Consider the following 72,089-nt stretch of genomic DNA (forward strand, 5'->3'; position numbering starts at 1 on the left):
TATCATCATGTGGCGCAGATACATTGATGACATCTTCATGATATGGAAATTAGACGTCAATGTCCTGCGCCACTTCTTACACTGGATGAATAACAATTGTTTGGGACTCCAATTCACCTCAACATCTGACAAAAATTCCATAAACTTCCTGGACTTGACTATTTTCCACCAGGATGGCGAACTACTGACAAAGCTTTTTAGGAAGCCCACGGAGAGAAATACCCTGTTAGAGTACTCTAGTAATCACCCCAGGGCCCTGAGGGACTCCTTACCATTTTCCCAATTCTTGCGAATCAGGCGAAATTGTTCCCATAAGGAGGATTACTCTCGAGAAAGCTCTACCCTGGCCAACAAACTAAAGAATAGGGGCTACCCAAGGAAAATAGTCAAAAACGCCCTTAAAAGAGCTTGGTACCGTCCACGTGAAACACTCCTTGTCCCAAACCCAAAGAAAAGTATGGACAGGATAGCATGCGTGACAACATTCTCCTCCATTTCTAATAACCTGAGGAAAATGATCCTAAGACACTGGCCAGTAGTCAATGCTGGTATTCTAGAGATCGAACGTCCCTTGTTCGCATTTAAAAAGAGCAAGAACTTAAAGGACCATCTGGTTCGTGCAGCACTACCCAGTCCTACCAATTCTTCCACTCTTGAGTCAGCATGGGGTCTGTCCCCCATTGTCGGACACGTTAAATGCGGAAGTTGTACAGTGTGTGACCTAACAATTGAAGGGAAAAGCTTTGTATTTGATAATGTCACCTTTAAATGCAACACACTTACAAATTGTAACACTAGCAATGTTATTTATTTATTTTAAAAATTTATAAAGCGCGGCGTATACCCGTGGGTGTCTTGGCGCTATAATTTTGCTGAAAATCCCAGGATAAGGTGGTATCTTCCTTCAAACGTATTGTTTCTGAGCGGATTATTGATCGAATAACCAAGTTTTTACCAGTTTTCTAAACTGAAATAACGATGGTGCCAGTTTTATTTCCTTTGGGAGCATGTTCCAGATTTTGGCTGCAGCATTGGTAAAGCTTCTGTCGCCCCATGTCACCGTCCTGGTGCGTGGCACTACCAGTAGGTGGCTATGTTCGGAGCGTAAGGATCTTTTTGGTGAGTAGTATTGAAGTTTTCGTTTGAGAAAGGCTGGTCCAAGACCCTTGAGAGCTTTGTAGGTGAGACACAGGGTCTTGAATCTGATGCGATTTCTCACTGTTAGCCAGTGGAGATTTCTAATCGCGTGCCTGGTGGACTGAAACTTAGGAATGCCAGCTAGTAGCCTTGCGGCCGCATTTTGTATAAGCTGGAGTTTGGCCACCACCCTTGCCTGGGCGTTTACAAACAGTCCGTTACAGTAGTCGAGTGAAGAGAGTACTAAGGAGCTCACCACTGTTTTCTTAGCACTCTCCGGGAGATAGGGCAGGATTTTTTTAATTATCTTAAGCTTGTAGAAAGCAGACGACGCAACCTGGTTGGCATGGTTGGAAAAATTAAGATTGTCGTCAAATATAATGCCTAAGTTCCTGACCTTTTTTACTGGTTCTGGAGGGGCTCCGAGGGGTGTCGGCCACCAAAGAGTGGACCACTGTGGTGATAAATTTCCAAAGATCACTACCTCGGTTTTCTCCGAGTTGAGACGCAGGCAGTTTTCCGACATCCATTCCTTGATGGCAAGCATGCCTTCTTGGAATCTGGCGGCAACCTCCTCACCGTTGTTCTTAATAGCGATCACCAGTTGGGTGTCGTCGGCGTAGGAGGTAAGGCTCATCCGGTGGTTCTTAATCACCCTTGTTTTTTGATCCAATGTCCGTGCAACAAGAATTATGTTGGGCAAACATCTCAAAAAATCAAGACCCGGATTTGCCAACATAGGAGCCGCATCAGGTGCCGCACGCCAAATGCCCCTCTGGTGGAACACTTCCTGGAGACCAACCATGATGAGGATGACATCCGTTGGACGGTACTAAAGGCACTGAAACTTCCCCAGAGAGGTGGTAGCATGACCAGTCTCCTGAACAAAGAAGAGCTGAAATGTATCATATTGCTAGACTCTATTCGCAAAGGACTGAATAGAACAGAGGACTGGACATCCTTACTATGAATGCTCAAATGGATGTACATAATTGACTTTCCTTTATCACTGCAAATTGAAAAGAATTTGAGAGTTTGAAATGTGAAGACGCAAACAAGGTGTTCTTGAACTGCTGCAAATTCTAATGTGTATGAATGAGGAGCACAGACGGCCTTCACTACTTGCGGTAAAGAGCACAAAATTGCACAAGTCACTCACTCTAATTGTTCGTTATCACTACCGCACCCTCCAAAATGGCCACTGTAAACACAACCAAGTTGCACTCTGGTCATCCCGACCTTGCCACTCCAAGATGGCCGCCAATACAGGAAGTGGTGCCTAGTCCTTCCTTTACCAATTTCCGGCCTTAAATAGAACAGCCCATAGACAACTCTGCACAGCGGATTCGCGCTGCCATTGAAGGGGGAGAAGACCATCGAGTTTCTTCCACCACCCCACCGCCACTTCCACCGCGAAGTCAGGTAAGCCCACTGCAAAAGGCAGCTCAACCATCACCCTATTGCCATTAAAAGGGCCTGTCGTAATTGTAATCCTTGTCATTTAGTATTGAGTCTGCGGATCCAAACAAAGGAGTCAACCCTACTCTCAAAACGGGAAGAAACCATTGTGTTCTACTTCCACACCACGGCTGCCCAAAGTGCGGCCAGGTAAGCCTCAATCCTTACCACCTCACCCACGGCACTATTGCCCTCATCAACCCTCTCATGGTAATGTTCTTTTACCATACAGCAATCACCTCCCAGAGCCGGAAAGAGAAATCCTCTCCAACTAAGCAACATTCATGCCATCACAACCTTGATCTTGGACTTGTGAAGGTAATTTTTCTTGACCATGCCTAGATGACTGCCTACAGACAGTCGGTTTGCCCACTTGTATCCCTCACCCACTTTCACTGCCACTGCATGTCAACTGAACCCAACCATGCTCAAAAACCGACACTTGGAACCACTGCTTCACGAATTGAGCACATTGAAGACTCTACCACCTTCGCTGTCATAGTTCTATCACCATGCCACTGCGCCGTTTCTCACCCGGTTTTTAAGCGTCCTGAATATCACTACTCACCTTCACATTATTCAAGTGTCCGCGAGTAGCAACACGGCAATGGCCTTACAAATAGCACTTGTGCCCTGTCGAATTGTTTTTAATTCTTATTGATTCAGGCGGATGCCTTACTTTATGTTTCTATTTTTTCCCCCACTTTGTTTCCTTACAGGCGTTCGCATAGTAATTCAGGCTATGATTATAAATTGTCCTGATGATGATCCCATTTTATTGAGAGCCCTTAGGGATCGAAACGTCGATGCTCTTAACAGTGTCACATATGATCTAATGTGTATAATTTACTGTTGACACTGTTGGATGTATTTTGCGAGACTATCTATTGAATTCGCAAGCCATCCTTTGGCTCCAAAAATCTTTTCTTGCCTGAAAAACCTCTTTCCTTTCTTCTACCTTGCTTGACTCTATTGGTTTTCCAACTTTACGGGATAGGTACAGGACTGTACCCTATCTTGTTGTTCATATTCTGACCTTCTCCTGGTCAATGTAAATTTATGTTATTCTCAATAAATTATTCTACGCCCGGCTGGGCGATAAAGAAATATAGTACTGATTGTGGTCTATATTAGCATTTCTTGTTACATCCTAAATCCCTAGGACCCCTGTTGTCTATAATAACCCTCTGGTTCATCATCACTGTAGATGATGGGGGGGGGAAAGCAAGCACACCTGCCCTGCTTCAACTGACATGAATTATTTTGGGGTTAGTTTATTAATGTGTCACTGTTTTAGAATTCCAGGTCTGGCACCTGCTTCCTTATCAGTAATTTGCTTTCTGTTGCAGTGCAATTTTTTTCCCAGGACCTTTGTGGCCTACTTTTAGCTATTCTATGAGCCTGCTGTGAGGGTCAGAGCAGGGTCATACAATTGTTGCAACTAGCAACTGAACTCTGGAGGGGCCCCAGTCAGGAAGCACTACAGTGATTTGTTACTAATGATGAGTTTGAACTCTTGCACCTGCCGATTGCTTTCAGTTTTGCAAAACTTGTTTTTCTGCAATTTCGCGGGATTCGCGGGGCGCGAACACGCGCGAGATCGGATTCGGAAGCCGCGAATTCGTGCGAATATGCAATTTCTTTTTTTGCGGCTTGTTAGTTCGCAAGGTTTTGTGCGTTTTCGCGAGCCGCTTGTAGCGCAAGGCGCAAAGTTACCCTCGCGGTCGTTCAAGGGCGCGGCCATCTTGTTTGCATGACGTATTTCCATTTCCGGGCGCGAAGTGTAATCTCACAAAGTGTGCGGCTCGCAAGTACAAATTTGCGAGTGTTCGCGAGGAACATCTCGCGTGAACTTACCCGCGCAGTCGTGAACCGGCGCGGCCATCTTGTTTCTCATTCATTGCTATGGTTCTGGGCATGCTTCTTGTATCCTCTCTAAATCTGTGCCATCCTTTGCTTGTTTGAAGTTTTTTTTAAATCTATTTTACTTATTATCTACCCCTCTATTTTTCTAGCCCTATATTTTTGTGTTTACTGCTACTTTTTGTTAATTTTAAACTACTTTTTTAAACTCTTTTCTTTTCTTCTCTTCCCTATTCTATTTTCTTTATTCCTTTCCGCCCAGACCATGGTGAAGGGAGCCGGGAAGCATCCCGAGAAGGGGAAGGGTCCCGCACCCCATGCCCGGCTCCCGTGCAGGCGTTTGAGGGGGGAGACTGTCGCACCCCGGGAGATTTTCAGCCCGGAGGAGGTGGGCGCACTACTGTTCTATGTGCAGCCCCATCTCCCCAGGAACATAATGGCAGGCGGCAAGATCGGAGGCGGGTACGGGATGCGGGATCGCCGGAAGCGGTGGGATAAGGTGTGCCGGACCATGTACCACCACTCTCGGGTCCGGCGCACCTACAACCAGGCCACCCACCGCTGGACGAATGTCCTGACCCGTGAACGAGATCTGCTCGACCTGCTTGGCCTCGAGATCCCCGGGCTTGGTGAGTAGTAGTAGTAGTTATTTCTTTACTACTCTGTTTTCTCCTTCTGTGTTATTATATTGCAATTTTTTTTTTTACCAAGAGCAATAAAGCTGCTCATTACATTGTAGGTATATTATATTTCAAAATCTTCTGTGCATTTCAGGTGCACTGCTCTCCTTCTCAGTAGTGTTGCTACTATGCTTATTTGTTTCCGATTTTGTGTTCATTTCATTGGCCAGTGAAATTATGTATGAGTGTAGTTTAAAGAACTGCGTAATGCTACACACTAAGGTTCAGATGTTTAATTACCGGCACATCCCTGCAAAGCAGCAGGGATGCGCCAGTAATTGTGAGCCACGCCACTATCACCCATGGTGCGCCGTATTTACAATGCGGCACACCATGGGCCCAAAACTTCACCAAAGCGTTACGCATCTGTGCCTTAAGGGCAGCGCATTGCTGGAGTTGCGTCGCAACGATGGCGCAGCTCCATCAATGCTCTGGGGTGCCCTATCTCCCCAAAGCTGCGTCAAGCCGTACGTCTGCTTCAAGCAGGCGCAGGGTTTGAGTCACGCATCATTGTCGTTAAAGTGAGTGATTGAAATCTTGTAGATTTCCCTCAGCCACTTTTAGGATGCGTTCCTGCGCAGGAACGCCCTCCCTTGCGCCGGAACGCAGGACTTTACAACGTGATGCATCTCCCATATGCGTCACGTTGTTAATATACACCGCACCATTGCGCCTCTTTTGTGCTGCCGCTGCGTCACAAAAGTCACGCAACAATGGAGCAAAAGAGTCGCAAGGGTCTTCTAAATCAGTCCCTACAGACTCAAGTCCAGTCCTTTCTTTGTACACATGGCGATAAGAAGAAATAGTGGTGGTGGATTGATAGTTTGAGTATTTTAACGACTGGTTAATGTAGTAGGAAACTTTAGTGTTGTCGCTGATCTGCAATCACGGTGGACTTTGGCTGTCACTTCGCGTGCTGCGGACTGCTGCCTGCCAATCCTAGGCAAACCTTTTAGTACTTTGTGTAGTGAGTTACAAAAGAAGTTTACAATACGACGGTCCGCAAATCAAGCAATACTAATAACGTAGTAGACCACATGAGATTGGTCAATAATATATCCCATTGAATAGTTGTCTATTTGCTATTTCGCCAAAATATTTTGTTAGTTCTTTTGAAATGTTTGATTTGGTTGACAAATATCATCCATGTTTTCTGTTTTTCTTTCTTTCATGTTGTACATCAGCTTCTTATATAACAAAAAGGAGGAGTACCACCAAAGATAAGGCTAAAAAGCGATATCGGTGGGATGGAATTCTAATGAAGAAAAAGAAGAAGTCCTTCTTTGTTTTTAATAAACCCCTCACTCACCGACCTGGTCGGTGACATGCTTCATCATCGGGGCCACCTTGACAGCCGAATGCCGTCAAGGTGTGCTGAAACACCTGGGATACAGTGGAGCGGGTATGTGAGTGATGAATGTAGAAAAAGGAATCAGTGAGCTAAAAATTGTCCTGGTATGGCTTATACAAAATTTTTATTCTAAGACTACTGGACAATAATAAATACAGTGTGTGTCGATACAGTAAAGGTTTAATTATGACCAAATGTATCTGTGATATATGTGTGAGGTCTACATGTTTCAAACCGTTAGGAAATTGCCGTTTTTTCTTCAGGACCAACTAAAGGAGTTGGGTGGTCAGGGTACACTCACACCCTGCCATACCTGCAACCCTTTGTTCCCAAATAACAAGTTGTTATAGGGCGAAGAAAAAGTAACCCAAAAGTGGTTACATTAAAAGGCAAAAAAACTCCTCTTTAGGGGTTATAATACTGCACGGGTTTTGAGGGAAGGGAGGCCACAGTACAGGAAACGTATTAGTTTCAGTGGTTAGTCTACAGCCGTATACCTATTGCGCCCCGGAGGGTGTAGACTAACCACTGACTACTGCTTTTGAGTCTGGTGGGTGGGGGTTTAACAGCAAGTTTGTTTTCCTGAATAGTCCTAGGACTTTAGTAGTACTACCGCCAATCTCTCGTCTCTCCTAATACTCCATTATACTACCTCCAACCAAACGCTTATCTTACCTGTAATTTCTGTTTGAAAGTAGGGCTAGGCCCAGGGCTGGCTCCACGGGAAATGGCGATTAAGGTTGCAATCCAGGGCGGCTGAAATTTCCTCCTCCTTGTGGTGGTACTAGTGGTGTGACACAGTGGCAGTTGCATGGCTATGGAAAAAAAGAAAATGAAACCTGGTTTGTCCTTACTGTAGCATTACAATGGTACGATAGAGAATATAGCAGGTGACAGTACACTAGACTACAACAGTGCCACAATGTAGCCTAACAAATGGTAAAGTATTTATAGTATAACTTGTACTTGCGTAGGATTTCTTTGACATTGGCTAATACTACAAGAAATAGTACTGAAGCTGAGTAAGTCTAGAATATATCCTCGGATTCCTTCGCCAGCCTGTTGCTATGACCTTATCCTCCTCAGCAAGTGTGTGGAATTATTGATGTCAGTTAGTCACACATCAAGCAAAACCACACAACCCGGGGGAAGAGGGTTAGGGTTTGTAAATTGGATAGGAATGGGGGTTTCTTTTTGGGTAGGTTTTGTTGAGATAGAAAAAAAAGCACAGCATGGACAAACAATAATTGAACATAAAGACATTTTTAGTTACAAAGCTAACCATAAATCTTTTACGTGACATAAAGGAAGTGCATGCACTACTGAATGCATTATTACAGAAAAGTAAGTAGTACTTTCGACAACCGTGAATGCCAGAATGCGACAGTACAGGGCTACATTGAATTAGGTTAAAAAAATAGCTGAAGTAAAACATATAGAATGGCTGTAGGGATCAATTTAGAAGCAGAGAGAGATTCAAGAAATGCAGTCACACACACTCATTGAATAAAATAATGGATACTGTATCTGTATTGTTGTAGTTGTCCTGTTGAATTTGGTAAGTAAGTTGCATGCAGCAAACAATTCCTCTTATTAGCGGCACTCCTCCATTCCAGCTGACGCTTCGTCCATCTGCCTGCCTGACGGATGCTGAATTGCGGCTCGCTAATGTGAAGCCTGACTCCATCCTTTTTTCCCCATTGCAGACTGAAACCCGGCCTGTAATTATTGAACGAAAAACAGCACTGATAAATAAATATAAGGTATGTACGCTGTGTAGTGCAAAAAGTCACACTTTGATTTTCCTAATAGACAGTACAACATTTTTGAAAGTGCGTACTCTGTCTGAGTCACCTTTTCATGGATAAATAAGTATGGGCGAATTAATTTAGCAGATCTTTCCCCTCAAGCTAGGTGTACTGTAAACTGTGTTTTAGAGCAAAATTAGACCTTCCCAGCAGTGCTTCCACCCAGACCCTTACTAAAGCCAGTTGCAAAAATGTAGAAGACCCCCAATCAGATCTCAAAAAACGAGGCCTAGCAGAAAACTGGTGACAAAACGTACTTCGAAAGTAAAAGTAGGCCCAAATACCCCCTTACCCACCGTGGATTGTATTCAAACCACTTGCAAGCAAGCAAAAGTATCCATAGCCAGCATCGCTCCAAGACTCGAAAACCCCCGCACCCAAACACACGCAATAGAAATACTGCTAACCCTAACGAGCCCTAAGTTAAGAATAGTGGCAGAGGCTTTCTTTAACTATGCCAAATCCCCCCTTTCCTACCATGGATTTTCTTCAAATGACTTGCAACCAAAATTTCACATTCTCACGAGTGATCTAAGACCCCAGAACTCAGTTGCAAAAATCTAGAACACCCCAAAACACATGCAATCCTGCTGCTAGGGCTAACCCTAACGAACCCTAAGTTACAAAAAGTGCCAAAAGGCTTTTCCTTATGGATTTTGTCCCAACCACTTCTATCCGGTATTAGACCTTCCCAGGAATGCCTCAAGACCCGCCAACCCACCCGCCAAAAAGCACAACACCCCCAAACAGCCCAAAAGAAAAATCTCATACTTACAATATTTCTCGGCCTTCGGTCCAAACGCGCTGTGTAGCTAGGCCATAACTCCGGTTTACCACCACGGATTTCCTGAAAAGCAAATGCAATCAAGATTAGAGTGTCCCAGCAGTGCTCCCAGACCCCGAAACTCACCCACAAACAGCCGGAACCCCCCCAAAGAGCACCTCAAAGGCACGCAAGTCAGCAAAAACACCCAAAAATTTCCGCCTCGGATTTGGTCCAAACCACTTTTATCCGATATTAGAGCTTCCCAGCAATGGCCCCAGAGCCGTCAACCCAGGAGAAAACGAATAGAAAACCCCCAAACAGCCAAAGAGCAAAAGTACAAAAATGGGGACTTGGTCATTTTTTTGCCAATTTCCCAAATCACTCCGCGCGCGCTCTGCAGCTAGGCCCTAACTCCCCTCTGCCACCATGGATTTGCTTCAAACCTCTTGCAAAGTAAAGTATCCATAGCCAGCAGTGCTCCCAGACCCCGAAACCCACCCACAAACACCAGGAAGCCCCCCAAACAAGCCCCCAAAAACGCTACATTGAGCAAAATGTCAGAAATAGCAACAAAAACAATCAGCGTGGATTTTATCCCAACAACTTCTATCTGGTATTAGACCTTCCCAGGAATGCCTCAAGACCCGCCAACCCACCCGCCAAAAAGCACAACACCCCCAAACAGCCCAAAAGCAAAATCTCATACTTACAATATTTCTCGGCCTTCGGTCCAAACGCGCTGTGTAGCTGGGCCATAACTCCGGTTTACCACCACGGATTTCCTGAAAAGTAAATGCAATCAAGATTAGAGTGTCCCAGCAGTGCTCCCAGACCCCGAAACCCACCCACAAACACCAGGAAGCCCCCCAAACAGGCCCCCGAAAACGCTACATTGAGCAAAATGTCAGAAATAAGCATGGGCGAATTTTGCGAATCTCGCGTTCGCGAATTTTGCGGATTTGCGAACTCGCAATCCGCAAAATCCGCGAATTCTCGCGAATTTGTGGATTTTTTTTTGTGTTTGCGCGGGTTTCTGCCAGTTCGCGAGGGTTTTGTACAATTTCTCAAAACGCGAACTTACCTGTCGGGTCGCAAGTTTCGCGAACTTGTTGTTTCTACGTGTCCAGCCTGTTTGGGACACTCTTCTTCATCACTGCCACTCTCTGTCACCACTGCCACTCTCTGACTACTCATGCCACCCTCTGGCCCACCCATGCCACCCTCTATTTCATCAAAGCACCCTCTGGTTGTCCAGTCAGTGTACATTATTGTGGCAACGCAAGAACACCTTCCCTGCCTCAAGTGACCTGAATTAATTTGGGGCTGATTAATGTGTCACAAAATATTTTTTTAGCTGGCACCTGCTTCCTTAGTGCTTCCTGATTAGTGATCTTTTGCACTTGCTAAGTGCTTTCATTGTTGCAAAATTAGTTACAACACCTGCCCTGCCTCAACTGACAATAATGAATTAGGGGCTGATTAATGGATTTGAACTTCCAGCCTGGCTCCTGCTTGTCTCCCTTAGCTGTAATTCAGGACCTTTGTGGCATATGTGTAACTATTCTGAGGTTCAGAGCAGGGTCACATAATAGTTGCAACTGGCAACTGAACTCTGGAGGGGCCCCTCAGGAAGCACTACAGGAAATGGCTACTAATGATGAGCCTGAACTTTTGAACCTGGTAAGTAGTTTCAGTTTTGCTAAGATCGTATTTCTGCAATTTTGCGCTTATTCGCGGGGCGCAAAGTTGTACTGGGAAGCCGCGAACTCACGCGAACAGTGCGAGCAAAATCCGCTGCTCGCGGATTTGCGGATTTTGCGGGAGATTCGCGAATCTCGCGGATTGCGAATTTACCGAAAATCCGCAAAATCCACGAGCGAAACGGATATTCCACCCATGCTTAGTCACAAATAGCAACAAAAAAAATCAGCGTGGATTTTGTCCCAACCACTTCTATCCAGTATTAGACCTTCCCAGGAATGCCCCAAGACCCGCCAACCCACCCGCCAAAAAGCACAACACCCCCAAATAGCCCAAAAGCAAAATCTCATACTTACAATATTTCTCGGCCTTCGGTCCAAACGCGCTGTGTAGCTAGGCCATAACTCCAGTTTACCACCACGGATTTCCTGAAAAGCAAATGCAATCAAGATTAGAGTGTCCCAGCAGTGCTCCCAGACCCCGAAACTCACCCACAAACAGCCGGACCCCCCCCCAAAGAGCACCTCAAAGGCAAGCAAGTCAGCAAAAACACCCAAAAATTTCCGCCTCGGATTTGGTCCAAACCACTTTTATCCGGTATTAGAGCTTCCCAGCAATGGCCCCAGAGCCGTCAACTCACCCGCAAAGAAGTAGAACACCCCCACAAGTGCTGAGTCTTTCTTCATTGGGCGTAAACCAGCCCTCTGCTTTGATGGAAATAGGAGTCTGGAGGAGGAGGATAGAGGAGCATGTTCTTCTGAACTTGTGAACCTGAGGAATGCAGACTGCGGCACCTTCAAATCAATAAGCAAACAAGTGAAGACAGTTCTGCTGATGGGCTTGTTTTTGTGATTAGGTGATTAAAGTATGAATTATATTAACTGTGCACAACAAAGAAAGACAGACACACAGGAATAAAAGTGAATAAGGACGAAAAAGAAAGTTATTGATTTATTGTCTCATTTTCAGGGCTCGGTGTCACGGTCCACGAATAAGAATAAGGCTTCATCATCATACTCTGCGAATTCAGGCAGGGTGAGCTCAGTGTCACCTGACAGAGAAGAAATTCCCTCATCTATGTTGCTGTCCACCTCATCTTCATCCGGCGTGCTTTCTCGTACTCTGTAATCTGGTGGTATGAGGTGCTGATTCATCTTGATCATTGTTAACCTCTCCACATTTTTGGGCGAGAGGCGGCTCAGTTTGGAAGTTACAATGCCACCAGCAGCACTGAAAACACGTTCAGAAGACACGCTTGCGAGTGGGCAAGACAAGTAGTTTAAAGCCAGGTTGGAGAGCTGTGGCCACAATTCTTTTTTCCCATGCCAATACGCCAATGGGTCAGCATTAACATAGACCTCTGTTGAGTCATTCAGATAGTCATTCACCATCGACTCAAGGTGCTCATCCAAGGTTCCTCCACTTTGCTCAGCTGTTGCTGTGACCTTTTGAGAACCAAACCCAAGCCGAGCTAGCCAATCCTCTTCAGCCTCCAATGTTACTGTTGTGTCTGGTGGTGCAGATGATCCGGTTGCCGATGTCTTTTAACGGCTGAGAGGTCACTTGTGCCGCAGCCACAGGTGCAGAAGTGGATTGTTGTGACTGGGGATGGCCTGCTGATGCTGATGTACTGCCTTTTCCTTCAATTTTCTGCCGTTCTCTTTCAAACCTCTTGGCTGAGGAGGCTAGCCACTGTTTGTACTTTGTAACCTCTTCATCAGCAAAAGGAAAGAATGCTTGGCCTGCCAGCGCCTTTTTGTAGCGTGGATCCAGAATAGTAGCACAAATGTAATGCTGGTTTGAGTGGATCATTTTAAGACGTTCATCACCTTGTAGGCGCTCTAATAATTTCTCCGCCAGAACAAAAGGGTCTTGTTTTTTTCATCTTTTTGAAACACAGAACACACCTCCTTCAGTTGGTGCTCCAGCATGTACAACAATGGGATAGCTTTTCCCAAATTACAGTCCTCCTTGCTGACTGCACGCGTGAAGAACTCAAAAGGACGAAGCATGCGTGTCAGGCTTTTAACTATGTCCCATTGCGCCGCACCCATCCTCAGGTCCTCCTTCTGAGCTGTACCCTGTGTTAAAAAATAGCGATCGAGTACTGTATACTGCTCATACAGACGCTCAAGCATGTAGAAGGTTGAGTTCCAACGTGTTGCCACCTCCTGGATAAGTGCTTTCACTGGCATTCGACGTTCATATAGCAGGCTCCTCAGATGCTTCCGGGCCTTAAAAGAATGGCTGAAATGGTTGCACATTTTTCGGCAGGTGTCCACTACCCTGTACGCTGCACTGTCTTTATCACTCAAGAATCTTTTGACAACCAGGTTTATACAGTGCGCCAAACACGGCACTCTGAAATATTCACCCAGCTCCATGGCCTTAACTACATTGGTGCCATTATCCGTGGAAACATAACCAATCTGGAGTTTTTTTGGGGACAGCCAGTCAAGGACCTTTGTGTTAAACACATCCAAAATGTTTTCTGCTGTGTGACGTTTCTCCAAACCAAACAAGGCTAGTGTTGCATGTTTCCAAGCTGGTTTCCATGTTGGTCCGGGTCAACACCTGCGTTTAGCTTTGCTTTAACCCCTGAAAAAGAGACCCAGTGTGCAGTGACGCACATGTAATCAGCGCCTGCGCCACTGGTCCACATGTCTGTTGTCAGATGTATAGTGTGAACAGCACTCTTCTGCAAAGCTGCCCCAATCACCTCCAGAACATCTTCATGTAGTGCTGGAAACGAAACTCGGGCAAAATAGAACCGGGTAGGAACCTTCCATTTAGGGCAAAGCGCTGCCACTAATTCTAGAAAACAAACCCCTTCTACAAAAGAAAAAGGGAGAAGGTCCAGAGCTAGCATTTTAGCCAGCTTAGTGTTACACAGAGTGTCAGTGGGTGGTTGCGTTCATATTGCGCTTCTGTAAACAACATCTTTTTAATGTTGCCCTGGACCAAGGATTTACGGGATTATGATGATGATATCTTCGACCCAGTTACGCTCGCTGATGAACTTTTTCGCATTGGTGTATCACTCTCTCCCACACTCTTAGTGTGGCTCACATGGGGTGTGCTGCTGACCGGGGTACTGGGTGTAAGTGAAGTGTTTGACACGTCTTCTTCCTCCTCGTCATCATCAGATGAAACATCAACGTTTTCTTGACTTCCAATTCGGGCTTCCTTGATCTCCTTTAGGTGCGCATGCCATTGGACAGTGTGCTGTCTCTCAAGATGACCTCTCTGGCCTCCGGTACCATAGTTGGTACCAAACTTACCACGACTAACTGCATGCTTACAAATGCTACAAATGGCGAAGTTTTCCTTTTTTGGGCAAACACTAAAGAAGTCCCAAACTGCAGACTTGAAATGTCTTTGGGGGCCGGAGGAGGCGGCGATACTGGTGGTGGTGGTCCTGCTGCTAATGCCAGATGAAGTGGAGGATGTGGATTGCCGAACTTCAGTACGTTTTGCACTTTCACCACCACTAATTGAGGTCGAGGTGGATGGAGGTCCCTTCTTGCGAGGAAGAAATATGGAAGCGGTAGGTGTTGGTGTACTAGTTAACTCCAATGATTGTTGTGTTTCCATTGCCTCCTCGTCGACATCATCATCACGCTCAGCAGCTTCTCGGGCTAGGGTCAAAATGTCTGTTTGCTGCATGCCCGCTGGGGCTGCAGTGACCTTTATGATGACTGGCTCGTCATCTTGAGAGGCTTCATCAGCAGCAGTATCCGTCACTTCTTGTTGAGCCTCATCACACTCCATAGCTATGAGTTTTTCGACGACCTTCCTTTTATGCTTAGGTACCTTTGTCAGATCATGGTGTGCCTCACTCTCAGACGGCCGTGATGGTTCCCAATCTTCATCCAGATCATCAGAAGGAGGTGGGCTTGAAGAAGATGTAGACACCCCCCTTGATCTTTTCCTTGCTAGGGATGTGGAAGACAATGAATGATCATCAGGAGGAGTGGCTTCCTCAAATGATACTTCGGTTTGATTGTCGATTTCCTGATGTGCCCCTACTTCGGGAGGAACAACTATATTGGGCACTTGTGACCCTCCATGCACCTCTGCTTGCTCATCTCCTTGCGCTGCCTCTCCTTCCACATGTACTTGGGCTTGTACTTGCACATGTGGTTGTTGTTGCGGCTGTGGTTGTTCAACACTTGTCAGATGAGTTACAACAACCTGTGTTGATTCAGGGACATTGCTGCTACTTTCTTGCAATGAGCCAACATCACTGGTCGATGGTGATTGAAGAAGTACACTGACTGCCTCTGCAGCACTCAAGGGCTTTGACTTAAGTTGGCGTGGTGGTGGTAGTGGAGGCACTGAGCCCAATGGAGCGGGGGTGCTGCTCCCAGCTTGGTCCCCAGCAGATCCCGCTGCTGCTGCAGGCGTACTTTTTCTTTTACTCCCAAAAAACGCGGCGGCCGGCACACCAGCCTCCTTGGTAACTGGCTTCTTCTGCTCCTTACTGGCAACTTTCTTGCTAGAGGAGCTACAGAGAATTTTTTTGGGGGCCATCTTCTTCAGAGCAGGTCAGAACAGCAGGCCGCAGTTGCACGAGTTGCAGAGTTGTATGTGGCCAGACGTGACGTCGCATGACGTTATGCTGCACACACACACCGCTGCAGGACTTCTTCCTGGCACTGGTGGTTCTCTTGAGTCTTGTGCACCTAAAAGCAATGGAAGACAGAGGAACATCATTTCAGTTGTACACCCCCAAAAAATCGAAAAACATAGAAAAATCAGCACAATCCCATGCCCTCCATGATGTTTAAATTCAAGACACCCCACAGAAAGACTAGGCCTATGCACCACTCAGTACCCCTGGGCATAAAGGTTGAAAGCTAGGCAAATGGTTGCAGACCTAAGAACACTGCCTGCATTCAAAATGGCCCCCTCCCTCCCAGCACATGGCCAGGGCCTGTAGCAGCACTCAAAATGGCCCCCACCCACATGGCCTGTCCCCATGAACACCCCAAAAAATCGAAAAACACAGAAAAATCAGCACAATCCCATGCCATCCAGGCCCTCCATGATGTTTAAATTCAAGACATCCCACAGAAAGACTAGGCACATTCACCACTCACTACCCCTGGTGAAAAGGCCACAACAGGCCAAAAAAACGAAAATCACAGAAAAATCAGCACAATCCCAAGCCATCCAGCCCCTCCATGATGTTTAAATTCAAGACAACCCACAGAAAGACTAGGCCCATGCACCATTCACTACCCCTGGTGAAAAGGCCACAACAGGCCAAAAAAACGAAAATCACAGAAAAATCAGCACAATCCCAAGCCATCCAGCCCCTCCATGATGTTTAAATTTAAGAAAACCCACAGAAAGACTAGGCCCATGCACCACTCACTACCCCTGGGCATAATGGATGAAAGCTAGGCAAAATGGGTGCAGGCCTGAGAACACTGCCTGCATTCAAAATGGCCCCCTCCCTCCCAGCACATGGCCAGGGCCTGTAGCAGCACTCAAAATGGCCCCCAACCACATGGCCTGTCGACAACAGGCCTAAAAAACGAAAATCACAGAAAAATCAGCACAATTCCAAGCCATCCAGCCCCTCCCTGATGTTTAAATTCAAGACAACCCACAGAAAGACTAGGCCCATGCACCACTCACTACCCCTGGGCATAATGGATGAAAGCTAGGCAAATTGGTTGCAGGCCTGAGAACACTGCCTGCATTCAAAATGGCCCCCTCCCTCACAGCACATGGCCAGGGCCTGTAGCAGCACTCAAAATGGCCCCCAACCACATGGTCTGTCCACAACAGGGCAAAAAAACCAAAAATCACAGAAAAATCAGCACAATCCCAAGCCATCCAGCCCCTCCATGATGTTTAAATTCAAGACAACCCACAGAAAGACTAGGCCCATGCACCACTCACTACCCCTGGTGAAAAGGCCACAACAGGCCAAAAAAACGAAAATCACAGAAAAATCAGCACAATCCCAAGCCATCCAGCCCCTCCATGATGTTTAAATTCAAGACAACCCACAGAAAGACTAGGCCCATGCACCACTCACTACCTCTGGGCATAATGGATGAAAGCTAGGCAAAATGGGTGCAGGCCTGAGAACACTGCCTGCATTCAAAATGACCCCCTCCCTCCCAGCACATGGCCAGGGCCTGTAGCAGCACTCAAAATGGCCCCCAACCACATGGCCTGTCCACAACAGGCCAAAAAAACGAAAATCACAGAAAAATCAGCACAATCCCAAGCCATCCAGCCCCTCCGTGATGTTTAAATTCAAGAAAACCCACAGAAAGACTAGGCCCACGCAACACTCACTACCCCTGGTGAAAAGGCCACAACAGGCCAAAAAAACAAAAATCACAGAAAAATCAGCACAATCCCAAGCCATCCAGCCCCTCCATGATGTTTTTTCAAAACCATTTTTATTAGAGGGTCAAGCAAATGCAGGCACAGCCCTCCACAATCAGGAGGAGACTGTCAACAGCAAGTATAAAAAGGCACATTTATGGCATAGCATCGAACCCCTCGTATACAGCAATTTTCAAAATATTCAGAACACACAGCCACCCACCAACCCCCCAGAACTCCCCCCAATCCCCAACTACTGCCCACCCCTTATCCCACCCTAACCCTGTGCACGTGATCATTAAGCAACCAGAATAGAAGAGGGACATATGTAGGGCCGGCCAGCGGCCTAAGGTACAGGGTCCACATCTTGAGGCAATGCATCGTCCATGTCTATGGGAGGGTCGAGGGGGAGGCCCCTATAGTCCGCCCACCGCTTCCATATTTTGAAATGCTTGCGGGGGCACCCCCGAGCCTCAAAAACAGGCTGCTCCAGTCCCATGATGAAGTCCAGGCCTGCCTTCCATGCACTAAGGGGAGGGGCTCGTTCGCTTTTCCAGGCCTGCGCCAGGTCCATCTTTGCCACCACCAGTCCCAACAGCAGTAGGTGGCGCTTGTAGACGTTGCCCCCAATGTTTTCCAACACATGCAAAAGGCCCAACCGGGGTGTACGGGGCAAGTCCCATCCCAGCACTTCAGACAGGCAACCCCAAACCCCAGCCCAAAACCGAGTCAATCGCTCACAAGACCATACAGTATGAAGGAGGGTGCCCCTCTCTGAACCACACCGCAGACACTCCGGGTTGGCAATCAGACCCGCCCGCCACAGTTGCTCCCTCGTAAAATAAGCTCGGTGCAGATATTTAAATTGTATAAAGCGGAGGCGGACTGCAATGGCCGTCCCCCGGGGGGATTCCAGGGCTTCGCGCCAATCGTCTTCGTCCAAGGGGCCGACATCGGCTTCCCATAGGGCCTTCAGTGTCAGGAGTGAGGGGGAGCAGTGCGTGACCAGGGATCGGTAGATCTGGGAGACTTTTTTATCACCCAAGTCACCCATAAACAGCTTTGCTTCTATGGGACTGAAGTCTGGGAGCTGCTCCAGCCCTACCAGGCTAGGAGTAAGGGCGTGGCGGAATTGGAGGTAGCGAAAGAATTGGGACCTGGGCATGTCGAACTCAGTGCTGAGCTCCTGAAAGGATTTAAGAGTGGTGCCGGAGAGAACATGCCCCAGGGACGAAATCCCGATTGTGTCCCAGCCGTCAAAGCCCTGCAGCGACGCCAGCGCCGGCAGCAGGCCGTTACGCCACAGCGGAGTCTCCGCCGTAAGTTTGCCCCACCACCCAATGCGGTGTAGAGCCCTCCGCCAAACGGCAAACACTAACTGGGTCACGCGGGGGAGCAGCCGTCTCCTCCTGGCCGAGTACAGCAGAGTGTGGAGAGAGGCGCCGTCCATCAGAATGTGCTCCAGGGCATAGGCCGGGTCACCACGGTCCCCATACCACCACTCATTGAGCACCAGGAGATGGGAGGCCTGATAGTAGGACAGCATATCCGCGGTAGCCAAGCCACCACAGTAGATAGAGAGGAAACACGTACGGAGCGCCACTCTAGAGGCACCTCCAGCCCACAAGAACCTGCCTAACACTGAGTCAACACTGCGAAACCACTGCGGGTCAATCGGGTATGGATGGTTCTGCAGCTGGTAAAGAAGACGAGGCAAGGCCACCATTTTGAAGATGGCCGACCGGCCATATATGTTAAGGGGCATACGTGTCCACGTTTTGATGTCCAGCTGGACCCGGTCCCAGACCGGCTGAATGTTCCGGCCCCATGCCACCGTAGGCGAGGCAGAGAGAAAGACTCCCAAGTACTTCACCCCCTCCACTGCCATCCGAAGGGAGGCTGCCCATGGAAGGTCCATCGCGCCATCACCCAGCACCCAGAGAGTCGATTTGCGCGGGTTAAGATAGAGTCCCGACGCCTGGCCGAAGCCCTGCATCAACTCTAGAACCCGGGGGCCAGTAACTCGGAGGTCGGTCATAAAGAAGAGCACGTCGTCTGCATATAAAGCAATGCGGTCCGTGTGGTCCGAGCCCCAGACGAAGCCCCGATACAGCGCGTCAGCGCGGACCCTAGCAGCCAGCGGCTCCATGGCCAGCGCAAATAGGTAGGGAGAGAGTGGACACCCTTGACGTGTGCCTCGGGTAACCGGGAATCGTGCCGAGGCCGCCCCCGATATCTGCACCGAGGCAGTAACCTCCGTGTAGAGCAAGCGGACGTAGGAGATGAAAGTCGGGCCAAGGTTCAACAGCGGTAGAAGAGTGAATAGGAAGGTCCAACTGACGGAGTCAAAGGCGCTGTCTATGTCGGCCAGCAACAACGCCGCCTGGTCCTCCGAGGCACCGATAGCATCAATCGCCGCCTGCGCCCGCCGAATGTTGTGCCACGTCGCCCGGCGCGGCATAAAGCCAGCTTGATCAGGATGCACGAGGGCAGTGATGTTTGGAAGCAGGCGGTTCGCGAGTGCTTTGGCCAAGAGCTTGGCCTCGAAATTAATAAGGGAGATAGGTCGGTAGGAGTCGTGGCGGTCCGGGGGTCGCCCCGGCTTCTGGAACACAACAATCTCAGCATGCCGCCAGTCCGGCGGGAGGCGGCCCTGCCCACGCGCTGCCTCCAATGCACGCAAGTAATGCGGCCCTAGCTGCAGATGAAATTTTCAATAGAACTCACTGGGGAAGCCGCTTGGTCCAGGCGCTTTGCCCACATTCAATTGACCTAGCGCATCTCCAAGTTCCTCCGCCGTCAGGGGGAGGTCAAGAGCGTCCCGCACCTCATCTGGCACCGCAGCCGGGGGGACCGAGGCAAGATAGTCGGCGATGGCAGCGGGAGCAAGAGCCTCCTGGGAGGCGTACTGACCCCTATAGTAATGCGCAAAGCTTGCGGCCAGAGTAGCCGGGTCCGTGATAGCCACACCCGCAGCGTCCACAAGGCCTGGGAGCGTAAGAGGCTGCAAGGTTTGTTGACATAGTCGATGAAGCATCTTGCACGAATTGTCGCCCCACTGATATACCCGGCTACGGGTGGCCAGCCACGCTTGTCGAGCTTCATTCAATAGGATTGCAGAGTGCGTCTGCTGCGCCTGCAGGAGTTGTCGCAGGGAGATGTCATCCGCCGCAGTTCTGTGGCGCGCCTCCAGTTCCTCCACCCGATCCGCCACCGCGGCTATGCCCTCTAACCGCGCCCGGCGAGCCGACGAGCACCATGCTAGATCGACACCCCGCAGCGTGGGTTTCATGGCCTCCCAAACTGTCACCGCGTCCACCCCCACATCTAGATTATCCTGCCAGTACTGGGCAATAGCGCCACGAATATGCTGGGAGTAGTCGGGTCGCTGCAGATGCCACGTGGACATCCGCCATCGGAAGGGCTGGCGCGGTCTACGTAGGTCTATCTGGACCGCCACCGGGGAATGGTCGGAGAGCCCGCGAGGCCGAATCGCCGCCCCTTTCACTCTGGCAAGGTAGGCCCGTGGGACGAAGACATAGTCTAGGCGCGAAAGGGAGCCATGAACCGCTGAGACGTAAGTGTAGTCGCGGCGCTCCGCGTGTAAATGCCGCCATACATCAGCCCAACCCAATACATCCAACATAGCGCCCAGACGCGTAGGAGTGGGAACAGGCGCCACCCCAAGACTCCGCTGCCGGTCCACAGCCACATTCACCACATCATTCCAATCGCCGCCAATCACCGCCAAAGAATCGGGGAGTTCAGCCCATAAAACGAATAACCGTTCAGCCAGAGCCCATTGCAGAGGGGGGGGGAGCATACACACACCCAAACACCACCGGCTCCACACCAACTCTCCCCTGGATGAACACGAAGCGCCCCTGGGGGTCAAGCCACTGGCGCTCGTGTGTGTACGCCAGGCGCCTATGAACAAGAATAGCCACCCCCCTGGAGCCCCTGGCAAACCCGGCATGGAACACCTGGTGGAAACCAAAGCGCTGGAGACTTAGGGCCTTCGTACCAAGCATGTGCGTTTCTTGGAGCATGAGCACGTCTGCGAGATCCCTTTTGGCCCAGCGTAGTACCGCCTCCCGTATTATCTTATCCAAGAGACCCCGGACATTCCAGCTAAGAATGTGCATAGCGGCGCCAGAAGGCGCCAAGCAAGGGACGTCAGCCATCATCTCGATACAGCAAACCCCACACACCCCAGCCCCCGGCCCAGGCCCCAACCCCCACAGTAGCATAGGTCAGAAAGATCACGTGCACCCCAACGAACAGTACCCCAATTCCCACATCCCCCACACAACCAACCCCCCCGACACACCACCAAACCAACCCCGTCCCCCCACCCCCACCCCAATACCTCAAGAAACAATGAAGTACCTGTCGCGGCATACGGTAGTTAAGGCACAAAACAGAGCACCAAAAGTTAGGCATACCAATGGATCCCACTTACCCCTCAAGTACTAACCAAGCACACACCCCAAAACACGAACCTCCCCAACCCCAACAGCAGGAGGCAGCCCACCAAACATGCCTCTCCCCCCCACCTCCATCAATAAGCATCAGCAATAACATCGCATATATAGTGCATTGGTCCACATGAGTCCCGCTGAGGCCCGTAAAGGCCAAGTAATACTGCACCAGATCCAGCCCGGATCGTTGAACAGCGCTCCGCCGTGTCAGCAGGTGACCCCAAGCGAGAAGTAGACATCAGTAGAAGGGTCAGCCGTTGGAAGTCACGACCCCCCGCCAGAATGATCTGTCTCCGGCTGCGTGTCACCCAAAAGAGGGTCCCGAGACAGGGATCTCCGCCTCGATCGGGACTTGCGGTGCCGCTTCCCTTTGGCCGGCTGTTCGCCCCGCTCCTGAGAAGAACTGCGGGAAGAGCCGGCGTGGAGCCCCGGCTGAACATGTGGGCGAAGCCGGACCGCCTCGTCGGTCCAAGCAAAGACGGCCTCCGGGGTATCAAAGAAGTGGGTCCTTGAGTTGAAAACGACCCGAAGGCGGGCCGGGTATAGCAGGGAGTACTGGAGTTTCAGGCCCCGGAGTCTGGCCTTGGCCGCCAGAAAGGAGTGTCGCTGCTGTTGAACCAACTTTGTATAGTCAGGGAAAATCATGATTTTGCAGTTATCGAACTGCAGGGTGTCCTTGAGCCTCGCCTCCCGGAGGATGACATCTCTGTCGTGGTAGTTCAGGATCCGGGCTATGATCGGGCGAGGCCGCTCTCCAGCCGGAGGCTTCTGTGTCAGGGCCCGATGGGCTCGTTCCACCACAAAACAGTTCGATAGGACGTCCGGGGGCAGCCAGCTCTCCAGCCACCGGGAAAGGAATACGTCCATAGGCCCCTTCTCGCACCCCTCCGGAAAGCCCACAAAGCGGAGGTTGTTTCGCCGTGCCCGCCCTTCGGGGTCCTCCACTCGGAGCGCTAGGCCCGCTGCGTCTGTTCCAGATCGGCGACCCTCTTCTTCAGGGCACCCACATCGCCTTCCACCGTCGTGACCCGGGTTTCTGTCTCTGTGATGCGGGCCACCGCATTGCGGAGGTCCTGGCGCAGCAACATCACGTCGGCGCCCACCGCGCCGATCTTCGCGTCCAGCATGTCCCGGGATTGCGTGATGGCCGTGAGCAACGCTGCATTGTCCGGGCCGGCCGTCTGACTCCCCCCGGCCGCTCCAGCACCATTCCCCGGGCCAGCAAACCTGTCCATGGGCCCCGTCGTGGCCGCGGTGTGGCCGTCTCTGCCCCTCGTCATGGCCGCCGACGGGGTGGGCCGTTGGAAAGAATCCGCTACGGGTCACTGGAGGGACGGCTACAGGTGCAGGCCGTCCCACGTCGTCGGGAGAGAAAGCAGACCCTGGAGCGAGGGAGGGGACCCCTCCGTCCACCGAGGCGCCGGGGCCACCAGGCCAGGGTCCACCGCCGGATCCTCCGTCCCCGGGCCCGCCGCAGCCCCGCTAGAGACAAGACGGGGCAATCAGGATATGTTGGAGGTCCCCTCCATCGACGAGCCGGGACCACCCTCTGCCGGGCACGGTCACGAGCCCCTGACTCCGGCTCCAGTGAATCCGCCCCGACAGCGCGGGCCAAGTTGACTGAGGCCCCGCCGGTCCCGTGGCGCCACCAGCGGGAGGATGAAAAATCGAGGCCCCGGCTCGCCACGCGGCAAGTAGGCCCAGAATGGACGGCCCTCGATGGTCGCGCCAGCGGGCGCCCGGAGCTCAATGAAGCACACCGCCGGGATCCTCTGGACTCCAGGAAACTCCTGCACTAGCTGAGATGGGGGAAGAAGAGGTAGGGCCAGGATAAGTTAGCGGATAAAGAACGGGCTGGCAGGAGCTCTACAGAGCCGCGTCCGCCATCTTCGCCCTCGAAGCCACGCCCCTCCCCTCCATGATGTTTAAATTCAAAACACCCCACAGAAAGACTCAGTGCACCCACCACTGAGTACCCCTGGGCAAAAGACCCCAAAACAGCCCAAAAATCGAAAATTCCAATATTGTAGTTGCAGCAACTGTAATGCCCCAAACAAACTTACTTGTGAAATTTCTAATCCAAAAGTGATCCAAAGAAAGTCAAAAAGGCCTCAAATCCAAATATCCAGCAGCATCCACAAAAAGTAATCCTTCCAGCTCCAGATCCAAATGAAAAGTGACCAGGAGATGAACAAAGCACTGGGAGGAGCCTGCTGGACAGGAACAGGAAGTAGAAGACTGTGGGGCACTTCCTTCCTCCCACTCCCCCCCCTCCCCAAAATGGACTCCTCGCAAAAAAAGTGCAGGCAAATGTCAACCTGAGGAGTTATTCAGATAAAAATCATCATTTCCAGAAGGTTTATGCTGCTTGCTGGTGGATTTCTTGTGCAGAATTGCAAATTTTGTATTTTCGCGAGTGCGAGATTGTTGCTGCTCGCCGCATCTCCAAACTCGCAATTGCGAAGTACCGCGATACGTGATCACGGCGTACTCGCGTTGACAAACTCTCGCTGTGCAAGTTGGCAAGCCGCGATTACGTAATCACGCTCGCCAAATTCCCGCGGGATCCCGCAGCAAGATCCAAAATGGCGCAGCACTCGCAAAATATCAAGAAAAATAACTCGGCAAATGCTGATTGACGGTAAGTAAACGCCGCGCGCCGCAAAATTGTATCACCAAGAAAAAAAAAATCCGCTGCGTGCGAATTTGCGGATTTTCGGTAAATCCGCGAGCGTAACGGATTAACCATCCATGCTTATACATAGGGAAGGCTTGTAAGAAAGTGGTGATCAAGTGATGACAGAAGTAAGTGAAAGAAGGCAAGGGTAGGTGTATTAAAAAAAAATATTAGACTCGTCATCCGATCTCAGTACAAATTCAACTTGGCCACATTTAGATTTTCAAACATTATTTTTCATTTTCTGGGCAATAGAATGGCAACATCAATTTTTGCCACGTATTCACAGTAGGGGAGGTTGTGGTCCAAGTGTAGAATTGGGGGCGTCAACGTTTCGACCCGACTTAATGCTCTAGGGTTAGTGGGAACCTCAGCTGGCGGGTCTTCTTCAGGACAAGAGGGCAACCCAATACCAAGGTTGAGGCGGATTCATGTGCCTAGATATAAACGGTAGTATGTTAGGGTTGTGCACACAGTGAACACACAAACATCAAGAGTTGTTGGTTCACCGCAGTTTGGGACTTACCCATATGTGGTTTAGGATAAGAGTAGTAATCAGTCAAATTGACTTCAGTGGTCGTGGGGTTTTTCAAAAGGTGTATCCTCATCTGTAGATAGAGGAGCTGACATTAATATCTTGGTCGATATGGATGGTTGGATAAAAGTGCAGATTAGGTAGTGTGCACTTACCCCCTCATAGGCAAGTAGGGGCTTCTATTTTGCTTCAAGATCCCTTTTCAATAATTTTGGGGATGGTGTCCTTATCTGTGGTGGGAGGAACTGTCGGTAAAAAGCTGGTATTCAGGGAGCATTCTAAAGTGATCACAAGAGCGCCTGGGGAGGTTTAGACTTACCCTATAGTGAGGGGTAACTTCTTATCGTGCTGCCGTAGTCAATGCAGAAATGCATATTGAGGAATCCATTGTCTGCAGTACGAGGTGAGGCCTATAAAAGCCCGCACTTCCTTTTGTGTCTGGGGTTGTGGCATATTTACAATTAACTGGATGCGGTCAGGAGTGAGCTGTCTCCCCACTTTGGACAGCAAGTGACCCAAGTACACAACTTGCTGAACACAGAATTGTAGCTTCGAAGGAGACACCTTGTGTCCCTTGTCGGCCAGAAAATGTAAAACTGTCAGTGATGCTTGTTCACATTCGGGTTCACTTCGTGCGGTGATCAGCAGATCATCGACGTACTGCAGTAAGGCGGTATTAACTGGCATTTGGATACAATCAAGTTGTCTTTTCAGTGCTTGACTATAGATGCTGGGGCTTTCTGTGAATCCTTGAGGTGCGCGTGAAAATTTGAAACTTCGTCCATTTAAACTGAATCCGAAGAGGTATTGGCTCTCTGGATCAATCGGTACACTGAAGAAGGCGTTCTTGAGGTCAATTACAGTAAAGAACGTTGCTTCTGAATCAATAGCAGTCAATAGGGATGAGATGTCGGGAACCACAGGGTACCCGACAGGGTACTGTGGAACAATGCATTTATTCAGTTCTCGTAAATCAATCACCAGCCGATACACTGGCGGTGCATTGGGATCAGTACGTTTAAGAATCGGAATGATAGGGGAATTACAGATATTGGAGTCGGTTTCTACGACCACTCCTTGTGCAATGAGCTCTTCAATGATTTCCCGTAAAGCCACTACAGCATCGGGTGGTAACTTGTATTGTCTGATTCGCGGCAAAACAACTCCTGTTTTGAGTGTAACACGGTATGGTGTGATGTGCCTGCAACCTACATCGGTTGGGCCTTGTGCCCACAGGTGTTTCGGTACATTTTTCAATCTGACATCAAACTCTCATAATACATAGTGACCCTTAAAGTCACGCAGGAAAAGTCTAACTCCTTCCGGAGAACAACATATCACAGCTCCTAGAGCCTTCAATGTTTTTATACCTAACAGGTTTTCTGGACATGATTTCGTAAGTAACAAGTCTGTAACACGTGATAATGGACCCACAGCCAGGGGGACTGGTTTCGATACCTCATTTACAATAGGCTGTCCTGAAAAACCAAGGGAAACATTCTGTGAGCCTGAGAGGGGTGCCCCTGGGACTTCATTATGGCTGATTGTTGTGCGGCTTGCCCCTGTGTCAATTAAAAACTTTCTGTCTTTTCCCAATACTTGACTGTGTACGTAAGGACCCTCTTGATCTACAGGAATCTCAATAAGGGGCAAGCCAACCTCCCTCTCTAGGCTGTTTCATGTGTATCGCTGATAATCGGGATAATCAGATTGGGCATACTGGTTCATCTGTCGTGAAACTTGCTGCGTTGCGGCAATGGGCTGTGGCTGTGGCTGTGATACCGCTGCGGTCTGTGCTGTATGTGGTGAAGCATGCATAGGTTGGGAATTCTGTGAAGTCTGTTGCTGGACCTGGTCTTGTCTAGGCGGATGCAGTCTTTCTTTAGTTTTACCTGTTGCTATATTGTGTTTCAGGACTGGACATTCATGTACGTAGTGACCTGGCTGCTTGCAATAGTTGCATGTCCCTTTAACGGGAGCTGCTGAATTACCTGTCTGGGTCGTACCCTTTCTCTGGCCGTCGGCTGGAACCGACTGGGCCACTAACATTTTCATTTTTGTGTCTTTCATACGTCTCTGTTTGTGATCCTGTTCTTCTCTAATTCTGTTCTGGTGGTATTGTAACATTTGTAACATCTGGGATGGCGTATTTGCTTGCCATGTACTTTCAACTTTATATACACGGTTCTTAACTGATGTCAGGGAATTCTCGACTAACTTTGTTACAAAAAGATGCGGATACGACTCGCTACCTGGTTTTAGGCCACTATTAATAATGAAACATTTCTCGAATCTTGAATAGAAGTCACTGGTATCTTCATCGTCATGCAGCTGCGCGCGCATCCAGGCCTCAGATTTCTGCTGGCATTACAAAATTTTGCTTTGTACCCACCTACTTGTGACACTTACATGTGACGTTTCTAGCACACACCTCTATGTTCACGCCTAGTTCTCGCCTTTTTGATTACGTATTGCTAACACGTGTGTGTTTTATCTTGTTTCTCTCAGCTGTTACGCCTACTGTATTGGTATTCATTATATGGTTTAAGTATAAAAGTTATGTCTTGTCAATAAAGTATGCTCTATCCCTTGCTGCACCCCAGTGGTGTCAGGAACCCGATATCCGGTACCAGAACCATTCCTTTTTAAGGAATAAAACCCCTAAGAACTCTAACACCACGGACTCTGCGTCTTTCTTTCCGATTGAGTTATTTTTGTTTAAGTACTTACCTGCATAGAAATTAGGACGGTAAATCAAATATTTACCACACTAAATAAGGTTAATTGTATAATTACCTAATCCATATACTTCATTTTCTAGATCAGTTCCTATTCTAGTAGGAAGTCCCTTTTTGTCGGGATAACAGGCGTTAAGCAGAACTAAGTTCAGGTTTCCCCAAACCCAATTTCCTTCGAAAACAGCAATATCAGGATTTAAGGAATTAATTATTCTAAACCATGCTCCACATGAGCCATTGTGTGTGAACGGGTACGGAAAGAGGGGCAGAACTCCCTTGTATTTCTGATAGGGAGGGAGTCGGCCACATATCCAACAGTTTGTAGCATTATTAGTCTGATGGGAGTGATGTAACATACTAATGAATGTGTTGTTGCGCAGCGCAAGTCTGTAAGATAATTCATGAGGGGGTAATTCGCTAAAAGAATGTTCGGTAGTGACATTGTAAGCAGATTGTTCACGCTTGAAGATAGGGTAATATATAGGCAGCAATATACTGGTAACAATAATCACAAGACTTAGAAAAAACATAACCAATAATGTCACTATACAGTGACTACGGAGTGATTTACAATATGCACGTTTCTTGAGTTGTCTCTCTCTCTCTCTATCTCGGTCTAGGGGATACATGTCAGAAACTAATTTAACCGATTCACCTAGGGGAGGACTTAAACAATTAAACTGTCTGACTTGCTAGACCGTAGTTTCTTTTTATACTCCTCTTGGGGAGTTTTCTCTCTCTTGGGAACTTTAAAGTCACTAGTATCGAGGCAGTCCTTTGAGGGGGTGGACGAGTCAGTCTCTGGCAACAGTTCATTACATTTTTTAATATGACTCGTGTGGATCCACCCCTTTCGGCCCTCAACTTTAATTGCCGTCCTCGTGATCAGAAGGACGATCTTCGGCTCCTTCCAGCGGGGCTCCAGCGGGCTTTTCCTGTCGAAGTTGCGAATCAACACAGTGTCACCTGGACGGACGTCGTGTGGCTTTACATCGGTGTTGTCGGGAAAGGCTGCGGCCACCTGTGAACGACATGATTGGAGTGCAGACATCAAGGAGGCAAGGTAATCTGTCAGCATATTACAATCAACATCGGTTATTTTCTTAGGCATGGGCGTCCCCCACATATTTGGTGGTCGGCCAAAGACCACCTCATACGGAGATAGTCCTGATCTCGAATGGGGGACCATTCTCATATAGAACAATGCAACTGGCAGGGCGACTATCCAGTCGACCCCTTTCTCTTTACATATTTTGGCGAGGCGCGTTTTCAGTGTCTGGTTATGCCTTTCTACAAGGCCAGCTGCCTCGGGATGTCGGACACAATGGAATTTCCACTGATATCCTAGCAGAAGTGAAACCTGCTTCATGAGCTCGGATGAGAATGGCTGTCCGTTATCTGAGTACACGATACGAGGCAAGCCGTACCGTGGGAAGAATTCTCGAACCAGCTGCCTGGCAGTGGTCGGGGCAGTGTAATCTGGGACTGGATATGCTTCGGTCCAACGGGAAAGTGCACAAACAACTACGAGGACATACTTGAATCCTCGACAACGGTCCATCTGGATATAATCCATCTGGAGGACTTCAAAAGGGTGATCGGGAGGATGAAATCCACCTTGCTCTACAGGGACGCTTTTACCTGGATTGAACTGACAACAGATCATGCAAGTACGCACTTTCTGTTTTGCTGCTGCTCGTAAATGTTTGTTGTACCAGAGATTCTGTAAACTGTCTAACATAGCTTTTTCTCCTAGGTGTGCTGGACTATGTGCTGTATTTATTATGACTTGAACCATAGAGTCGGGGAGAAACCATGTAGATTTTCCCTTCGTCATCCATCCCTGATCTGTCTGGATCCCTCCTAGTTCAGTCCATTTCTTGATTTCATCTGGAGTAGCATGTGTCTGAATATCGATTACATCTAGTGTGGGATCCCTTACTGTCATACAATGTGTCGGCACTATTGTCTTTGTCACATCAGTTGTCTGGGTGTGAGTCAATGCTGTATGTTTTGCTGTTTGGTCTGCCAGGTCGTTACCCTGGGAAATGGAATCTGTAACTTTAGTATGTGCTTTACACTTCATGATGGATATGCCTGAAGGCAGATGTATTGCTTCTAATAGTGCTTGAATGAGGGGACCGTGTTGGATCTTGGCACCGTGAGAGGTCAAGAAACCTCGTTCTTGCCATAACACTCCGAAGTCGTGTACGACTCCGAAAGCATAACGCGAATCTGTGTATATGTTAACATTTCTGTCCTTGGCTAGTATACAGGCTCGGGTCAGAGCGATGAGCTCTGCTGCTTGAGCAGACAGTGTATCAATACGATATGTTTCTTTAACTTCAGTTTCAGTGGTCACTGCATATGCGGCCACTAATTCTCCTGTGTTTGTTCTCATACATGAACCATCCACGTAAAGTGTCAGGTCTGGATTTGTCAGTGGAACATCTGTTAAGTCTCGTGGGGTCTTTGTTACTGCATTAATGATCTCTATACAATCATGCGAGGCTGAATTTGTCATAATCGAAGGTAACAATGTTGCAGGATTCAGAATGTTACAGAGTCTGATTTCTATGTGTGGCTGGAATAGCGTCAATTCATAACCTGTCAGTCGTGCTATAGTCAAGTGTTGAGTCTGAGTTCGGTTTAGAAGAACCTCTACAGAATGTGGAACTTGTACTGTTAATTGATGTCCTAAGACAATTGAATCGCTCTGTCTGATTGCTAGGGCTGTCGCTGCAACTGACTTTAAGCACGCAGGGAGCGCCTGGGCTACTGAATCCAATGTACTTGAAAAATAAGCGCAAGGCTTATGTGAACCTGCTTGATCTTGAGTGAGGACAGACAACGCTGTACCATCACGTTCTGTAACAAAAAGTGTAAAAGGTTTGCTGTAACATGGTGTCGCTAAAACTGGTGCTTGACATAAAGCTTTCTTGAATTCCTCAAAGGCCTGTGTATGTTCCTGAGTCCAAGGAAGGGCAGTCGAAGTCGCTGCCTCCTGTGTTGTCAACTGAATGAGTGGTTTAGCTAGAAATGCATATTGAGGAATCCATTGTCTGCAGTACGAGGTGAGGCCTATAAAGGCCCGCACTTCCTTTTGTGTCTGGGGTTGTGGCATATTTACAATTAACTGGATACGGTCAGGTGTGAGCTGTCTCCCCACTTTGGACAGCAAGTGACCCAAGTACACAACTTGCTGAACACAGAATTGTAGCTTCGAAGGAGACACCTTGTGTCCCTTGTCGGCCAGAAAATGTAAAACTGTCAGTGATGCTTGTTCACATTCGGGTTCACTTCGTGCGGTGATCAGCAGATCGTCGACGTATTGTAGTAAGGCGGTGTTAACTGGCATTTGGATACAATCAAGTTGTCTTTTCAGTGCTTGACTATAGATGCTGGGGCTTTCTGTGAATCCTTGAGGTGCGCGTGAAAATTTGAAACTTCGTCCATTTAAACTGAATCCGAAGAGGTAATGGCTCTCTGGATCAATCGGTACACTGAAGAAGGCGTTCTTGAGGTCAATTACAGTAAAGAACGTTGCTTCTGAATCAATCGCAGTCAATAGGGATGAGATGTCGGGAACCACAGGGTACTGTGGAACAATGCATTTATTCAGTTCTCGTAAATCAATCACCAGCCGATACACTGGCGGTGCATTGGGATCAGTACGTTTAAGAATCGGAATGATAGGGGAATTACAGATATTGGAGTCGGTTTCTATGACCACTCCTTGTGCAATGAGCTCTTCAATGATTTCCAGTAAAGCCACTACAGCATCGGGTGGTAACTTGTATTGTCTGATTCGCGGCAAAACAACTCCTGGTCTGAGTGTAACACGGTATGGTGTGATGTGCATGCAACCTACATCGGTTGGGCCTTGTGCCCACAGGTGTTTCGGTACATTTTTCAATCTGACATCAAACTCTCGTAATACATAGTGACCCTTAAAGTCACGCAGGAAAAGTCTAACTCCTTCCGGAGAACAACATATCACAGCTCCTAGAGCCTTCAATGTTTTGATACCTAACAGGTTTTCTGGACATGATTTCGTAAGTAACAAGTCTGTAACGCGTGATAATGGACCCACAGCCAGGGGGACTGGTTTCGATACCTCATTTACAATAGGCTGTCCTGAAAAACCAAGGGAAACATTCTGTGAGCCTGAGAGGGGTGCCCCTGGGACTTCATGATGGCTGATTGTTGTGCGGCTTGCCCCTGTGTCAATTAAAAACTTTCTGTCTTTTCCCAATACTTGACTGTGTACATAAGGACCCTCTTGATCTACAGGAATCTCAATAAGAGGCAAGCCAACCTCCCTCTCTAGGCTGTTTCATGTGTATCGCTGATAATCGGGATAATCAGATTGGGCATACTGGTTCATCTGTCGTGAAACTTGCTGCGTCGCGGCAATGGGCTGTGGCTGTGGCTGTGATACCGCTGCGGTCTGTGCTGTATGTGGTGAAGCATGCATAGGTTGGGAATTCTGTGAAGTCTGTTGCTGGACCTGGTCTTGTCTAGGCGGATGCAGTCTTTCTTTAGTTTTACCTGTTGCTATATTGTGTTTCAGGACTGGACATTCATGTACGTAGTGACCTGGCTGCTTGCAATAGTTGCATGTCCCTTTAACGGGAGCTGCTGAATTACCTGTCTGGGTCGTACCCTTTCTCTGGCCGTCGGCTGGAACCGACTGGGCCACTAACATTTTCATTTTTGTGTCTTTCATACGTCTCTGTTCGTGATCCTGTTCTTCTCTAATTCTGTTCTGGTGGTATTGTAACATTTGTAACATCTGGGATGGCGTATTTGCTTGCCATGTACTTTCAACTTTATATACACGGTTCTTAACTGATGTCAGGGAATTCTCGACTAACTTTGTTACAAAAAGATGCGGATACGACTCGCTACCTGGTTTTAGGCCACTATTAATAATGAAACATTTCTCGAATCTTGAATAGAAGTCACTGGTATCTTCATTGTGTTTCTGTTTGCAGGCTGAGATTGCGTCCCAGTCTTCCTTTTTAGTTGTCAATAATCTTGGCAAGACCTGTACTATTAGACCTGGTAATGGTTTTGCTTTGTCCCCAAGGCCTACCCCTGGGGTACGACCTTTTTCCTCGTCTTCTATTTCAGTCCATATAATCTTTTTATCTCCCACCTCCCATTCTTTTTCCTTGAGTTTCTCGTAGATGCCGGTGGGCAGCAGCACTTTTAACAATTTCATAATGTCTGTATACGTGTAATCTCCCATGAGTAACATGTCTTTAAGTTCTCTGTGAAAACCTGCAGGGTCTTTATCATGACAGGGTACTAGTTTCTTCATTTCTAACAATTCTAACTTTGTTAAAGGTGTGTACACAAACACACGTTCCAAGGTGTTATTAGTACCCATAACTGGGTGTACTTCTCGTAAGGGATTCTGTCTGTCGAAATGCTCAAAGTGACACATTTTTCTTTCTGGTGGCTGAGCTGAAACATATTGTGGGCCTAAGAAAGCGTTATATTTACGTCGTTGTTCTAGAATTATTTGAATTAATCTGGTACTTAGGCCTCTCCATCTATTCATAAGTAGTGCTTATCCGGTAAGGGACCTGGATCAGAATGTTGTTGTCTGTATAACGTGATGAGATGCTGAATCATGTATATACCAGCTAATTTCTGCTCGTCTGGGGAAAGGTTCAGAAATGTCTGTGCTACTGTATCATCATTGTACGTGTTAGGATTGTCAGCCCATAGCACTGCTGACCGGGCTAGTTCTTGTTCATCCATAGAATTGAGTACATGGTACCCCATTTGTTCTTGAAGCATTTTATCGGTAACTTGAAACAGATGTTATGGGGAACTTGGTTTTGATAGGCCAGAGAGAAAAATTCTCTTGCTTTCCGGACGAATGCCTTTCCTAAGGTAACTTCCCTTACCTACATACGCTATCCTTTCTGTAGTCGTATCTGGTTCTTCAGGTCCTTCCTCCTCGGAGGAGTCATTCCTGTCACTTTCTTTTTCTTTTTCGTGTATTTCTATTACTGCCTTTCTGATTCTCTTGTACATGCTCGATATACAATTCACTTTATCATGCTTTCCGTCGGCTATATTTTGACCCCACTTGTTTAGTGCTTCCATTTCTTCCTGGTCTACCCCAGGCCTGTCTCGGTCTCTTATTAAGCAATTTATGAAAAAACGTAATACATATGCTTGAGTGTCAACTTTCTGGTGTGCCAGGGCCTCCTTAATACTTTCGGGATTTTCCCCAGTCTGGACAAAATGATATATTCTATCTAGGTGATCAGCCATCCCTGGGAATAACACTAGGTAATCTGTAGCTTGTCACAAGCGTAGTGATGCTATCAACATTCTATCCTCTTTACCGGGTACTGGATCATATCTGCAAATTGGAAGGGGTTCTTTGAGTATGTCGAGACGGGGTGATTGGGGTGTATGTTGCTTCAGCAAGTCCCTTAAGTTGAATCTGTGTGTTGCTGGCGGGGTCTGGAGACCCCCTGTCGCACCTCCTGAGCCAGAGGCTTGAGCATTATTTCTCTGTGGAGTCTGTATGTGTACCTGAACTTGTCTCTTACTGGGATCAGGCGCAATCGGATTCGGTATATTAATTTTAGGTGCGGGAAGTGGTGGAGGTGGAGGAACGAGTGGAGCAGGCTGTCGAACGGGTGAGCCTTGTTGCGGCAATGGCGGAATATGGTCTTGAGGCGGGTTGCCACCTCCGTCCCCGTCACCGTCAGTAGGCGGGACGCGGGCACGTGGATTGGTGTAAGCGGGTGCTACATCGTCTAGATAGGAAGCAAGGAATATGTCTTTGGTGGTCCTGTGATTTACTTTAGTCGGAACCAATGGTGGCGGTAGATCTTTCGGTATTTCTGAAGTGGCTTCAGGCAAACCCTCGGCCACTAAGTACATACCATTTACAAGATTGTTTCGCATGCGGTCTACTTGTTCTGCTTTTACTCGGATCCCTTCATTAACTAATTCGTTTTCTCGGACTCTATCCGACTCTTCTCTATGTCTGTCTTCTCTACGGAGTGCTCTTCAAGCACGTTTATGTGATTCTTTACGCCAAAATTCTATGGCGTCTTTCTGAGATTGTCTGGCTTTCTTTTTCCATAGCGCTTCTTCTACCTTCACGATGCACTCGGCATCCCATGTTCCTGTAACGGGCCATCTGTGTCTCTCGTCTAGGTGCTTAGTATAATCGGCCCATAAATCTAGATACAGTATGGCATCTAAGCCATGCTTATGGTACATAAAATTTCCAGGAGTGTCCCTAGGGGGGATAGGAATTTCTTCCTCTAGCATCCCTTTCCTAGTTCCTATCTGTCTTAGTTTATTGAACAACGGCATCTTGTTGCTTAGTACTGGATACTCGATACTGGTTACTTACTCTGAACACAGCTAGTTACACAAAAACACAGTAATGTACATCAAACAGCCACTCATACCACGACATTAATCACATGAAAACATTTTGAACCCTTGATACTAGATGTACTGCTAAACAGCACAGATACACTGTCGAGAACAGTGCAAGAACTTGAATGCTCGATATACTGCTAAACAGTACAGATACACTGTCTAAAACAGTGCAGACCGCGTTTGTGTACCCAAACACGTCTTTACCGGATACATAATAATGCACCCGTCTAGATACGTCCCAGCAATGGTACTCACCGGGAAGCACGGAACAGAAGGCCTCGGAAAACTCGACTGGACTGGACCGGACTGGACTCGACTCGACTCGACACGTGGATACTTCAGAAACTGGTGGGCCTCTTGACACCTCGGACCTTGCTTCTTTCGGCTAGGCTCTGGTCGGGATCCTCCGCACTCCTCACCGCCTCGTCTGGGTGCTGATCGCAGTCTCCGTCACCTCCGTGGGCCAGAGGGAGATACAGGAAATCCTGCGGGTACGCGTAATTGTCCGTCTTGACTTATGGCAGGGGGCAAAGGTTGCAACGCACCAACCGGCGCGTAAGGTGGGGGAGGGGTCCCTGTTCGGGCGCCAAAATAATGTGGTAAATATTTGATTTACCGTCCTAATTTCTATGCAGGTAAGTACTTAAACAAAAATAACTCAATCGGAAAGAAAGACGCAGAGTCCGTGGTGTTAGAGTTCTTAGGGGTTTTATTCCTTAAAAAGGAATGGTTCTGGTACCGGATATCGGGTTCCTGACACCACTGGGGTGCAGGAAGGGATAGAGCATACTTTATTGACAAGACATAACTTTTATACTTAAACCTTATAATGAATACCAATACAGTAGGCGTAACAGCTGAGAGAAACAAGATAAAACACACACGTGTTAGCAATACGTAATCAAAAAGGCGAGAACTAGGCGTGAACATAGAGGTGTGTGCTAGAAACGTCACATGTAAGTGTCACAAGTAGGTGGGTACAAAGCAGAATTTTGTAATGTCAGCAGAAATCTGAGGCCTGGATGCGCGCGCAGCTGCATGACGTGTGATTGACGTGGAGCTGGAGGGTGCAGGGGACTTGACATTTACACTAGCGGAAAGAGACAGAAGTCTGGCATGTCAGATCAACTCGTACCTATATCATATCTAATATCTGATGTTTGGGAACCATATTATCTAGAGGGAAAGGTCTCTTGGGCAGAGGCTATTCTATACTGACTGTGAGTGCGTGTATAAGCGTCTACGTGTCTGCATGAGATGCGAGGGGGCATGGGCCTACCATGGTAACAGAAGCTATGAATTACTTGCACGGAGACAGTGAGGCCGGGCCCTTTGCTCTGCAGCTGGAAGGATGTTTACTTGAACTAGTAGGCAGGAATGTATGTTTGAGGAGCGGAGCAGATAATTCAAAGGTTGAATACAGTCTTGGCAGGCAGCAGGCTGAGCTAAGCGCCGTTAGCCGCGCAGGGAGTAAGGCAGAGGTCAAGGGTACAGAGGCAGCCCAGGCTGAGGCGTTCAGAGTCAGAAGGCAGGAAAAGGCTCGATGGCAGAATTCAGGGCCTACTTCGCCAGAGCTGAAAAACGTGTAAAGTACACCACAAAAAGACGTTGGCATGGCATACTTAGGAACGGAATATTCAACCCGTTCAGGGTGGATCTGAAAAAGGACATGTTAACGCTGGACGCAAATGTATTTGCGTCTTCATAGCTGGCACAGGAGGGAAGTTACATGCACTTTAAGCTCGTACATGGAGACGGTGGGGTACACGTTAGGGAACATTTCTTGACCATAAAATTTATATTTCCTCAGTCACTGCTAAAAAGGGTAAAAGAGAGAGAAACCCAATTAAGAGGGCTGTCTCGGGCCGAGCATCTATCAAAGTTCGCACCGTCTAGGTGGGGGCTTACCTCGCGATCTGGCGTCTTGCGTACTCGATCAGAAAGCGGCAGTAAAGGCGCCGGGTAGCGAGGACGTTTAAATAGCGTCCCGCTTGCGTGCGCGGCACGCCTGGCAGTACGTGTGAAGAAAGACTTCACCGTACCAGAGAGGAGTTGTGTCATTTGGGCAGAAGGAAGTCACATTACATTTACAAGACATATTGGCAATGTGAGCATTACAGAGATGAGTTGTGTCAATTGGGCAAAGGGAAATCACATTACATTTTCAAGACATATTGGCAATAAGAGCATCACAAGAGCACTACGCGTAATGCCGTCATAATTAAGTACAACAGATACAACAATGTATTCCAGCAGTTAGTCAAAATAAAATTTACAACGCCCAATAAGCATTATGAACATCTCGAAAAACACTATGTGTTTTTTAAATTGCAGTGTAAAGCGGTCATGCATTAGTGCAACAATAACAGCAGTTAATTTAGTCAGTTAAATTAGACGTACAGCGGTGAACACCATAAACCTAAGAATGGAAGCTGTAGTTAATAAACTGGATCAACATGAGTCGCGGATTAAGGAAATGGAGACCAGAGTGTACGACCTAGAGGATGGTGCAACCACTACCAAAGGTCAGGTCAACCAAATAGATAAGCTGCTCCAGATCATCGCTGAAAAGAACGAAGATTTGGAGGCTTGCTCCAGAAGGATGTGTGCATACTAGGCCTTGTGGAATCCACCAATGTGGGCCGAATGGAGGATTTTATAGAGCAACTGGTAATATATTTTCCACACTTCTCATAGTGGAAGGAGAGCATAGATCACTGGCGGCCCGCCCTCCTCCGGGGTCACCGCAGCGACCGGTGATAGCCCGCTTCTTAATCTATCGAGACAGAGATGCGGTGCTGCACAGAGCTCGTGAAATGAAGCAGGTGCCTTGCGAGAATGCTGGCGTTTTTCGCAGATTTCACCCAGTCGGTACAAGAGGCCAGACAGAAATTCTCGGCGGTCAAGAAAATCTCCAAACACAAGGCATTCCCTACGCCATGTTATATCCGGCGAAATTGAAGATTACTCATCAAGGAAAACAACACTACTTCCAGAACCCGCAACAGGTGTATAACTATCTTAAGAAACACCGCAACACCGCGACCGAAGGGTCAGGATCACGAGAACGCTCCGGATCTCACTCCCCACTATCGCACCCTGACTAATTAGCTTCGCTCCGGCAGGAACTTACAATGGCTCCCCTTGACCCTCTGTCATTTAAAGACTGGCTTATCATCGTGATGTATAACTTTATGCTCTGTATTGCCATGTGATATGCTCGGTGACTTGTCTCCGTCCCGCTGACACTGCCCGCCTCATGGTGCGGTAGTAGGTGGGTGCGAGTAAGGAGGTTGAGGGGCAGGTCGTGTACCCCTGGTGTACCCCGTGTTAGGGCATACCCCCAATAGTTTTGTTGAAGAGGGACTGAGTAATAGTTGATGTATGAAAGTATTTTGGGTGGGACGGTATTTTGTACCTGGCGAGTTGGGGATGCCAGTGTGGGTGGGGGGGGGGAAGAACCTCGAGTGCTAAGTTGCTCATTATTCACCTGCTATTGATTCTTGACGTGAGGCTGGGCGTAAAGTATCGAAAGTATAAAAGATGATAATGTATGTGCTGCGACTAATGTCAATGTAATGTCGTGAAATGTGCGGGGGCTAAATAATCAGAGGAAAAAAAGGCAGGTGCTGGGTTACCTAGATAGACACCACATTACAGTTGCGTTATTGCAGGAAACACACTTGGGCCCTGAGCCTGCACCAATGTTTCCCTCAAGGTGGTCCTCACACCCCTGGTTTGCATCATATTTGACCTATTCCCGCGGGGTTACCATTTTGGCTAAGAAGGGCCTTGCATTTGTGCCCGGCGGACTGACAATTCTATGATTGACTCCTGGAGGCACATTCACCCTACATCGATGAAGGGCACACACTATTCAGCTGTTAATACATCCTGGGCTAGACTTGACTATGTGTTTTATCGATGGGATTGCTGGGTTGGCTGGGGAGCATGACACACCTTGCCAGTACATATTCTGACCACTCCCCTGTTGTGGTAGATATGAATGTCCCTCTTAAGCTGTCCTAATACATTAACTGGCGCCTTAACCCTCTACACTTGCAGGATGCGGTATTCAAAGCAGAGATGGAGCAGGATACACAAGTTTTTTTCGAACGCTATTGTGGACTCCGTCCCCAGCATAACTGTAGTATGGGAGGCATTCAAAGTTACAGTGAGGAGGTGGTGCATCTCCAAAGGGGGGGTTTCCTTAAAACATTACGCACTGACCTTGCCACATTAGAAAAGAAACGTAAGGCGTTGGAATGCGAGCTTAGCGCTAACACTTGGAGCCAATATACGTACTGCACTGACAGAATACGAAGAACTAGCTGATAGGAAGTGTAAACTGCGGGGTAAACTACACATGGCAAGAATATATGGAGAAGGTGACAGACCGGGTAGAGCTCTTGCAACCGCGACTCGGCCTCCTAGATTCTTCAATTATGTAACAAAGGTACGTGACACGCAGGGTAGCATACACAGAAACCTCCCTGAGCTACTCACTGTGTTCAGACTGCCATTACCAAAGCCGACTTTCCTGCGAGCATCACCGCAACAGCCAGCTGCAGCCGCCACGCCTCGCCGGACCCGCTCCGCGGGTCCCGCTTGGCGGCTTTGAGCAGCTGTCAGCACTAATTAAAGGGGCCTCATACCAACCAACAGGACCGGCAGGGCTGCGAGCGTAGAGCGGGGGACTCCACGGACCAGGAGTCCCCGCGCGCCCAATCCCAGCTGGGCTGCTCTCCCTGCCGGCACCGCCCCCCGCCTTCACAATCATCAAAACGCCGCAGTAACAAGGCAACAGCGGACTGCCATTACCAAAGCCGACTTTCCTGCGAGCATCACCGCAACAGCCAGCTGCAGCCGCCACGCCTCGCCGGACCCGCTCCGCGGGTCCCGCTTCGCGGCTTTGAGCAGCTGTCAGCACTAATTAAAGGGGCCTCATACCAACCAACAGGACCGGCAGGGCTGCGAGCGTAGAGCGGGGGACTCCACGGACCAGGAGTCCCCGCGCGCCCAATCCCAGCTGGGCTGCTCTCCCTGCCGGCACCGCCCCCCGCCTTCACAATCATCAAAACGCCGCAGTAACAAGGCAACAGCGGACTGCCATTACCAAAGCCGACTTTCCTGCGAGCATCACCGCAACAGCCAGCTGCAGCCGCCACGCCTCGCCGGACCCGCTCCGCGGGTCCCGCTTGGCGGCTTTGAGCAGCTGTCAGCACTAATTAAAGGGGCCTCATACCAACCAACAGGACCGGCAGGGCTGCGAGCGTAGAGCGGGGGACTCCACGGACCAGGAGTCCCCGCGCGCCCAATCCCAGCTGGGCTGCTCTCCCTGCCGGCACCGCCCCCGCCTTCACAATCATCAAAACGCCGCAGTAACAAGGCAACAGCGGACTGCCATTACCAAAGCCGACTTTCCTGCGAGCATCACCGCAACAGCCAGCTGCAGCCGCCACGCCTCGCCGGACCCGAGCAGCTGTCAGCACTAATTAAAGGGGCCTCATACCAACCAACAGGACCGGCAGGGCTGCGAGCGTAGAGCGGGGGACTCCACGGACCAGGAGTCCCCGCGCGCCCAATCCCAGCTGGGCTGCTCTCCCTGCCGGCATTGCCCCCCGCCTTCACAATCATCAAAACGCCGCAGTAACAAGGCAACAGCGGACTGCCATTACCAAAGCCGACTTTCCTGCGAGCATCACCGCAACAGCCAGCTGCAGCCGCCACGCCTCGCCGGACCCGCTCTGCGGGTCCCGCTTCGCGGCTTTGAGCAGCTGTCAGCACTAATTAAAGGGGCCTCATACCAACCAACAGGACCGGCAGGGCTGCGAGCGTAGAGCGGGGGACTCCACGGACCAGGAGTCCCCGCGCGCCCAATCCCAGCTGGGCTGCTCTCCCTGCCGGCACCGCCCCCTTCGGTGAAGCCAATCCAGCATAGCTACAAAAAGAAGCACTATCTCCGCAGCGCGAGAGCGCGCGGGGAGCGCCGGGAGAAGACCGGGACAAGAGCGGGGCCCTCTGTGGCCGTCCGGGGCCAAACGAGGCCGGGCCGGGCCCTTTCTCTAAGTCCCACCCGGGAACCTAATTGTCCCAGTAAGCTATCCTAGCGAAATCCTGCCCACTTGCCTTCGCATCGCTTTACTACCGACAGCGATGTCTTCCTCTGAGGCATTGCAGGCACCGGTCGCACAAGGGTCCTTCTCGTTAGGCCCTTTGGACAAATTCTTTGCCAAAATTAAGACTGACGTAGACCGGGAAATTACCTTGGCTGAAAAAAGGGCGAGTCGGCGTCTTTCTATTGACAGGCTGAAATCAAAACCCACAACACTCGTGGATGCAACTACAACAGTCAGCTCAACTGTAATGGAGTTTACTCCCTCAGTAGATCTTGTAAACATTTCATCTCCCATAGATGACATTCCACTCATCTTTCAGACGGAATCGACCGCACAGAATGAAATCATTACCATTGATGAGCCCGCCAATTCTCAGGTACTTGACATTCAGTCAATTGACTTATGTACCCCTGCTGTAGATCCAGCCCCTCTCTATGACCCAGACATTCCATCTCCCGTGTTTACACCAAGTATATCTGACCACCACACTAAGTGTATGAATCTGGTCCAGCACCCATTGACATCACCTATGGACATTCCCAAAAGCTCTAAAACCCCCTCTAGTAAACTCTCCCTTGGCTCCCCGCCTAGGAAGCGGAGAAAGAAGTTGACAATTAAAAAGAGAGTTGTCCCCCCTAATCAGCCTTCACCTTCCATATTTACTGTTCCTAATAAGGTTGGGGCTGCAGTCCCCGAGAAAGAGGCTATTCCCAGTTCCATCTCGGTACCCAGCTACGCGGGTCTATTGGATGACATCGATTGCCTCATTAAGGCACTGATCCTTCCCCTTACTGAAAGGATCAAAAGATTAGGGGAGAATGTGGAAAAACTCCTACAGGGGCATTCAGAGCCATCTTCTCTTAACTCAACTGACCCTGGAGTCTCTACACAGTCTTCTAAAGAACCTAATGAATCTAAAACATCTAAAACACCTAAGACAGTGTCTGGTACACCCAAGGCAATTGCACCTCCAACACCAGGGCCACGAAAACCGGCCCAAAACTCTAAATTACAGGCTAAAAATAGTAATAGAAGCATTAGTAAAACAACTGTACCAGAAAAACCTCAGACTGCGGATAAACCTAACTCTCCTAGAAGGTCCCACACTAAGCGTCCAAACAATAGCACTAGTTCAAAACCCACACTTACCATGCCACACCAGTTAATTAGTGGAACACAGAACACCGTAGACTTGCCTCCTGAATGCCTAAATTATGTTATAGCGCTAACGGGAGTGTTGCCCCCGCCAGAAGGCAAGCGTGAACATCAGGCCAACCTAAAAAATAAGGTCATCTATTGGCTGAGGAGAAATAGACCACTCCCGCCTCACCTTAATGGCGATATCGTCTCGGCCAGACGATGCCATTGGGTAGGTACTAGACCCAAGGATATTGATGGCGACGTGATCCTAGTAAATTTCAAGGATCACAGATTGGTAACCTACATTAGTGATTGGTATCCTGGAATGGGGGAGGGGGGAATTTCAACTCACAACCTAAGCTATTTTTATCCTGAGGCCATACTGAGGAAACCGCCACCCCAGCTTAGGCCCCACCATCCGTATAGCTATGGCTGTCCAAAAACCCCCGGAGGTTTTAACACCCCTACATTTCATAACCTCCATAAGGGTGATAACACTCCTTTTCCCTACCATCCGAATCCTTCTGTCCAATTGCCATATAGACCTTTTGGCCGTGATAGCTTGGCCTATGCAAAGACACGAATAGATCAGAATCTACTCCAAAATACCAATGACTTCTGGCAACAACCCAGTCAGGCACCATTACAACCAAGGAAAACTAATCATTCAAACTTCCACTGGGGCAACCCACGTCATCACAATCCCAAAGAATTTTGGAACATACCCATGTCAAATTTTTACCAACCGTTATCAGGATTGGATGACAATGAATGACTCCATCAATCAATTATTGGAGAGAAATTCTCGGACGGCCTTTGTTCTAGCCACCACATCCCCACCCACTCCGCGTCATCCAGCCCTCTAAAGAGCATTAGTGGCAGAACAGAAGTGGGTACGGACACATCAAACGAACTATGGTCACCTGATCACCCACAGTCACAACAGGGTGTGGGTAACAGTGTAACTCCCAATCCTTTGAACCCTTCACACACTCCTATCACCAGAAGACAACAACTTGACCTACCTTGTGTGAATCGGGGCTGTCCTTCTGTAGACATTTGCGAGGTTACTGCCACTAGCTCACTTATCTCATGGAACGTGGCGGGCCTAGCTAGCAAGGCCCTCAATAAAGCCTGGCTGAACCTTATCCATAGGTATGATATCCTGTGTTTCCAAGAGACTTGGTGCTGTGAGGAAGTGCACTTACTGGGGTACCAAACTTTCTATTCTCCTGCCATACCATCAGCCCAGGGTCACAATAAGGGGGGACTCTGTGTCTATGTATCAACAGCAACAAAGGTTAAGATCCATAAATTTATCTCTAATACCCACTTTCAAATTTTACTTCTCAGGTGGGGCACATTAGAGAATATAGTACTGCTGAACGTTTATAATAATATGACTGACACTGAACTGGAGACCACCATGTCAAATATATCTCGCCTGTTGTCACACATTGTGGATAACCTTGAGGGGGCTACAATAATGTGGGTTGGGGATTTCAATTGTACCATCTGTCCACAGTCCGAATCCCCCTTGTGTGGTATTTCGGACCCTGGCGAGGAATATCCAACTCATTTCGTGCATACAAAGAGAGGGATGTTGTTAAACACTTTTGTCCTTAAATTTAATCTCTGTTTTGCCAACTTGCACTGTCCCTCACCTGTGCAGTTTGAGCCAACGTTCTTTGGTAGAGATTGCAATTCAACCATTGACTTTATATTAATTTCCACTGCCAATTCTGTAATTTTAACCTCGTGTGTGGTTGGTAAGGATGTATTTAGCGACCATTACCCCCTTTCTGTCAGTGTTAAAACAAAGGTTCCAAAGAGGGAGGGAGGCAAAGGACACTATTTACCACTCAAATAGTGGAAGGTCCAGTAACAGCTTAGTGTCTGTACAAAGTACTAGGGAGTCAAACCAAAAAGGGAGGTTGCTGTACTGTTCCTAAAGAAGTCAGAGATAGGAAAGTTCTTGCTGGCGTGACCAAGTAGAGGGGAAAGACAGGGGATATTATTAATACCCTGGGGAATCCATTATGTTGGATATATTTGCCTCACACACCCCGAGGAGTGTCATGCTTCATCATCGGCGGTTGCTCCTCGTCGGGGAGGCGGTGCAATCCCCGACGGGCACACCTCAGAGAGGGGCTCTTTGGCGGAGATCTTTTTCCAACTGCCTGTAGGTGAAGTGGGGGTATGTGGGCAGGGTGGTGTATACCTATGGTAAGGTAGCTAAAATGTAATTAGGGGTACCGGAACAGACTTTATTCTGGGGGTCCCCTAGCTACGGTTAAAAAGTGTGAAACTAGTCCCCTAGGTGTCAACCAATTATGTTGTGTTACCCTAGAAGATACTAGAGGTGCATGTGGTCAACATGTTTCTCGCTCTTGGTATATTTACCGCGATTCTTCAGGACCAAAGTGAAGACAACAACATGCTCGTGTCATATGTGTTGAAATTGTTTACCTTAGTGGATCCTCCTATGTCTATGTCTAATGATTAGAACCTAGAGGCCACATGAGTGTTCGGCAGGGCTGAATCACAGCGCTAAGCCCATGGTGTGGCTGAAGTCAGCTGCGTTCGGGTGGTATTTAGCGACCATTACCCCCTTTCTGTCAGTGTTAAAACAAAGGAACGTAATTTTAAGAACCCAACCCCTTGTAGGTACCCCTATGGTGTTGATCTAGCCAAAATTAACGGCTACACTGTGAAATGGGAGAGGATCGTTCCCGCTGCCTTTCTGAAAAAACTACTTTTAGACTCCGTAAACGATGTTAATCTCTGTCTAGAGGAACAAGCGGACTCTTCTTCTGTTATGACTGCCTTTGGCAACATCCAACAGCGAATAAAAAACTTGCTGACCAGGGCAGCGAACACTAACTATGTACAAAGAGAAGGGTGGTTTGATGGGAATTGCACAAAAGCATTAAAATCTCTCAAAAAAGCTTTAGCCCTCAAACCTAGAGACCCCGATACAATTCGTAGTGCTAGGAAAACATATAAAAGTACATTAAAAGAAAGAACCCTGGCCTTAAAAAAGCAAGCGTGGGATTCACTAAAAGAAGCCTCTGCCCAGAAAAACCCCACCAAGTTCTGGAGGCTTGTTAAATCCTCGTACCAGCCAACTAACAATGGTAATAAAATTGATCTGGCAATAACAGGTGACATATGGTTGACACACTTTAAAAAGCTGTATACGGACATACAGCCAGCTGCAACTACCACTTTAATAGGACATGTTCCAACTGTCCCACAAATTATAGACAGTAGGAGAAAGACCGATCCCCACGTTTCTGCATTCCCTATTGATATCACATTCACGGTGGGGGAGATGTGTGATGCAATTAGGGATAGTGCATCAGGCAAAGCTCCTGGGCCAGATTGTACCCCTGTGGATGTGTACAAGGCTGAACCAGATTTTTGGGCCCCCTTGCTCACAAATGTGTTGAACAAGGGCAACCAACAGGGGTTCATAGATAGCTGGTCGGACGCAATAGTGGTCCCAATCTTTAAAAAGGGCAGGCGTGATGATCCAACCTGCTATAGGCCAATATCTTTATTAGATGGCCTTATGAAACTAGCAGGGAGGATTATCTTAAAGAGACTCCAAGAATGGGAGGAGGAACACAATGTAGTTTCGCACCTCCAATATGGTTTCAGGAAGGGTATAGGGACTGCTGAGCAGTGTCTAAACTTGGCCCTTCTTTGTGCCAAATACACGCAGGCTAGAGGTGGATCACTTTTTATTACTTTTGTCGATTTGAGTTCGGCTTTTGACTGTGTGGACCACCTTTTGTTATGGTCAATATTGGCCGAAATGGGCATCGATGCATGCATAATTACTTTTATTAGAGAATTATATCATAACTGCGGGGCAAGAGTGAGATTTGGTAAGCAAGGCGAATGCACCGACAAATTCGCCTTGTCAAGAGGAGTCAGGCAAGGGTGTATCTTAGCCCCTAGGCTATTTACTTATTATATCAACTCAGTGGGCCACTACCTTTCTCTCTTTCAAAATGACTACCCTACTGTGAAAGGCCTACCGGTTCCGATCCTTCTGTACGCAGACGATGCGGCCATAATGTCCCGAACACAAGTGGGACTGCAGAGGGCAGTGTCTAAATTTGCAGGTTTTATGCAGGATAGAGGGTTAAAAGTAAATATCCAGAAGACTTTTACCATGCCATGTAGTAACAAGCTCACTAAGATCCCTTGCAAAGTACTCCTGAACAATCAGAATATAGCCACCGTAGACAAGTTCTGTTACCTTGGCATAATGTTTGAAAGGAAATGTCGCTGGAAACAGGCGATCGAAGCCAGAAAGCTGGCCTTCATCCATACTATAGGTGTCCTACGCGCCTTTTCTAACAGAGTGTGGGGTAAACCAGCCAAAGAACTGGTCCAAATATACCAGGCGAAGTGTGTGTCCACGGCCACCTACGGGGCGGGTCTTTGGGGCATCGAGAAGGACCAATCCTTGCAGAGTTGTGAGAATCAGTTCATCAACTACCTTCTGGGTGTCCCAAAGACTACATCCTCATTCATGACACATATAGAGGCGGGAGTTAAACATCTGGGGGACATAATTAAGATAGCCCCAATCCTCTTATGGCACAAGGTATGGACTACCAGAGAGGCCAGCTTTAACAGGGATCTTCTGGAGGACTGTCTGGCCCTAGATGGGGTCGCAAACTTCCGGTGGTTTTCATACGTAAGATCTGTACTCAATGACATAGGCCTTCTGGATTACTATGTAAACCCCAGGAGCATGGAGGGTATAACTAGAGCAGTTCTCAAGAAAACACTGACCACCCATCTGGAAATCTTGAGATGGAACACCGAAAAAAGTAAGCAAACCAACCTAAATTTCCAAGAAATCACCCCTATTGAAGGCATGCAAAAGTATTTAGAAGTGGACCCCAGCCCTTATTATAGAATGCTTTTGACTCGTTTACGTCTCGGTACTTTCTTTCGTATTGTTTCTGTACCGGAGATGAATAACTGGTCTACATCGACTTTGATATGTCCGTGTGATAGCATCGCACTCCAATCTAACCTGCATTTAATGCTCTTTTGTCCCTTTTATTCCGTCCCCAGAAAGTTTTATTTGAAACCTCTGTTAAAACGATGGGGAGTAAGAAATTGTAAGCCTGCCTTCGTACGATTGTTAAAACTGGAAGACGAGCATGTGATTTTTGTGGTATCTCGTTTTTTAAGATCGGTCATGTTGCTGCGGAAAACCATGCTGTGAAACATTTCTGCCTGGGTCTTTTCATGTATTTTGTGCTGGTTATCACTATTTGTAATTCTAACTGTATGATATTGGATGATTTTTAAGATTTGCTCATGACCGTAGCTCTTCTTAAATGCTAAATTTAACATGCAAGCTTTTATTAAGTGTGATGTTTTTATATGCATTTGTTGTGCTTTTATGATTTTATGCAAATCGAATAAAGCTTATTTCTACTACTACAGAGAATTTTATAGAGACCTGTACTCTTCCAAGAGGGGCCCCCTGCTTTACCTGGCAGGTTACCTTTATGACACTGCATTGGCCTGGTTGGGAGATGTCCAACGGAAATTTCTTAGCCTAGTGTCGTAGGGATGGTCGGAAACAGAAGCGAGGAGGCCGTATGTGTTCAATATTTGGATTTTGATTAAAGTAATTGCCAAACTTGGAAGCACACGGTTAGTGGCATAAACAGTTCAGAAAGAAAGAAGTGACGAAGATGGTAGTAGCTTTCTCAGGAATGATATAGCTAGAGGCTTCAAAAACTCTGTGGTGATCAAGAAACCTATTACGTGTTCCTATTGACGTGATGGGCTTCAGAAACCTATTACGTGTTTCTACAGGTGTGGTGTACTTCAGAAACCTATTACGGGTCTCTACGGGGCATGCAGGTTCTCCAGAAACCTATTACGGGTTCCTACCAGGCGTGCAGGGTCTCCAGAAACCTATTACGGATTTCTACCAGGTGTGCAGGGTCTCCAGAAACCTATTACGGGTTTCTACAGGGTTGCGGGGGTCCCAGAATGGTCTCCAAAAGAAAGAGGAAAAAAAATAGCGGTCAATTTGTGGCAGGTACCATCACCAAGATCCCCACGTGGAAAAGAGAACAAGTTGTGGGCGGAGGTTTATGGACGTTTCAGAGGCGAGGTAGTTAAAGGGGGTGCAGGGAAGGAAAAACAGGCTAAAGGCCTGCGGGCACAACAATATAACCGAGCTGAATGGTCTTTTCTCTATATGCTCTTAGAAAGCTACTGCGCTTTGCCAAACACACGTGTCCCGCCCCTTCTCTCAGTTACACTACCCTCCCCTCAGTCCCCGTTCACGTACCGTTGGGAGCCACAACTCTCCTGAGTTGTGGCGGGTCGCACGTCCTCCGGGACCCACCACTCCTCGCTCCATGCTTCGGCGGCTTCTCCCTCGGTTTTTCCTTCTCCGGTGTCGGCGTTGCTCCTGGACTCTGTCTCATTCTCTTGACTGTGTGGTCCTGGATTCTTCTCAGCTGGCGCACCTTCCGTGTTGTGTCCGCCCTTTTTCTGCCCGTCGTGACCTTCTGTCGGTGCTCCTGATTGTAGTATCTGGCTTCCTGTCCTGCCCTCGCAATGTACAACAACTTCCGGGTTACTTCCGGTGTTCTGCGGGAGGAGGGGAGAGGCTTCCATTACAGGCATAGCTCCGTAGACATCCTCGTCCTGCATAAGGTAAGGATCCCATATTGTATGCAGCGGGGCTCTCTGGTCATGGGCAGGGCTGACACCAGGGACTCCCTCACATCTAGATTTAGAATTAGATGAGATCACCGAGGCTGGTATGCAGATGTAGTACGGACGGGCTCCCGGGTCTGACAGACTGCCGATAGTTTTATAAAACATATGCCTCGATTTTGGCTCGCATCCTGATAGAAGTATTGTATTTGGCACTGGAGGAGGGGTGCCTGCCGTAACCATGCAGGAAGCCTTGATTACCTCCTTGCTAAAACTAGGGAAACCCCCAATGCACTGTGACTCGTATCGGCCCCTATTGCTGCTAAATTGTGATACCAAGATACTTGCTAAGGTCCTAGCGAGCAGACTAAACTTATTGATGCAGCGACTTGCACTGCCAGACCAGGCGGGATTTATCCCAAATCGAGCCACATCACACAATCTCAGAACCCTGGCTGCGGTTCTGCAGGATATTGACCCCAATTGTTCAGCAGTGGCGGTGTTCCTGGACGCTACCAAAGCGTTCGACTCCGTGGGAATACTGAATCACATGGGAATGCCTGCTGCCTTCCTCCAGTGGATACAACTCTTGTACTCCCGACCGGTAGCATCTGTGCTCCTTAATGGTACTAGATCCTCCTCTTTTACTGTTTCCAGGGGGGGACACCAGGGCTGCCCCTTATCCCAAATCTTATTCACCTTGGCAATAGAGCCACTGGCTGCTAAATTGCGTCAGCATCATAGGGATAGGGCGCTAGTGTACCCCTCCAGGCAACTACTTATTTCATTATACGCAGACGACATGAGGCTCTATGTCAAAAAAAGCAAGACAACCTCAACCCTGTACTACGGGAAATCACTAAATTTGGGACCATATCAGGAATACAAATTAACTGGGCCAAGTCTGCGGTTTTTCCACTTACAGATAAGACCAAGCCTCACCAGTTAGAATACCCACTAGTTTGGGAATTGGAAGAACTTAAATACCTGGGCATACATATTGTCAGAGATAGAGACGCATTATTGAGATTTAAATACGGTACCACTATTGACTAGGTAATGGATTTTATTACGAAGTGGCTACGACTCCCCCTATCGATGGCGGGAAGAATATCGCTGATCAAGATGGTGCTTTTACCAAAGTTGTTGTACCTCTTCATTAATGTTCCATACCATCCAGGACCCTTTTTCTTTACCTCACTTAATTCCCAACTCACTAGACTTATATGGGGAGGAAAGCAGGCACGTCTTAATCTGCCTACTATGATGCTGCCCTACCATCGGGGAGGGTACGATGTGCCTGATTTTGAATATTATTATTATTGCGCACAGATGCACTTTGCGACGTATTGGTTCCACCCGCCGCTACATGGCCCGACACCCCCTGCTGCTTATAGTTTCACGGCAGTGAAGGAGCGGGAGAGGGTTCCAGCCACGGTGGACTGTACCATTCTTGCCTGGCACAAGATAGCACATAAGCTTGAGTCCCAGATGCTGTATTCTCCCAGGATGACCTTGTGGAGCAATCCCCTGTTGCAGGTCACATGTGAGGGCATCTGCCGAAAGATGCTTGAAGACCTTAATTACTCTACTTGGGGAGACCTCTACATAGGAGGGCAATTTCGTACTAAAGAACAGTTTTTCACTACACGTCCACCAACCATAATGGATACATTTCTGTACACCCGGCTCCGACAGAGTGTGAAGGCTGTCACCCCTGCATTTCCAGAAGAACCACCTACATTGGAGCCTCTACATGCTTTCTTACAGACAAGCCCCCCCAAACATGCCATCTCTCTGTTGTATAAACACAAACAAGCTGCAGCCCCATCTCGCCCTATTAGAGCCAGGAAAGAATGGGATAACGACCTAGACATCCCACTGACAGATGACCAATGGGAGCGCAGATGCGGTCAGACGGTCGCTATCACTGGGAATAGTAGATTGCGACTTATCCATTTTAAATTTATACGTACACTATACCATACCCTGGGCCAGACTCCACAGATTCCACCTCAGGGATGATGATAGATGCGCTCGTTGTGGCGGGGAGGGTGCAGATTTCCTGCATTTGGTGTGGTGTTGCCCTGTAGTGGCAGAATATTGGACATAGGTGTTTGGTTGCCTCTCGGGCATGTTGGGGATACAGCTGATACCATGTATACTAGTAGCACTATTGGGTCTGTCCTACTACATCAACACACCCCACAAAAAATTCCTTGCTATGGGCGTCCTCCTGGCCAAAGGGCATGTAGCATGCCGATGGGGGAGAGGACACGCACCTAAATTCAAATGCTGGATACACACAATGTCTACTTGGCAAGAAAATATGAGCTATTATGCAGAATTATTGCCCACTGCATCAGGCTCGAAAGACATTTGGGCCCGCTCACCTCCTACTTGCTTGCGCAAGAGGCTAGGCGCGAGGGAGAGGCAGAAATTGCAGATTTGGGAGCTGGAGACAAGCCCGGGCCATGAGTGACACATCAGCCGCATGGATGAGACTGGCTAGTATAAGAATAGCATAATGTTGATGTCAAGGGGGGAAATTGATATTGTTCTGGAATGTTGATTTATGCGGCTGTACTGGTGGGTCGTAAAGAGGGGCTGAAGAGGAAATTTATGAGGTTAATGTGCTTTTGTAACCTGGATTATCTAACCTTCCATGGCGCACTGAGACTAATTGTCTGCACTAGACGACGCAATGATTTTTTCTATTACAGAATGGACTGCGATGCTAGAATGCTCGCCAATGTCAAGGACACTCGACGGAGGGGCAGGCAGTTGATGTTTTGGATACATTGATGCGGGAAGGTGCCAATCTCTGTAGACTATGCTGTACTTCACGAATTGCTGATTTATTATTGCACTGATGTACCGCACAATTTCTCAATACAGGTTTTTTGAAAATTAAAAAATAAAGATGGTGTATGGGATAATCTATTGATCCCTTTTCAGTGGATGTTGTATATATGGTAAAATCTTTGGCAGCTGAAACTAGTGCAGGTAAGTTCTATCACACCATTATTTTATACAGATCTGGTGGGAGAACATCTGCTTGTTTGTCAACTTCTTAAGGGAGTAACATTTTCTATTCCTCCTATTCCGAAATATACCAATATATGGGATGTGAATGTTGTTTTGAAACTATTTATTTCTTGGCCTGATAACTCTAATCGTTCATTAAAAATGTTGTCTGCAAAACTGGCCATGCTTTTATGTCTAATGTCTATCTGCTTTCAAAGCACTAGATATCACTTCTCGTGGTTTTACTCCCACGGGTGTTCTTTTTTCAGTTTACAAACATACAAAGACAAATGTAAAATCTGTGTTTTATCCTTATTTTCCTGTCAACCAAAACTGTGTGTTGGCCAATGCCTTAACGTCTATGAGCACAGAACAATTAATCTCATGTCTTTACAATCCTAACTTCTTATCTCCTTCAGAAAGCCCCACAAACCAGTTTCATCTCCAACTCTGGCTCATTGGGTCCGATGGGTGATATCCCTTGCTGGAATTAATACCTCCATTTTTGGTACCCATTCTTCCAGGGGTGCTCCAGCTTCTAAAGCTTTTTGGGCTGGTTTCCAGCTTGAGGACATTCTGAGATCAGTGGATTGGTCCAATGAAAATGTGTTTTGGACCTTTTATTTCAAACCTGTTCATACTGCATCTTCTGTGTTAATTAACTTGACTTGAACAAGCATAATAAGAGCCTCTTGTCTTGCCATAAAATGTAGATTTTCCTAGTAATTTATGAAGGAAAGTCTTAATTTTATTAAAGACAAGGTGGTGTGTATTATCCCACTTTAAAACATGTTTAACTTATTGTGTTTTTCCCACCCTAGCAGTTGCTCCAGCATTACCACCTTAATCCTAATCATGTTCCAGTTGGTTTTGGTCATCCATTCTTCGCTCCTCCGATGGCGGACCTTCCTTGACGACTTATTCCTGGTGTTCCGGGCACCACTGTGAGACTAACTTTCAAAGACTTCTGTGAAGAACTTTCTTATTTTACATTAGCTTGTTTCATTGTTTTATCTATTTTTCTTTTGCTTGTGGGTCATTATTAACTTCTCACACAGGAAAAAAGGGCTATTCGCAGTCAAGTAGTGAGATATGGGTCTAGCTGTATTCCTATTGGTTGGAAACGTTGTCTTAGAGACATGTTCGCTTCGGAAACATAAAAGCTTCCATTTACAGTCCAGTTAAGAAAGCATTGCGTCATTTATTAACCTTAAATTAACAAAGGAACCTACTCAAAGATCCACTTTTGCAGAAGAGGGCTCCGTTTCGAATAGTTCAAGTGCACTTTTTAACAAGAATACACCTTTGCTAACACTGGTAAAGGGCAGGTAGGATTGTTCACTCACATCACTAAAGCTTGCACCATACACTGTCCCCTGTAATCCTGAGAAATGCCAGTAGCCACGCTAAATGCAAGTCATCACACTCCTACAAATGTGATAAATTTGACAATTTGTACAATTCCAGTTCACCCAAAGATGTAATAATACCCTGGGGGTACTGCTATTATTTTGTAAAATGCATTTTTCAAAGCTCTTAAGCCTTGAAATTAAGGGGCAGATTTATGTTAACTGGCGCATCCCCAGGGATGCGCCAGTTAACATGCGCCACAGTGCGCCACAGCTCCGCCACCCATGGTGCGCCGCATTTATAATGCGGCGCACCATGGTGCAAAAACGGCACAGATGCGTGACGCATCTGTGCCGGAAATGTGGCGCATTGCTGGAGTTGTGTCGCAAGCGCGATGCAGCTCCAGCAAGGCTCGGGGGTACACCATCTGCACAATGCTGCGTCAAGACCTACGCCTGCTTCAAGCAGGCACAGGGTTTTGACGCAGCATTGCCCTGAAAGTGACTGAGTGAAATCTCATAGATTTCACTCAGCCACTTTCAGGAGGCGTTCCTGCGCAGGAACGCCCCCCCCTGCGCAGGAACGCCTCCTTATGGCGCACTGCTTTACAACGTGACGCATCTCCTAGATGCGTCACGTTGTAAATAGGGCGCATTGTTTGCGCCGCAGTTGCGTCAAATAAAGTGACGCAATTGCGGCGCAAAGAGGCGCAACGGCCTCATAAATCTGCCCCAATGTTTGTAAAAGTCTGTCATCTTAAAGTGATCAAAACTAAATTTGTGATCAGTTTTTGAACTGCGCCCAGTTTATATTGATTGTGCAGGTTCTCATCAAATTTAACAAATTTAACGGGAATTGGGGTGGGGCTAAGGACATGGTTAGGAGACAAGCATTTATTTTGAGGTTTTCTTGGAGTGCAAAAGTGCACAGTAGTATAGCACCAGTTCTTGCTTCTGTAGAGTATTCTTTTTGTCAATGCATGTACATAACTGTAACATTAAAAGTTTGCCTCTACACACAACACATGAAAGATATTTGTATGTTCACATTATGCACAATTATGGATATTGTGGACAATTTATGAAAGAAATCTGCATAATAATAAAGTATGATCCCTTTCGGGTTAGATTGACAGATCTCACAAGCAACCGATAAGTTGTCTCAGTGCAAGTTAGTATAAGGAGTGATAGTTCATAGACTCTAAGGAAGCCTTACAAATTGGGTGGTAGGTTGGAGAATTGTGTTGGAAAGTTCACTCTTCAATTACATTCTGAATGAGGCCAAGTAATTCTGCCTAAGTGGGACAGGCAAAGCAGGCCCTGTGAGACCCAGGAGTACGGAACTGTTTAGGATGTCCAAAAGCTTTTACTTTGCCTAGTTACAGATTTTACTCTAGTCTCAAGCTGAAGCCCTACTCATTGGCACAGTTATGCACACAGCCATGAGGCACATCACTACAGGTAGGCATGTGTATGCTGATGGGGCAGGGAAATGGTTCATTGAAATGAACTTAGTACAGGACCAGCTGCTTTCAAGGGTGAAGCTGTGGCACAGTTCTTGGCGAGAATAAAACTATCTGAAAAAGTATGTTCTTAATTTGAAACAGATTATATAAATGAATCCATAGCCTGTATACTTGTTCATTGAGCAGTATTTAAATGGGAGCTGCAGAGAGGTAACTATATTAGAAGGATGTATGTCAGTACAACGCGATCATTTAGATCACGGTAATTGACAACGCGGATATTACAACGCAAGTCGTTACAACGACTTGCGTTGGAGGACGCGGATTGAAGAATATTATAATTTTATATTCCAACACCAGTCCACGTAACAGTAAGGAAGGTGTTGGAATATAAAATTACAATATTCCTTAACCTACAGCGCCATCCAGCACAAGTCGTAGTAACGACTTGCGTTGTAATGGCAGCGTGGAAAAGGTCGTGCGGTGTAAACACTGCGTTGTAAACGACATTTACCTATTAGAATAGATTGATTGCAACCCTTCACAATTCTTACAGGACTCAGATTCAAATACTGAACCACCTAAATGTTATGATAAAGTAGCCAGAAGACTAAGCAAAGAAGGAGCCTTCTCTAAACACTCCCTTAGGGATGCGTTGCTACATGGTTTCCGCACACATTTTCCTTTGCTTTCACCTTGCCCTCTCACCACTCTCACCACTCCCCTGCTATCTCCCCTCCTGTCCATGCCCATTTAATCTCACCCCTTGCCTTGTATCTGTCCCACTTGTATACACCTTCCTATGCTGATTTCTCTTTATAATTCCTCACATCTTGCACCAGTTTGTCCCCCTCCATATATGGGTCCCCCTTTCTCTCCTTTGCCTAGTCCGTCATACTCTTCCCTGTCTTTGTCTCGTCCTCACAATCTTGTGTCTGTTACATTTCAATACTGTTTGCAATATCTCTTCTCCAGCTTTTGTGTAGGATATCAAGTCATCCATTTCCCAAACTGTTTTGCAATTAAACAGGTACTCATTGGCCGCACATGATAACTTAACTAAGTGGCTTGCTGCAGTGAGTGGTGAGGCAACAGAGCTTGCTCTCTGTTTGCTGATTGCAGCGGAAGCTCTGCTGCCCAATTACATGCTGAGACAAGCAAATCAGGTGACCTATGGTTTAAACAGAACCTGGGTGGAGCTAGCATCTGCACTGCTTCTGGACCACTGTGAGTACTGGTACTATCGCTGTCTCTGGGGAAACATCAGTAATCCAAGGAAGAACACTGTAAAGTGCCAGTACTGAGCCCTAGTGAGTACCGGCTCACTTAAAGCACTGATTGTGATCTGTAGTTGTCTGTGAAAGACACAAGGACTACTACTTTAGCCAATCAAAATGGTGGCCAGTGGTCCTTGGACCTATGCCCTGTACCCATTCTCCTAACCCATAGTACATGCAGGTCATGGTCTGTAGCCATTGCCTGGACATACAGAGGACATATTTTAGTCTCTGGTGATGAATTGTGCCCAGTAGAATGCATTTAGTACTCACAGATGCCATGGCCCATGCCCACGTGTCATGACTTCTGGCTACGCCATAAGGATACTGGCAACAGTAATACACGCTGCAGGACAAGGCCTAAGTTTGTGCTATGAGCTCAGTTCTCAGAACACCTGGTCACAGTCAATGCCCTTCAGATGCTAAGGGTAGTGGGGAAAGTATATTATCACACAATCCATGAAGGACAGTTGAAGGGACATTATGTATATGATGATATCATAAGTAAAATCAGCAGGTGAAAAAGGCATGTCTTATAGAGGCAATACCTCCTTAGATATATTGCACAGAGTATGACAAAAGCCATGTACTTTGGTCTTCCATGCAGTCGAATGTGTTCCTCTTTATAAACTGGGCAAATGCAGGCTTTTCTGAGGATGTTTCTGGGATGGGGTCACCAACTTCTTGTGGGCCACTTTCTTGTTTGCTGGCAGCACAATTATATTTCCGAATAGAAAAAAGTACGTTTGAAGACTACTCTTGATTATGATTCCACTTAGTAGTCACTGGCATTTTCTACCTTTTTGTGAGTACAGCAGAAACTAATTTTGTGATATATAAATATATTTAGCAGCAATGATGGGCCCTGAAAAGTGCAGTGCCTGGGAAAAATAGCCCTGTATGTCCACTCACTTTGACTACATTGGGACACAGCAGGGCTGGAGATCATGTCCTGTCTTTCACTTAAGGTTTGGGTGTAGGCCAGTTCCCCCACCAAAGCTTACTGGGTTTGAATCAATTGTGATCTGTCCTTTGCACCCCTTTCAACTAATCAAAGAGCCTAGCTGAAGGCCATTCACGTGGAACCTCCCAAGTTAACGTTTGATTCCAGGGCACTATAGCTACAGTAGATTTAAGTGCCTTCAGTGATTGCATGAATTATGCCATTGGTCAAGTGACACCAGTGATATAATTGATGATGCCGTTTGTAGCACATGTGACATCACATGTGGTATAAGAAGCACATTTGTGGAGTTCTGAGTGCACAATTCATCATGATGAAGTACAGAGGATTCTGTTTTGGACTGCGACAATAATACTCCCACTGTGCACCCAAGGGGTAAATCCCACACAAATAATTATAATAACAGATCCAAGTCTGAGTACACACTCAACCTCCCGAGGTCCACCGTCCAGACCTCATATAACACTGAGCAAAAAACTGGAAAATGGAGGGAGTATGCTGAATTAAATCTCGAAGTATAACAGTTTCTAGATTATTTTTAAGAAGTACACAGTCAATGTAAAAATTCCTCAAAACTTGTGAAGAATAACGTTGATTTTTCTTTATTTTGATGTCAATAATCATTTCAGTCAGCTTTCAGACGGCACATCACTTATTTCATGTGAATTCAAAAATTAATAGATTAACAGCCAACGTGTTTCGTCCCCACCCGGGACATCATCAGGGCTGAAAACGAGCAAAACACAAAACTTAATAAATACAGATAAACAAAGTGTCATTGTTAATTCAATATATAAAGTCCATTCTCATTCCATTATTTACAGTTCAAAATTTGACATTGCATATTGAATACTGCAAATCCTGCAAAGATACCACCCTACCTACTGAACATACTGATCATCCAAGTGTTCATCCCACATCCCAATGTTCACAGAATATATTAAAACATTTATTTTGGTACTATAAGCCTTTAGTTCAACATGGAGAATGTGTTTGATATTGCCAAACATAGCCTGTCACCCCATGATCCTGGCCATATTGCACCGAACTATTCAGCTCGAAAACTGTCCATTAAGTATAGAAAAGTCTAACCCCTAAGAGGCTCACCTTCCTGCATGATGCCGTCTAAATCATCCAAAACTGTATGATCTTTATGTCCTGATATATGAAGTTCCGCCTAGTCAATCAAGTCCAGGATAGTTTGATACTAAAAAAGGGATATTCCAAATCAATATTAAACTCTAGATCTGTATCTGATCAGATAACCATTCTCAATAAATCATCTCATGGCCCCCACTAAATGCCTACCTAGCAATATTCAATCCAAAGGTTCCAGAGTCACAATAAAAATATCTTGTTGTCAAATATCACACAAAGACCCCCAAGAAAGAGAGGGGAAGTATATAAGTATAAGTGTGTATCCAAACCCCTGCTTGAGTCTATCTGAGAAGTCCTAATCTAATTTCTTACCTAGATCCGTGTTAATTCTATCCAGGCAAGCAAACGCTGTTTTCTCCAGCCACTAATTAAAATAGGCACTGTGTGAGCTCCTGTCCAAGTTCTCTAATCTTTTCTGGTGCAACAATCCTCAATATAACAAGTATCCTGTCGAGTATGTTTCCATGTCCATCAATCACTGGAGAAAAAGAAAAGTATATGTCTATCCCTTACTTCTGAACATCTCTGAGAAAACCCCTTTCCACGACTCTCCTCCTAAAGCCCAAGCAATCTTACCCGTTAAAATTCCTCAATTCCAGCGTCTCTGTCACGATCCTGGCTCCCGGTCTGATAAATCCAGAATGCGCCAGTACCTCAAACGCACTGCCCTTTTCTACTTAGATTCAGCCAATCAACATTCACGCTGCAAAACAATATCCATTCGAGTCCTAGAAATCCGTGCCGTTCCCTATCTGGTCCGCTCGTCTTGTTCTTTCCGGTGAGGGTCACATTACTTCCTATTTTCTCATGGAAGGAACAAATATTCGAGAAAAACATACTGAAAAAGTCGGCAGCAGATATATCAGATGCAACTAAAAATAACAATATGATGTCTAGAATTGCAATAGCAAAATCCTGGTGTACTCTAATTATTACATCAAAAAGGTAAGAGCTCCTTCGCTTCACACTAGTATGAACCAAACAGGCTGTGGGAATGTAAGCTCTGAACACAAAATATACTACCCCACTAGCAACATATTTCAAAAAGTATCTAGACTACCACACATTTTATCTCCTTAATTTGACGCAATAGTATCATCCCTAACCCAGGAGCATGCAAATGAAATTTAAACATGGAGCTCTGTAATAGACAAATTTATTCCTCAGCATTATGTCATAACCGTTAATAACCACACCTTAACACCTCCCAACAAGTTACGTGATTCCTCCTTTGAGTCTGCCCAGAACCGCAAGTGTCCTAGCACACATAGTCTCACGACACTAAATCTCCCCCTCTGGTAAAAAAAAGCACAAACAACAGTCACATCATATTTCTTTAATAAGTCGTCGAGGCACTCACACTAGTCGGCCGGATCGAGCTGTATGAGATGGTTGAGTTGCACACTGATTGTGCACTGATGGCACAGGTTTTGATGCTTCAGCTATACCACTAGGCGGGGTTGCCTCATTCGTGATTGCAGGAGCTGACAAATGTTGAGGTAGGTGCTTAAAGTGTGATGAGTCCTGTGTGATGGACTTTACGGTGCGATGCGCTGTCACCATGTCCCGAAACCTCAAATGATAAACAAATAACTTCCAGAGATTCCTCAAGTTTTTTTTAGAAAGCGTGTTATCTGCGGTCCCGCTCCGCACTGGTTAATAAATAAATAACTGGTCCAAGCTTTCGGACACTAATTGATTGCTTCAATGCAGCGGATGGGATAACGCCTCCATGTCTTCCAAGAGTAGTCCTGAGCACTGAAGCAATCCATTAGTGGCCCGAATGTTTGGACTCATTATTTATTTATTCACCAGTGCGGAGCGGGAAAGCAGATAACACACATTTTTTAAGAAAACGTGTGGAATCTCTGGAAGTTATTTGATTATCAGTTAAGGTTTTGGGACCCCTATTCTACCTTTAAATATTAGTATCTTCTGCTGAGAGCCGGTATGCTATTGCCACATTTCCGGTGTTGAATATTTTTATAGATCCGACTGGCTCCACAATTGAGGAACCCCCAAGGAATCTGAATTAGGTCACTTATGGTCTTACCCATGAAGAGGAAAGAAATTAGGTTCCTGGGCGTATAACGTACTACCGGTCTAGATACTTAGTTTGTGCCATATCCTGAAATATTGATTTTAAAGTTCAATACCATTGTTATATAGAGCCCTGTTGTACCGCACGTTGAAACTACCAGGATGGTTTGGATGACAATTGATCACCTTATGAATTATTGACCTGCTGCGCCCTGACAAAGGAACTGTGGGTTTGTTACCCAACTCCGAAACGTGCGTTGGCACTTCCCTTGTACTGTAGTTACTATGTAATTATCAAATGAACTATGATATGTATTTAACTGTTTAGCCTAGTTATGTTATGGAGTATGATTGTGTTTTGTACGATTGTTAGTTGGGTGTCTGTTGGTGCGTGAGTGCACTGTGAGACTTATATTATATCTGCTCATTCAGCTCTAATCTTGATGAGATTTTGAAAATAAACTTGAAAACAAATGAACATATTTATATATCTACGAAAAAAATGAATATTTTTGATAAATTAAAAGATGAATAATTAATGTGGTAGTGGGATAATGTATTTCTTTGATGATGGAGGAAATTCACCAATTTGTAATTGAATGTTAAGGAGAGGTTTCTGTTGTTGTTGTTGTTGTAGTGTAATGCAATGATGTCCTTCATGGGCTAGTTCAATGACTTGCTGTCTTAGGCTCTCAGGTATGACGATTCTGGAAACTCTCCATACAACACCTTCCCTGGTAACAGACTGTTCATCCTGTCTTTTTATTAATTTTTGAAATTCAACATCGTCAGCAAAAGGTCAGGCATTCCTCTTCCACAACTGAGTTGAAATTATGTTTTTGAGGATAAGCATGTTCTTATCGGCAGTAAAAATCAGCTCAATGAATAGGGCTGGTGACATGCTGGATCTCAAAATTAAGTTAATGTACTCATCAGCCGTTTTCGATGTTTGTGAACACTGACGATGTAGCGGTACTCCTGAAAAGTAATGCAGGCTGCGGATCTTTACCCGGCTTGTGTACAATTGCATAACAGAAACTATACCTCAATAGTTTCACGATCACTGCTACTTGTGTAAGTATTGACTGCATACAAAGTAAAATAATAGAAGAATGCCGATCTAGATGGCAATTATAAGCTCAGTAATAAAAGAATTGTACTTAATGATAAGAAGGGACAAAAGGTATACAGGTCGAATCACATAAAAGTCCTACTTAAAAGAATTTGAGTTGATCGTACCAATGAAAGTAATGGGCCCACACTCCCCACTCTGTGCATCCCTCCCTTTCTTGAATATTATAAATTGCAAGCCTAGTTAAAATCTTGTGGCTGCTACAGATTCACCCATCGTTGGTGAGTCATCTTACCCCCATAGACCTTTTTCCCTAAAAACAATGGCCAAACATTGCAAGGAAATGAGAATGATATATAAATGAAAATGATAAATAATTTGATTTAGAGTTTCTGTAATCATTGTGATTATAAAAGGTACCATCTGGCTACAAAAATTAAAGCTCGTAATGTTATGATTTTAAACTGTATAAATGTGTTATATTTTCAATGTATAATTATGTATTTTGTATACACTTTACCTTTATAGAAATTACGTGGCTGCTCCGGAAGAAGACGCTGGCCGCCGAAACGCGCGTAGAGACTCATTGTGCCACCTATCTACTATATATTTTTTTAACTTGTGTTTGTGTAAAGTCTTTAAAATGTATTTTACATTGATAATGTGTTTTGCAGGATTTTTATTTTGTTATTTCGTCGTCAATCCCAAATTTTGCTATGTCATTGATTTTTCTATTTTTAACTACTTAATAAAATACCGAGTTTTGTAGCCAGCTGTAGCCGATTGTCCTTTTTAATTTTAACCTGTTCTAAACATCAGTTGCCAAGGTTGTTGTCTTTCAATTGTACAATTGCATAGTCGTCACTTGCAGTAACAACCCCCACCTCTCAATGGGAGGGGTATCTTGGCTTTCAGGTTTCCAGTAATAGTAAACAGCGCTTGTTACTCTGTAATGATAGTGAAATGCTTTCCGTATAGAAACACATAAAAATGTTTCTGGCCCAAACTGCAGACAGACTCTCCTTCTCCAGCTGAGAATTGGTGCTATCTGTGTCAGATAGGCTTCAATTGGCATAGGCCACAATGTGTTTCTGAGCATTGGGATGACCATTACATTGAGCAATGATTACCGTAAACTTCACCAGGCTCACATCTACTGTGATCTCAGTATGTAATTTGGGGTCATAATAGGCCATCTCGTTGTATTCTCAATCACATGTTTTATTCTATTGAAGCTTTGATCACATTCAGCAAACCACTGGACAGGGACATTTTGTTTTGTCAACTGTCTCAATGGGGCACTCACAGTAGGAAAGTCACAAATGTACCTTGAACAATAACTGGTCGTGCCTAAGAAGGATCGCAGCAGGGTAACATCTTGTACGGTGCAAGTATATGACATTGCATGCACTTTATCTGAGACAGGAGGGTAAACACCCAATAAAATGCAGTCATTACAATGCAACTGTCACAAAGCAACTGCCTTTGCATCGCATGCCATTACAATGCATGCCATTACAATGCATGCCATTACAATGCATGTTACTACAACACTTGCCATTACAACGCATACAATTATAACGCATGCCATTACAACACATTATAAGGTAAGTCATGGAGTTTTTTTGGGTAATAGGGTGGGTATGGGTTTCGGGGTGCATGGGAATAGTAATTTTTACTCCTACACTTTCCAACACTTTCCCTACTGTTTCCCTCACTGGAGTGGGAATAGTCATGTTTACCCCTACACTATCCAAAACATACCCTACTGTTGCACTCACTGGAGAGGGAATAGTAATTTTTATCCCTACACTATCCAACACTTACCCTACTGTGCACTAAAAGTATTATGCGTTGTAATGGTATGCCTTGTAATGGTATGCATTGTAATGGAATGCATTTTAATTGTAGTTTTTAGAAAATGCATTGTAATGGCATGCGTTGTAAAATCATGCAATGTAATGGTGGTTGCGATGTAAAGACTGCGTTGTAAAAGCATGCGTTGTAATTGCATGCGTTGTAACATCATATGTTCTACAGGAGTCACCCCCATCAGAGAATATGTGCCCAAAGAATTTAAGTATGGTCTTGTGAAACTCACACTTTGCTGCATTCAGAGTGAGACCTGCATCAGCAATTAACTGCCACACTTATTTAACACCTTGGCTGCTGTGACTTTTCCCCTCCTGTGCTGAACTTGCTTGAATACTATAGTTTCATGACGAACTCAGCTCGTCATAAGCACAGCTTAACCGTGCCTCATGACGAGCTGAGCTTGTCATGAGCATCGAAAGGGTTAAGAGCCTTGTCATACTCCTTTTGCGTTGCCCCAAGTACCAGTAGGTCATCACTGCAACTAAAAGCATGCATGACTGGTCGAATTATTAGATGTGTAAAATCCTGAAATATTTCTGCAGCTGAATTTACTCCAAAACTCAACCTTTTGTATCTGAACAAACCAACATGAGTCGAAAAAGTAGTGATGTACCAACCATTCTCTTCCAACTTGAGTTGATGGTATCTTTTGATCAAGACAGGAGCAAACTTTGGCACCATTCAGTTGCGTGATCCTGTCTGTTATGTGTGGACCAGGATGTCTTTATTTCTCAATTGCTTTGTTGGCCCATTGCATATAAACACAGATGAGCACAGTACCTGTATTATCCTTTTTTTGCCACCACCACTATAGGTGAAACACATGGCATAGGACCGGTGAAACACTTGATAATATCATGCTTCAATAGCATTTCTATTTCTTTCTCAACGGCTTCTTGAAAGTGATAAGTGACTATGCAGTGACGCTGGGCAACAGGGTGAATCTCCTCATTAATATGAAGTCACACTTTCATTGTCTTAAGCCTTCCTAGGCCGTTTAACAATGACGGCACTGCCTCACAACTTCAGTTTGAGTGTGAAGGTTGTAACTGAGAGATATCAGTCCCAAGTCAGCAACAGTAGCAAAACTGAGTAGGCATGCACTGGATGAAGTTCCCTGTAGCAATGTAGCAATGTTGCTGTGAATGATCTTTGACTGCAACGGTTTAGAAGCAGCCCATGAGTATTTCTTTGTGTTTGACGGGTTGAGGCATGGCACAGGAGACAGTCTATTGAACTTTTTGATTGACATGATGTTAATCGAGCCACCACTGTTTAGGATAAAGGTTGTGGGGCAACCGTTGACCTTTATTGTGATCTTGGGGCAGTGTTTAAATGAGTTTGGTTGTTTTTTTTGGTGGTTTGCCTTCGTCTTTTGTTCTTCCTTGCAGGCAGTCAAACCTACATGTGCCTGTTGTCTCTCATTTGATATTATCATCGGGCATCCAGCCAGCTTCTTCACTGGTGCTTTATAATGACATTGAAGAGCCTCTGTAGGATGAAATTGACGACGATCGACTTTGGTTTATAATTGTTATAACTGATGTTGCATTTTGGCCTTGTGGGCATGGTGAGAATGCTTCTGGAACTTTCTGGTGTCCATTTCTATTCTGGATGTGACATATTTGATTTCTCTTTCACTTTGCAAACCATTATGAAGTGGTTTTCTTTCCTGCAACCTTTGCACGTCTGTCCTACAGCTGGACATTTGCCTTCATGGGGAAACGAAAACCAACATCGGAAACACAACTTTGTTTTCTTTGGAGATTTCGACTTGCGTGCATCTACCTTGTGCTCACATTTCATGACCAATGCTGATTCATTTTTCACTGTTCCAGCTTCCATATCAGCAGCTTGTCAGTCTTCTCTTTCATCGGCCCTTGCAGCTATTAGTACTTTCTCTAAACTGAACATCTGTCTCAATATGCATCTTCTGAAAAAGTCTGAAAGGCAGCTATCGATGACTCTGAGGCGTATGGCTTCTTCATCATTAAGTTCACGAAACTTAATGCTTGATAGGCACATAAAGTCTCTAAACAAACTCATCCATTGTTTAATCAGCTTGCTGTCTTGCTTGATTGAATCTATCTACAACGGTTCCTGCATCCTTCACGGCCGGGCTCAGCTCCGCCGCAGCGCCGCAGCACCAGCAGCACCAGCAGCAAAGGGCCGGGCCTTGCCCCGCCTGTTTCCCGGCCGGGCTTGGCTCCGCCGGGCCCCTCCCACCACCAGTGACGCCCTCAGCAGCGCCAGGAGGCGCATAAAGGCAGCGCCAGGGCCGAGCCCTGTTGGGGGTTATCTACAAACGGTTCCTGCATCCTTCACGGCCGGACTCAGCTCCGCCGCAGTGCCGCAGCACCAGCAGCAAAGGGCCGGGCCTTGCTTCGCCTGTTTCCCAGCCGGGCTTGGCTCCGCCGGGCCCCTCCCACCACCAGTAACGCCCTCAGCAGCGCCAGGAGGCGCATAAAGGCAACGTCAGTCCCTCGTCCCGCGGGATGCGCACGGAAACGTGCCGGGAGAAGCCCGGGACAAGGGCGGGACAGTCTATGACAATCATAGACAGGAAGAGACAGGGCTGGGCCATATACTCTGGCCAAACCGTGTCGGGACCTCTGGAGATTCAGGACACTGACATCTGGTAAAGTGTTCACACAGTAGACTGTTTGGTAACCACATTTTTGTGTTTTGATTTCCCCTTTGTACAGCTTTGGACACATACCCTGTTTTATTCCCCCCCCAGTAGTACTAACCTAGGAAATAGGATTAACCATGCCAAGTGCCACGAAGGAGAAATTCACATCGGGGGCAGGCCCTATTGATAACTACCTGGTGAAGATGATAAACAAAATCAATAATGATAGGAGGGCCTCTCTAGGTAGGGGAAGCCCACATGATCCTGCCCTAGATTACCCGACCCCAACCCCTCAGGAGAATCCCCCAGAGGTTGCTACCCCTGAAATGGATCCCGCTGTGGTCACCACGGCGGTAGCCCAGGTTCACTCTGAGCCTCATTTAGAAGTTTTAAATACAGCAAGTGTTGACAATGAGGAGGCACATCCTATTACAAGACCAGTTAGAACCTGCAGGAAACAGCAAAGCAAAAGGGGGGAAGTATTCAAAAAGAAGAGTAAATATCTTTATACCAGCAAAAAACAACATAGATGAGTCTATCATAATACAGGATGAAAGTAATGTGGCTAATAATAAAATAAGTTCAGACCAATTTGCCCAATTACTTCACTCTCTGGAAGCCAAGTTCGAAGCAAAATTAGAACAGTATGTCCAACCCCTAGTGCGTAAACTCGACAGTGTTACTGCCGAAGTAAAGAGGCTAGGAGGGCTGTTAGCCAAACAATTAGCTGTGGCTGATAGTATAAAACCGGTTGGGAAGGGCATAGGGGGGTCAGAGCAGGAAGTTAGAGCTGAAAATCAGCTGCAACTCACCCAGCCCATAACTAGAACTGACCCAGTTCCCCCTGCCCCTACCACTGTAGCGAGTGAAGCAACACGACCGACTACAGGGCCTGATGGTACTTCTAGCAACAATCCTGCTAGGAGAAGTAAATTTATCAACCTTCCCCCGGATTGCACCCCCTACGTAGTTGTTTTAACCAATGTCCCGCCCCATGATATGCATTCGGCCCAGACACCCGAGGAATCGCATGACTCCCTCAAAAACAAAACTGTGTCGTGGTTGAACAGGAGGTGTGGTTTCCCTATAAAATTTGCCTCTGACATTATAACAACTAGAAGGGCCAACTGGATTGGCTCCTCTAGAAAGACGGATAATGGGGACTGCATAATTGTAAATTTTAGACACCCACAACATGTGGTTACAGTTTTGTTAAGGCCAGCTTCTTTGACGTACGATGCCAATAGTATTTGTGTGCGCCCTCTTGGGTTCTTTTATAATCACCTTACTAGAGCCCCCCCACATAGTGCGAGACTGAGACCTTATACACCCGTCATGGCTCAGACTCCAGGCTCATTGCAGGGACCCGGTGGAGAGAATTATTTTAAATATGGGCCCAATATCGTCACACATAACAGATTTGATGCACTCTCTGGTCTAGAGATGTGCGATTGACGAGAGGTTTGTGAGGGACCAGGAGAAGAGTCCCCCCAGACTTGGTTCCCTTGGTACTTGATCATCCTACATTGACTTCTCTCGATACACACTGTATCCCCGCAACTATGTGCAATACGAAGGGGGAAACGGTTAAGATGATAAGTTGGAACGTTGCTGGCCTGCGTTCCAAGAGAGATGATAGTAATTGGTTAAATTTTGTTAAACAACATGATATTGTGGCTCTCCAAGAGACATGGGATAAGGACTGTGATTTTTGGGTGGATGGTTTCACGTCGCATTTTGTTCCTGCATTGAGATCGTCCGCAGGTAGAGATAGAGGGGGGCTTGTGCTATTGGTATCTGTGAATGTAAAGGGGAGAGTTAAAAGGGTAGATAGTGCCTCCCATAATTTTCTTATTCTGGAACTAAGTCTCACTAATAACACCAAATTAATTCTAGTGAACTGCTATAATTCGCAGCAAGGGGATTCCCCAAATGAACATTTGGTTTGGTTGACAGACTTTTTAAATTACTTATAATGCAAAGCAAACCACTTTTTGCCAATATATCTTGGGCGATTTTAATGTGCATTTATGTAGTCAGAACTGTCTATTAATTGATAATGATGGGCCAGATTTCACATCCCCGCAGCATTTTGAGCATAATCACAAGGGGGAAGCACTGGAGAAACTCCTGTCTAATAACGATCTGTTTGACGCAGGGTTTTTTGATAAAAGTACCCGTGTTGCCACATATATAGGCAGGGATTGTGAAACAATAATTGACTACATATTTCTCTCTTCAGGACTTTTAAAATATGTAATTACTTATAATGCTATACCTTCTACTTTTGATGACCACAATCCTGTGGTGATTGAGTTAGTAAATGTTTTTTTTCTTTTAAATAAAACTGTTCCGCCACAGCCTGTAGTGGAGGTTAAAGCCAAAGACCAGGGGAGGAGGTTAAATTGGAGTAAGGTTGTGCCAGAAGAGTTTTTTCATACCATCACCGCTAAGGCCGCCCAGGATTTAAACATCTGTGGAGATCCCCTCTCTAATGGGGAGGATGTAATAACCTCATATGAAGCTATCTGCTCCCAAGTGGCTAAAGAACTAACGTCCAAAAGTCGACCAACAAAAAATAAACCGGTAATGGGCTGGTTCGACCACAAATGTACTAAAACCCATAACCTTCTCAAAAAGCTCTTCAGGATCAACCTAGGAATAAAGTTCTGGTTGCCCAGCTTAGGAGAGAGTATTCAAGAGCAGTCCAGGAAAGGAAAAATGAACTTAAACACGATGCATGGGCTGAGCTTATGGATAAAGCAACCCTAAAAGATAGTGCCAAGTTTTGGTCTATTATTAATACCCCCTTGTTTTCCTGTACTCAAAATACTGTCTTAGAAGTAAATATTGCGGAGGAGGACTGGTTGAGCCACTTTGAAAAAATGTATGGAAGTCATCTAGAACTGGAAACTTTTGTGGCCCCAGCCTCAGAACCTCCTGTAATGCCAGTAAGGTTTTACTTAGAGGAAGTTGTTAAAGCAATTGAGGGCACAGCAGGACAAAAGGCACCAGGCCCGGATGGGGTACCCTCAGATATGTACAGGGCAAACACTATGTACTGGCCAATTATCTTGACTAATGTCTTCAATACCCGGCCTGTGTAGGATTCCCTAAGTCATGGTCTCGATCTATAATAATTCCAGTGTTTAAAAAGGGTCAAAGGGGAGACCCTAGATGCTATAGGCCTATATCCTTGCTAGATTCCTCCATAAAAATCCTAGAGAAGGTTATTCTAGCAAGGATAACAGGGTGGGCTTCGGACAATAACATACTGTCCGACACCCAGTATGGCTTTAGAGCGGGGAGGAGCACGGAGGACCAATGTCTGAACCTACACCTAATTATAGCTAAATACACAAAGGCGGCTAGGGGCTCTATTTTCCTGGGCTTTATGGACTTGTCCACGGCTTTTGATCTAGTTAATAGATCAAGGCTGTGGACAATGCTCCTGGAGATGGGCCTTGATCGGTCCCTTGTGTATTTTCTGGCCGAGCTGCATAAAGACCTAAATGCCTCAATTAGGATGACGAACAAGGGGAAATGCACGTCAAGTTTTAAGTCGGGTAGAGGGGTGCGTCAGGGATGCATCTTGGACCCCATGTTGTTTACGCTGTATGTAAACTCGCTGGAGGTAAATTTGTTAACAGCCACTCCTGACATCCCGCGCATGGGAGGATTACCGATCCCGGTGCTCCTCTATGCCGATGACGCTGTCTTATTAGCAAGGACCACGCTGGGCCTTCAAAGATTGCTGGACTCTTTTGGGGATTTTATGAAAAGCCTGGATCTGGTGGTAAATAATGGCAAATCTCATGTTATGTCATTAGGTGTCTCAAAAAATAAAGTCAAGACCTTTTACTGTGGCAGTGAAGAAATCACCAGAGTAAAAGTATTTACATATTTGGTAGTAGTTTTTGATGATAGGGGAACTTGGTCCCCACAACTCTCAATAAAGGTAAACGCAGTGAGAAGTTCTTCTGCTGCAGTGTTAGGATTCGCTAAAAGATTGGGGGTGAAACCCTTTGAGGCGATCTTGGCAATCTATAAAGCCAAGACAACATCTATCGCAAGGTATGGGGCTGCAATATAGGGGTTTACCAAACCCGACCCCATTCAAACAGAAGAAAATACATTTTTATGGTCCCCTCTAGGCCTTCCACAATCCACAGCTACCCACTCTGTCCATCTTGAGTTGGGGATAGGATACATAGCAGATATAATTAAAATTGCCCCAATCCTGCTATGGATCAAAATGTGGCTGAATTCGAACCTTTCCCTAAACCACAAGATTCTTAAAGGACTGTATCAACCTAGATAATATGAAGGAAATCCAGTGGTTGTCTTATATAAAAATGTTAGCTGTGTATATGGGGCGCCCGAGATTTTTTTCAATCCAGAATCTCTATGTAAGGCTGACATAGCTTGGGTAAAAACAAATTTTACTAAGCTAAGTGAGGCAGAGCGGGAAGCAGTAGAATTATGTAAACCATCGGTCAGGGTATATACCCAGGCAGACTTAGGCTACAAGAAACTGGCTAAATCGCAACACATTTTTCAAGGGCAAAACATGATAAACACACAAATGGTAAAAAACAATTAGTACAACAGACTGTTATGATATCAAAAAATATAATTTTAATCTCGATTTCTTCCTTTAAAACATAGCATAGTCAGTGGTCTAAAAAATGTTACTGTGTATACATAATGAATATAATCAGTAAATTAGTACATTAATTCTGAATAGCAATTCTGATACACTGTTAAAATCAAAACATAAAAGGGAACACAATAAGAGTTGATTTCAAGATTATTCCTTCAGATTTTGTAAGACTTGGGCTGGAGTGGGCTTGAGGATGCTGCTCCGTACAAATGTGAGGATTTTTCCCCCCAAGACATCTTGCACTTTATGATCTTTTGTCCTTTGTACCATGAGGCCAGGAAAAGGTTTATTCTTCCATTACTGAAAAAGATGAATTTTATTCAATGTAAACCTGCTTTACTGTTTTTACAACTGTTGGAATCCCCTGAAGTCATGTTTTGTGTCACCAGCTTCCTTGCTGCGTCTGTTAGAAGCAGGAGGGTTAGACAGAAAGCTGCACAAGAAATTCAATCCTTTTAATATAACGACTATGTATACGGATCAATGGCTTTAAACGTGGAATTGACTGTTTATGATTTTTAAATGGTTTTTGCACTGTATTTTTACCTTGTATAACATATTTTTAACAAATATTTTTAACGTTTTGTATATGTATAGCATACTTTTATGATTTTAAATAATCGAATAAAGTGGTTTGACTTGAAACTTGACTTGACTTGGTTGTTTTGTTTGGTGATTTGCCTTCGTCTTTTGTTCTTCCTTGCAGGCAGTCAAACCTACATGTGCCTGTTGTCTCTCAGTTGATATTATCATCGGACATCCAGCCAGCTTCTTCACTGGTGCTTTATAATGACATTGAAGAGCCTCTGTAGGATGAAATTGACGACGATCGACTTTGGTTTATAAATGTTATAACTGATGTTGCATTTTGGCCTTGTGGGCATGGTGAGAATGCTTCTGGAACTTTCTGGTGTCCATTTCTATTCTGGATGTGACATATTTGGTTTCTCTTTCACTTTGCAAACCATTATGAAGTGGTTTTCTTTCCTGCAACCTTTGCACGTCTGTCCTACAGCTGGACATTTGCCTTCATGGGGAAATGAAAACCAACATCGGAAACACAACTTTGTTTTCTTTGGAGATTTCGACTTGCGTGCATCTACCTTGTGCTCACATTTCATGACCAATGCTGATTCATTTTTCACTGTTCCAGCTTCCATATCAGCAGCTTGTCAGTCTTCTCTTTAATCGGCCCTTGCAGCTATTAGTACTTTCTCTAAACTGAACATCTGTCTCAACATGCATCTTCTGAAAGAGTCTGAAAGGCAGCCATCGATGACTCTGAGGCGTGTGGCTTCTTCATCATTAAGTTCACAAAACTTAATGTTTGATAGGCACATAAAGTCTCTAAACAAACTCATCCATTGTTTCATCAGCTTGCTGTCTTGCTTGATTGAAAATGTACCTTTCATAGTTGACATTCGGCATCAGATTGAATTTGGTTCCCAATGCTTCCTTAATCTGATGGTATGATATTGTGTCAGTCTGCAAGATTTTCTTCAGAATTCAGAACTTCTTTTACTCTGTCCATGGCAAGGTTCTTTAAAACCTTAATGATTTTCTTATCTTTCACTTCTTCTAGGGCATCTATGAAGTAATTAAATGTCTTGATCCATGCA

General features: G+C 46.4%; 1 protein-coding gene across 1 annotated transcript; it reads left to right on the plus strand.

Moving 5' to 3' along the window:
* Nucleotides 1-40,536: 40,536 nt before the first annotated feature.
* Nucleotides 40,537-44,893, plus strand: LOC147668948 (uncharacterized). Its single transcript, XM_086948324.1, has 2 exons — nucleotides 40,537-44,041; nucleotides 44,856-44,893. Exon 1 carries the CDS (start codon nucleotides 41,131-41,133, stop codon nucleotides 43,006-43,008), a length of 1,878 nt encoding a protein of 625 aa, XP_086804450.1. The 5' UTR covers nucleotides 40,537-41,130; the 3' UTR covers nucleotides 43,009-44,041; nucleotides 44,856-44,893.
* The last annotated feature ends 27,196 nt before the right edge of the window (nucleotides 44,894-72,089 follow it).

This window comes from Lissotriton vulgaris, unplaced genomic scaffold (assembly GCF_964263255.1).
Source record: "Lissotriton vulgaris unplaced genomic scaffold, aLisVul1.2 SCAFFOLD_7543, whole genome shotgun sequence".
In the NCBI taxonomy this organism is placed as follows: domain Eukaryota; kingdom Metazoa; phylum Chordata; class Amphibia; order Caudata; family Salamandridae; genus Lissotriton; species Lissotriton vulgaris.

Excerpts from the sequence above, each read along its gene's own strand:
- LOC147668948 (XM_086948324.1), top strand. The coding sequence starts at position 41,131 with ATGTCTTCCTCTGAGGCATTGCAGGCACCGGTCGCACAAGGGTCCTTC.